Source organism: Grampus griseus (genome assembly GCF_964374135.1).
Source record: "Grampus griseus genome assembly, chromosome: 10".
Classification (NCBI taxonomy): domain Eukaryota; kingdom Metazoa; phylum Chordata; class Mammalia; order Artiodactyla; family Delphinidae; genus Grampus; species Grampus griseus.
The window spans coordinates 56,926,186-56,998,274 of record NC_139004.1 but is presented as its reverse complement, the minus strand read 5'-3'; the positions used below and the strand labels follow the sequence as shown (position 1 = coordinate 56,998,274).

The 72,089-nt window shown below is 43.5% G+C and overlaps 2 protein-coding genes across 2 annotated transcripts; one reads left to right on the top strand and one right to left on the bottom strand.

Moving 5' to 3' along the window:
- Nucleotides 1-49,549: 49,549 nt before the first annotated feature.
- Nucleotides 49,550-71,104, bottom strand: EXOG (exo/endonuclease G). Its single transcript, XM_082663646.1, has 6 exons — nucleotides 70,941-71,104; nucleotides 69,064-69,213; nucleotides 63,707-63,846; nucleotides 62,130-62,206; nucleotides 61,195-61,309; nucleotides 49,550-50,903 (listed from the first exon to the last, which is right to left on the bottom strand). The coding sequence occupies exons 1-6, from the start codon at nucleotides 71,101-71,103 to the stop codon at nucleotides 50,442-50,444; spliced, it is 1,107 nt and encodes a 368-aa protein (XP_082519772.1). The 5' UTR covers nucleotide 71,104; the 3' UTR covers nucleotides 49,550-50,441.
- On the top strand, nucleotides 66,694-68,660 carry LOC309829075 (large ribosomal subunit protein eL29-like; the record flags this gene model as incomplete). Its single annotated transcript, XM_082664780.1, has 3 exons — nucleotides 66,694-66,700; nucleotides 67,876-68,111; nucleotides 68,406-68,660. The coding sequence occupies 3 exons, from the start codon at nucleotides 66,694-66,696 to the stop codon at nucleotides 68,658-68,660; spliced, it is 498 nt and encodes a 165-aa protein (XP_082520906.1).
- Nucleotides 71,105-72,089: the final 985 nt, after the last annotated feature.

The following is a 72,089-nucleotide window of genomic DNA, read 5'->3' as shown; positions in this document are numbered from 1 at the left end:
TTTATTTCCATTACTCTAGGAGGTGGATCAAAAAAGATCTTGCTGTGATTTATGTGAAAGAGTGTTCTTCCTATGTTTTCCTCTAAGAGTTTTATAGTGTCCGGTCTTACACTTAGGGCTCTGATACATTTTGCGTTCATTTTTGTGTATGGTGTTAGGGAGTGCTCTAATTTCATTCCTTTACATGTAGCTGTCCAGTTTTCCCAGCACCACTTATTGAAGAGACTGTCTTTTCTCCATTGTATATCCTTGCATCCTTTGTCATAGATTAGTTGACCATAGATGTGTGGGTTTGTCTCTGGGCTTTCTATCTTGTTGCATTGATCTATATTTATGTTTTTGTGCCAGTACCATATTGTCTTGATTACTATAGCTTTGTAGTATAATCTGAAGTCAGGGAGTCTGATTCCTCCAGCTCCATTTCTTTGCCTCAAGACTGCTTTGGCTATTTGGGGTCTTTTGTGTCTCCATACAAATTTTAAGATTTTTTGTTCTAGTTCTGTAGAAAATGCCATTGGTAATTTTTTTTTTTTTTTTGAGGTACGTGGGCCTCTCACTGTTGTGACCTCTCCCGTTGCGGAGCACAGGCTCCGGATGCGCAGGCTCAGCGGCCATGGCCCATGGGCCCAGCCGCTCTGTGGCATGTGGGATCTTCCCTGACTGGGGCACGAACCTGCGTCCCCTGAATCGGCAGGCGGACTCTCAACCACTGCACCACCAGGGAAGCCCTGTTTTTTTTGTTATTGAGTTGCATGAGCTGCTTGTAAATTTTGGAGATTAATCCTTTGTCAGTTGCTTCATTTGCAAATATTTTCTCCCATTCTGAGGGTTGTCTTTTGGTCTTGTTTATGGTTTCCTTTGCTGTGCAAAAGCTTTGAAGTTTCATTAGGTCCCATTTGTTTATTTTTGGTTTTATTTCCATTTCTCTAGGAAGTGGGTCAAAAAGGATCTTGCTGTGATTTATGTCATAGAGTGTTCTGCCTATGTTTTCCTCTAAGAGTTTGATAGTTTCTAGCCTTACATTTAGGTCTTTCATCCATTTTGAGCTTATTTCTGTGTATGGTGTTAGGGAGTGTTCTAATCTCATACTTTTATATGTACCTGTCCAGTTTTCCCAGCACCACTTATTGAAGAGGCTGTCCTTTCTCCACTGTACATTCCTGCCTCCTTTATCAAAGATAAGGTGACCATATGTGTGTGGGTTTATCTCTGGGCTTTCTATCCTGTTCCATTGATCTATATTTCTGTTTTTGTGCCAGTACCATACTGTCTTGATTACTGTAGCTTTGTAGTATAGTCTGAAGTCAGGGAGCCTGATTCCTCCAGCTCCATTTTTCTTTCTCAAGATTGCTTTGGTTATTCGGGGTCTTTTGTGTTTCCATACAAATTGTGAAATTTTTTGTTCTAGTTCTATGAAAAATGCCAGTGGTAGTTTGATAGGGATTGCATTGAATCTGTAGATGGCTTTGGGTAGTAGAGTCATTTTCACAATGTTGATTCTTTCAATCCAAGAACATGGTATATCTCTCCATCTATTTGTATCACCTTTAATTTCTTTCATCAGTGTCTTACAATTTTCTGCATACAGGTCTTTTGTCTCCTTAGGTAGGTTTATTCCTAGATATTTTATTCTTTTTCTTGCAATGGTAAATGGGAGTGTTTTTTTGATTTCACTTTCAGATTTTTCATCATTAGTGTATAGGAATGCCAGAGATTTCTGTGCATTAATTTTGTATCCTGCTACTTTACCAAATTCATTGATTAGCTCTAGTAGTTTTCTGGTGGCATCTTTAGGATTCTCTATAGTATCATGTCGTCTGCAAACAGTGACAGTTTTACTTCTTCTTTTCCAATTTGGATTCCTTTTATTTCTTTTTCTTCTCTGATTGCTGTGGCTAGGACTTCCAAAACTGTGTTGAATAATAGTGGTGAGAGCGGACATCCTTGTCTTGTTCCTGAGCTTAGAGGAAATGCTTTCAGTTTTTCACCATTGAGAAAGATGTTTGCTGTGGGTTTCTCATATATGGCCTGTATTATGTTGAGGTAGGTTCCCTCTATGTCCACTTTCTGGAGAGTTTTCTATAATAAATGGGTGTTGAATTTTGTTGAAAGCTTTTTCTGCATCTATTGAGTTGATCATATGGTTTTTCTTCTTCAGTTTGTTAATATGGTGTATCACGTTGATTGATTTGCATATATTGAAGAATCCTTCCATCCCTGGGATAAATCCCACTTGATCATGGTGTATGATCCTTTTAATGTGTTGTTAGATTCTGTTTGCTAGTTTTTTGGGTTTTTTTTTTTTTTTTTTTTTTTTTGCCGTACGCAGGCCTCTCACTGCTGTGGCCTCTCCCGTTGTGGAGCACAGGCTCCGGACACGCAGGTTCAGTGGCCATGGCTCACGGGCCCAGCCGCTCTGCGGCATGTGGGATCTTCCTGGACTGGGGCATGAACCCATGTCCCCTGCATCGGTAGGCAGACTCTCAACCACTGCACCACCAGGGAAGCCCCTGTTTGCTAGTATTTTGTTGAGGATTTTTACATTTATATTCATGAGTGATATTGGTCTGTAATTTTTTTTGTAGTATCTTTGTCTGCTTTTGGTATCAAGGTGATGGTGGCCTCATAGAATGAGTTTGGGAGTGTTCCTTCCTCTGCAGTTTTTTGGAATAGTTTGAGAAGGATGGGTGTTAGGTCTTCTGTAAATGTTTGATAGAATTCACCTGTGAAGCCATCTGGACCTGGACTTTTTTTTGTTGGAAGATTTTTAATCACAGTTTCAATTTCATTACTTGTGATTGGTCTGTTCATATTTTCTGTTTCTTCCTGATTCAGTCTTGGAAGGTTATACCTTTCTAAGAATTTGTCCATTTCTTCCATGTTGTCCATTTTATTGGCATAGAGTTGCTTGTAGTAGTCTCTTAGGATACTCTGTATTTCTGCAGTGTCTGTTGTAACTTCTCCTTTTTCATTTCTAATTTTATGGATTTGAGTCCTCTCCCTCTTTTTCTTGATGAGTCTGGCTAATGGTTTATCAATATTGTTTATCTTCTCAAAGAACCAGCTTTTAGTTTTATTGATCTTTGCTGTTGTTTTCTTTGTTTCTATTTCATTTATTTCTGCTGTGATCTTTATGATTTCTTTCCATCTGCTAACTTTGGGTTTTGTTTGTTCTTCTTTCTCTAGTTCCTTAGGTGTAGGATTAGATTGTTTATTTGAGATTTTTCTTGTTTCTTGAGGGAGGCTTATATAGCTATAAACTTCCCTCTTAGAACTGCTTTTGCCACATCCCATAGGTTTTGGATTGTCATGTTCTCATTGTCATTTGTCTCTAGGTATTTTTTGATTTCCTCTTTGATTTCTTCAGTGATCTCTTGGTTATTTAGTAACATATTGTTTAGCCTCCCTGTGTTTGTGTATTTTTACACTTTTTTCCCTGTCATTGATTTCTAATCTCATACCGTTGTGGTCAGAAAAGATGCTTGATATGACTGCAATTTTCTTAAATTTACCGAGGCTTGATTTGTGACCCAAGATGTGATCTATCCTGGAGAATGTTCTGTGTGCACTTGAGAAGAAAGTGTAATGTGTTGTTTTGGGATGGAATGTCCTATAAATATCAATTAAATCTATCTGGTCTATTGTGTCATTTAACGTTTGTGTTTCCTGATTAATTTTCTGTTTGGATGATCTGTCCATTGGTGTAAGTGCGGTGTTAAAGTCCCCCACTATTATTGTGTTACTGTTGATTTCCTCTTTTTTAGCTGTTAGCAGTTGCCTTATGTATTCAGGTGCTCCTGTGTTGGGTGCATATATATTTATAATTGTTATATCTTCTTCTTGGATTGATCCCTTGATCATTATGTAGTGTCCTTCCTTGTCTCTTGTAACATTCTTTATTTTAAAGGCTATTTTATCTGATAAGAGTATTGCTACTCCAGCTTTCTTTCGATTTCCATTTGCATGGAATATCTTTTTCCATCCCCTCACTTCCAGTCTGTATGTGTCCCTACAAGTGGGTCTCTTGTAGACAGCATATATATGGGTCTTGTTTTTGTATCCATTCAGCAAGCATGTGTCTTTTGGTTGGAGCATTTAATCCATTCACATTTAAGGTAGTTATCGATATGTATGTTCCTATGACCATTTTCTTAATTGTTTTGGGTTTGTTTTCTTCTCTTGTGTTTCCCACTTAGAGAAGTTCCTTTAGCATTTGTTGTAGAGCTCGTTTGGTTGTGCTGAATTCTCTTAGCTTTTGCTTGTCTGTAAAGCTTTTGATTTCTCCATCAAATCTGAATGAGATCCTTGACGGTAGAGTAATCTTGGTTGTAGCTTCTTCCCTTTGATCACTTTAAGTATATCATGCCACTCCCTTCTGGCTTGTAGAGTTTCTGCTGAGAAATCGGCTGTTAACCTTATGGGAGTTCCCTTGTATGTTATTTGTCATTTTTCCCTTGCTGCTTTCAGTAATGTTTCTTTGTCTTTAATTTTTGCCAATTTGATTGCTATGTGTCTCCGCGTATTTCTCCTTGGGTTTATCCTGTATGGGACTCTGCGGTTCCTGGACTTGGGTGGCTATTTCCTTTCCCATGTTAGGGAAGTTTTTGACTATAATCTCTTCAAATATTTTCTTGGGTCCTTTCTCTCTCTCTTCTCCTTCTGGGACCCCTGTAATGCGAATGTTGTTGTGTTTAATGTTGTTCCAGAGGTCTCTTAGGCTGTCTTCATTTCTTTTCATTCTTTTTTCTTGAGTCTGTTCCACAGCAGTGAATTCCACCATTCTGTCTTCCAGGTCACTTATCCGTTCTTCTGCCTCAGTTATTCTGCTATTGGTTCCTTCTAGTGTAGTTTTCATTTCAGTTATTTTATTGTTCATCTCTGTTTGTTTGTTCTTTAGTTCTTCTAGATCTTTATTAAACATTTCTTGCATCTTCTCAATCTTTGCCTCCATTCTTTTTCCGAGGTCCTGGATCATCTTTGCTATCATTATTCTGAATTCTTTTTCTGGAAGGCTGCCTATCTCCATTTAGTTGTTTTTCTGGGGTTTTATCTTGTTCCTTCATCTGGTACATAGCCCTCTGCCTTTTCATCTTGTCTATCTTTCTGTGAATGTGTTTTTTGTTCTACAGGCTGCAGGATTGTAGTTCTTCTTGCTTCTGCGTCTGAGACCTAGGAATTCTTTTCTAACCTCTCACACGTGAGGATTCGATGATTGTTAAGTTCTTGAATTCATGAAAGATAGAGACTTGAAGGCCAGACTAAGCAGTCTGGATTTTATTCCCTGCCAGTGTTGGAGGGTCTCCTGCAGAGGCAGGGTGGCTGTGTCTCACCATGAGGACAAAGACACTGGCACCAGAAGTTCTGGGAAGTATTCCTTGGCGTGAGCCCTCCCAGAGTCCAAATGTTCCATTCTTTTATCCTTCTCTTTTTACATTTTTATGTCAAAATATACTTCATTTTATCCACATATTTGTTAAAATGCTATCGTAGCTATAGATTTTTCTGTTGCATTTTTTTAATTTATTTCAACTCCAGAACGTTTTTTGGTTCTTTTTTTTACAATTTTTGTCCATTGTATTTTTCTTTTCTTCATGTTTTTTCTGATTTCATTGAATTGTCTTTTTTTCTTTCCTTATAGCTCACTGAGGTTTCTTATAACAGTATTTTTAAATTATTTATTAGGTAGATTGCAGATTTCTAAGTCTTTGGGATTGGTAACTGGCAGACTTTTGCAATCCTTTAGTAGTGTTAGATTACTTTGATTTTTTTTAATGTTCCTGGGGTTTTGTGCTGCTTTCAATTCTGAAGTAGAAGCCACCTGCTCCAGCATTTACTACTTGTTTTCAGGAGAGAAACACTTCCATCAGCCCTGTAGAATTAGAGATTCTGAGGCTTTCTCAGACCTTCATGGATAAACCTGTTTCATGCTTCTTATCACACTTTTGGCAGAATTCGTGAGCTTATGTGCCATCTGTTGATCTTGCAACACAATAGGCTGGGTGCTGACAGCCCCTCTTTTCTTCTCCTAAGGGTGGTGCTAATGCAGAAATTTATGGTCTGTCTCTGTCCTGCAGATGTGAGCCAACTTTCTGTGTGTGTTCTCAAGCTGTCTGCCAAAGCTTGCCCTCAGTGCCTTGGTTGGGAGCACACATGGTGAACTGACCACAGCGTGAGGGTCTGTGTTGGTGAGGTGTGGAGAGCACCAAGGGTGCCCATTGGCCAGTTGGGAGGATCTATGGGTGAGGCATCCCTATTGGCTCATGGATGGGCTTCTTTTTTTTTTTTTTTTTTTTAACATTTATTTATCTATCTATCTATCTGCCCTGGGTCTTAGCTGCAGCGCACAGATCTTCACTGCAGCATGCGAGATCTTTTTAGTTGCAGCATGCGGGATCTTTTTAGTTGCGGCATGTGGCATCTTTAGTTGCGGCACGTGGGATCTAGTTCCCTGGCAAGGGATCGAACCCAGGCCCCCTGCATTGGGAACACTGAGTCTTAGTCACTGGACCACCAGGGAAGCCCAGTGGATAGGCTTCTTGATGGACTGTGGAATACAGCTAGTATAATCTGCACCACATGAATGCCTTACCAGAATCCTCTTTGCTACCTCTTCCCAACCCCCAGTCATACAACTAACTCATAATTCAGCACTCTGGATGGGGCAAGAAAACAACGGGCCTTTTGGGCAGCATCTTACACAGTTGGAGAAGCTACATGCTTTCACTTGCCCCTGCAGGAGAAATCATGGGCCAGGAAGATATCTCTTGGCCCTAAATTGTGCAATCTTGGGGGAGGCGTGATGTTGGTAAAGTGAAACTATTCCCTTTACTTTGTCCAATGCATCCAAACTCATACTTTTTTTTTTTCTCCAACATTGTGCTAGTACTTTTCTACTAGAAACGTGGATATCCACAAAGGCTCTTTTGTTCATGAGTGATGGCTTAAAATAGTATTTTCCAAGTGCCCCTAGACTATAGCCAAGAGGGGCCAGTTAACAGGTGACTGCAAAGTCCAGAGCTGGGACTGAGGTCCCTATGCCTATTACTCTGTGCACGGGTAGGTGAGACTCCTCCTGGGCCCCTTGGTGTGTGGTGCTGGAACCCACAGCTCCCACAAAGACACTTTTGTCTGTGAATGAAGCCAAGTTGTTGAAGGGGGTCATGAGGAGGCACACCTTATTCAACCGTAATGCTCATGGAACTCCTCACTGGAATATATTCAAGTCAAATTGAGTAACTCAACCTGAGCTTCCTTTACTTTGCTTTCATCTTTTCATTGGTCTTGAGGCCTCAACCAGGAGTCTTCCTCATTAAGGGAAGAAGTACTAGCAAGAGAGAGAAGCTTCCATGAGACAGATTCTCACGTGGAAAAATGATTAGGTTCTTTGCTCCTCCTAGTAGAATCCCATTCTCTATAAAACCACCCACACTTTCTTGACCCAGGTCAGAGTTTCTTCCCACGCTGGAAAAAGACCAGAACAAGTCAGGGAACTGTTAACTCTTCATCTATAGGAATTCTCAGACTTTGCCTCACATCATTATTACTTGGAAAACATTTAAAAATTCCCATCCCCAGCACTTAAAAGCATTCAGTAAATTAGTATTTCTGGGCATCAGTATTTTTAAAATATCACCATGTTATTCAAATTTCCTGTCAAATTGAGAATAAGTACACTTGCCCTACTTAGTAAAAAAAAAAAGTGCATGTGAGTCACCGAAAATATTGTTAAAAGGCAGTTTCTGTTTCAGAGGCCTGGGTTATGCCTAAAAGTCTGAAATCTGAACACAATTCAGGGACACAGACTACAGTACACTGAGACTACTAAGGGCCTCTTTTACACTGAAGTAAATAAAACTTGGTGACAAAATAAAACAATAAAACTTACAAGAGATGACTGGAAGTGAAAATATCTGTACAATATATCACATTGGGAGGATCTCATTATCATGAAGAAACTAACCAAATATAATTTCAGTGATTTTTAATAACCAAAATTTATAAGATGAAGAAAGTATCCTCCATTATGGTTTTCAGTAGCACTCCTTCAGAGAGAAAAATTCTAGTTTCAGGAAAGGCTCAGCTTAAAAAACATAGGTGTCTATTTTATCCAGAGTTTCCCAAATTCCAGTTACCTGCACACTGAATACAAATAGATGCTAATCAGTTGCTTCCTACTGGCATTATAGCTTAATATTTTCCAGTGTGTTGACTCAGTTTCTTATTAACTTACTAATATTTTCCTTTATTTTTCTTTCAGTTTTATTGAGATGCAGTTTCTACATACAGTACTGTAGAAATTGGAGGTGCACAGCATAATGACTTGACATATATTGTAAAAGGATTAGCAAACAATTTTTCTAATTTACTAAATACTTTATATGACAGTTTGGTAACTTCCATTTAAAACATAAGTTAAATTTACATCATTCATAACATTACATGAAATGGGCTGTGAAACTCTCAATGGTATTCGGTGTTCTGAAATTTGTACATAAACCACACCTGGGGAAGTGCTAATTCATGAGACAAATTCTGCTCTTTTCTTCTTTCTTTTACTGCGGTAGTCCCCTCTAAGACACGTTAGCCTGGAGGCTGTCTTCCGTGCCTTGGGGTGGGGCGGATCACTCTCCTCAGAGGAGGAGACCAGAAAGTCCTCATGGAGAACATGGACTGGGACATGGGGTAGGATGACCCAGATTCCTCTAAGATGTGAAACATCTGACTTGTAGGAGCAGGGTTCTCAGGAGGATGAAATGAAAGTTGTTCTGAACCTGGAGCCCTTCTCCCATCCCTTGTCCCATCATGAAGACAATTCTGGGGGGTTGGTCTGGAACGTGCATAGATGATGGGGGTTGGGGGACAGTGCAGGCCTGGATTGGGCGAGGTGAGTTGGGTAGAGGCTGGGAGTCAGTGCTTAGCACTGGGGCAGGTGGCCTTATGGTCATTTGATGTGCCTGTGTGTATCCAAGTCCAGTTGTACTGGGAAGAGGATGAAGACTATGGACAATTCCACAGATCAGGTCTCTGAGTATCGTCAGAGGAAAATAGGGACCTGAGTCTTACTTTATTGGGGGTAGAGTAGCGGGTAGGGTGGAGGGGGGAGGTTCTAGCAAAACTGGATGGAGACCTGGGACGATCTCTTGCCTGGGGCCTGAGTTTGGAGTCCTGGTCACATTTATGTTTGACAGGCTCTGGTCCACACACTGAGTCTACTTCAGGACACTTGAGTTGTGCCTTGTGGTTGATGACATGGTCCAGACCAGATGTCTTGGTGGCAGGCTGGGGACATCATAGGAGAAGATCCCAGGCCTGTTGCCTGTCACCTTGGCAATGATGTTTGAGCACTGACCAATGGGCCTGGGTGCAGGTTGTGAGGTAATGATGATGATACCCTCATTATTTATCTGGTCCACAAGTTGAGAGCAAAGAGCTCAGTACAGAGTTCTTGATGTAAGGCTGTTCAAGGCAGATCGCCCTCATATCAGGTGTCTTGAGTGGTGGATGACGTGTGAAAACAAGTTCCTTGACAAATTTTTTAGTGACTGGGTGGACAGTAATTGGCTTGGAAGGATGCTGTGGGAGAAGACACCACAAATATAAAGTATATTTGAACGGCCTCTCAAGACAAAAAATAGAAGTGACCAAATAAAAATATTTGGAACCTGTGAAATTAAATTTCACTGAAAGAGAAATAAAAATGATCATGTTACATATGAAGAGGCACCCAACCTCAAAGATAGTCGGGGAAAATACAATACAATGCCAATGTAACGGTTTTTTCCCTATTATATTGGAAACTTAAACTGCCTTTGTAGCGTCTCTTGTCAATATCGGTGGAAACAAGCTCTCTGATACACTCCTGCAGGAAGTATACATGACTTAATGTCCTTTTTAAGGCAGTTTGTCCCCTCTTCTGCTTCTTTAGGTTCTGGGCTTTAGGGTGCTGTGGGGCTGATGTTTGTGTGATGACCTTGATATTTGCTGTGTCCTTGGGCCTCTAGTCAGTCTTCTTCAGGCACTGATCATTTGATTTCCTGTAGTAGAAGAAAAAGGGCAAAAAAATCATACAGGGATTGAATCAAGATGGTGGAATAGAAGGACGTGGAGTTCACCTTGTCCTGCAAATATTGAATACATCAAAAATACATCTACATGTGGAACAATCCTCACACAATACCTACTGAACACTAGCAGAAGATCTCAGACATCCAGAAGTGCAAGAAAGATCTCCACATAATGAGATAGGATAAAAGAAAAAAGAAAGGAAGAAAACAGGACCTGCAACCCTGGGAGGGAGCTGTGAAAGGGGAAATGTTCCCTCACCCTGGGAAGCCCCTTCACTGGTGCGGAGATCAGCTGGGACAGAAAGGGAACTGCAGAGACTAGGAGGAGGGCGCAGCAGCCAGTTTGCAGCAGACAAAACAGAGACCTGCACAGAGGATCTGTGCTACTTTGTGCAGTTCTCAGCCCAAGAATCATGCCTGCTGGTATGTGCGGGGGCTGGGTGCTGAAACTTGGGCTTCAGAGGACAGACCAAGGGAGAGGACTGGGGTTGGCTGCACGGAGACAGCCTGAAGGGGCTGGAGTATAGTATGTGCCCAAGCGGGGGTGTGCGCGGAAGAAGCCCAGGCCAGCCACAGAAGCGAAGCACCATTGTTGAGGGGCAGGTGAAGGGAGGTGCAGGACCACCATAGCAGCCTCCTTCTTGGTGCCACCTCTATGAGCTCTGGGAGTGCACAGGCGCCAGCAAGTTGCCCACCCTTGGAGGCGGGCTGAAATCAGATCTGATCCCTGGGGACTGCATGACAAGGGAAGCAGGCCTGAAACCTGAGCCCTCTCCCCATGGCTATGCGATCTGCAGCTTTATGTCACTGCCACTGGAGTACAGTTGATTTACAATATTACATTAGTCTCAGGGGTACAACATATTGATTTAATATTTTTATAGATTATGCTCCACTTAAAGTTATTGCAAAATAATGGCTATATTTTCCTGTGCTGTACAATATATCCTTGTTTATTTTCTACATAGGGGTATTGGATTAAGAGAAACAAACTACTCTCCCTCCCTCCCCACTTCCCTCTCCCCACCAGTAACCACTAATTTGTTCTCTGTGAGTCTATAGCTATTTTGTTACATACATTCCTTTCTTGCATTTTTTAGATTCCATGTGTAAGTGAGAACATAGAGTATTTTTCTTTCTCTAACTTATTTCACTAAGGTACTACATAATACATTCTAGGTCCATCCATGTTGCTGCAAGTGGCAGAATTAGATTCTTTTTTAATGGCTGAGTAATAGTCTATTGTGTATACATACCACATCGCCTTTATACCTCTTCTAATCCAAGAGCATGGGATTATCTTTCCATTTCTTTGAATCCTCTTTAATATTCTTTATTAACGTTTTATACTTCTCAGCATATAAGTCTTTCACCTCCTTGGTCAGGTTTATTCCTAGGTTTTGTGGGGGGTTTTTTGGTGTGATTTTAGAAGGTATTATTTTTTTACATTCCCTTTCTGATATTTCATTGTTAGTGTAAAGGAATGCAAATGATTTCCAAATGTTAATGTTGTATCCTTCTACTTTGCTGAATTAATTTATTATAGTAGCTTTTATGTGGAGTCCTTAGGGTTTTCTATATATAGTATCATGTCATCTGTATATAGTGATGGTTTTACCTCTTTCCTTCCAATTTGGATACATTTTATTTATTTCTCTTGTCTGATTGCTGTGGCTAGAACTTCCAATACTATGTTGAAGAGAAGTGGTGAGAGTGGGCATCCTTGTCTTGTTCCAGATTTCAGGGGGAAGGCTTTCAGCTTTTCACTGTTCAGTATGATATTGGCTGTGGGTTTGTCACAAATGGCTTTTATTATGTTGAGATATGTTCACTCTATTCCCTCTTTGGTAAGGGTTTTTATCATGAATGGATGTTGAATTTTGTCAAGTGCTTTTTCTGTACCTATTGAGATGATAATGTGGTTTTGACTTTTCTTTTGTTAATGTGGTGTATTACATTGATTGATTTGTGTATGTTGAACCATCCTAGTGAACCTGGGATGAATCCCACTTGGTCGTGGTGTATGATCTTTTTTATGTGTTGTTGGATTCAGTTTGCTAATATTTTGTTGAGAAATTTTCCATCTATATTCATCAAAGATATTGGCCTGTAGTGTTCTTTTCTTTTTAAATTTAATTAATTTATTTTTGGCTACGTTGGGTCTTCGTTGCTGCACACAGGCTTTCTCTAGTTGCAACGAGTAGGGGCTACTCTTCATTGGGGTGCATGGGCTTCTCATTGTGGTGGCTTCTCTTGTTGTGGAGCATGGGCTCTAGGCACACTGCCTTCAGTAGTTGTGGCACTCGGGCTCAGCAGTCGTGGCTCGTGGGCTCTAGAGTGCAGGCTCAGTAGTTGTGGTGCACAGGCTTAGTTGCTCTGCAGCATGTGGGATCTTCCTGGACTAGGGATCGAACCCGTGTCCCCTGCATTGGCAGGTGGATTCTTAACCACTGCACCACCAGGGAAGCACAGTGGTTTGTTTTTTTTGTTTTTGTGGGGTTATTTTTTTGCTTTATACTTATTTTAATTTCTGCACTGGAAAAGAAAAGGAAGGTGTAAATGAGGACAGGTTAGTTTACAGTGACTCCATCTTTGCCTTTAAATTAATCTTTGCTCTTGGGAACAGAGTGGGATAGAAAGACAGGAAAACATCAAAGCACAAGAGTGAACTGGTGACCAAAATGCCTCCCCGTCCAGCTAACTAGGGATCTAAAAGCCTGGAGGCAGCGCTGTAAACACTGACAGACATCAGTTAAGATACATTTTTTAAAAATCCCCATAATTCCATTCTCAAAATCAAGCACAAAAACTGACAGTGAAACATGGGTTCCATGTGCGCCCATCGGCCTGGAATGAGCACCACCTGCTCTACAGCATCGGCCCTGCCGGCCAGGAAGGACCTACAGGTAGGGAGTGGGAGGGGATGCAACCTCCCAGAGCCACAGGCAGGTCTGTGTGCCTTGGAGGCTCTGCCTCTGGAATGTTCTGCGCAGGCAGGCGGTGGGTTTGAGTCATACACCACACGTGGTTGAAGTGCTCACTTTATTTTCCATGTGCAAACTGTCACCTCTTTTTCATTTCTTATTTTGTTTATTTGGGTTCTCTCTCTTTTCTTCTTGGTGAGCCTAGCCAGAGGTTTGTCAATTTTGTTTACCCTTTCAAAGAACCAGCTCTTGGTTTTGTTGATTTTTTCTGTTGTTTTTTCAATATTTATTTTATTTAGCTCCACGCTGATCTTTATTATTTCCAACTTTCTTCTGACTTTAGGTATTGTTATTCTTTTTCTAATTCTTTTAGGTGGTAGGTTAGGTTGTTTACTTGAGATTTTTCTTGTTTTTTTGACGAAGGCCTGTATTGCTATGAACTTCCCTCTAAGAACTGCTTTTGCTGCGTCCCATAGATTTTGTATGGTTGTGTTTTCACTGTCGTTTGTCTCAAGGTATTTTTTGGCGGTACGCATGCCTCTCACTGCTGTGGCCTCTCCCACTGTGGAGCACAGGCTCCGGGCCCAGCTGCTCCGCGGCATGTGGGATCTTCTCGGACCGGGGCACGAACCCCTGTCTCCTGCATCGGCAGGCGGACTCTCAACCACTGCGCCACCAGGGAAGCCCTGTCTCAAGGTATTTTTAAAATTTCCTTTTTGATTTTGTCATTGACCAGTTGGTTTTTTAGTAGCATGTTACTTAGTCTCCATGTAATTGTTTTTTTCTCATTTCTTTTCCTGTGGTTGATTTCTAGTTTCATGCCACTGTGGTCAGAGAAGATGCTTGAAATAATTCCTATACTCTTAAATTTGTTGAAGTTAGTTTTGTGCCATAGTATGTGGTCAATTCTAGAGAATGTTCCATGTGCACTTGAAAAGAATGTGTAGTCTGATTTTTTTTTGATGTAATGTCCTGAAAATATCAATTAAGTCTAACTGTTCTATTGTATCATTTAGGATCTCTGTTTCCTTATTGATTTTCTCTCTAGAAGATCTGTCCATTGATGTGAGTGGGGTGTTTAAATCTCCTACTATTATTGTATTCCTGTCAATTTCTCCTTTTATGTCTGTTAGTATTTGTTTTATATATTTGGGTGCTCCTATATTAGGTGCATGTATGTTGATGAGTATAAAATTCTCTTCTTGTATTGATCCTTTTATCATTATATAGTGTCCTTCTTTATCTTTCTTTATAGCCTTTGCTTTAAAGTCTATTTTGTCTGATACGAGTCTTGCAGCTCCTGCTTTCTTGTTATTTCTGTTTGCATGAAATACCTTTTTCCATCCCCTCACTTTCAATCTGTGTGTCCTTTGCCCTAAGGTGGGTCTCTTGTAGGCAGCATACTGTAAGCTCTTTTTTTTTTATCCAGTCTGACACTCTGTGCCTTTTGATTGGAGCACTCAGTCTGTTGACTTTTTTTTTTAAGTTCATACTTTATTCAGATTTCCTTAGTGTTTTTTTTAATGTTTTCATTTATTTATTTTTGGCTGTGTTGGGTCTTTGTTGCTGTGCATGGGTTTTCTTCCAGTTGTAGCGAGTGGGGGCTGCTCTTCATTGCAGTGCATGGGCTTCTCATTGCGGTGGCTTCTCCTGTTACGGAACATGGGCTCTAGGCATGTGGGCTTCAGTAGTTGTGCCATACAGGCTTACCTGCTCCATGGCATGTGGGATCTTCCCGGACCAGGGCTCAAATATGTGTATGCTGCATTGGCAGGCGGATTCTTAACAACTGCACAGCAGGGAAGCCCTCCCTTGACATTTAAGGTAATTATTGATACATGTCTATTTATTGCCATTTCAAACCTTGTTTTCCAGTTGATTCTTTGTTTCTTCTTCATTCCTTTCTTTTTCTTTTTGTGGTTTGATGATTTCCTTTTATTTTATGCTTGTGTTCTTTTTGGTTTTTGTGAACCTATTGTATGTTCTTGATTTGTGGTTGCCCTGTTTTTCAACTATTGTTAACCCCTTGTTATATATGCTTGCTTTAGACTGACAGTTATATAGGCTTAAACATTCTTAAAAAAACCCAAAAGAATCAGCATTTTCTTATTCTCCTTCCCCACATTTTATGATTTTGATGTCCCTTTTTACATCTTCATGTTTATCCTTTTGCTGTTCCTTATGTTTATCATTGCTTTCACAAATAGGTTTTGTTTTTCTTTTTGATCCATATACTGGCTAATTTAAGTGATTTACTTTCCAATTGTGGTTTTCTCCTTCCTATTTCTTCTTGCATCTATCTTTTCTATTTAGAAATGACCTTTCAGTATTTCTTTTAGGATAGGTTTAGTATTGCTGTATTCTTTTAGTTTTTGCTTGTTTGAGAAATTCTTTATTTCTCCTCCTATTCCAAATGAAAATCTTGCTGGGTATTCTAGATTGCATATTTTTCTCTTTCAAGACTTAGAATATATTTTGTCACTCCCTTCTTGCCTGCAGTGTTTCTGTAGAGAAATCAGCTGATAGACTCATGGGGGTTCCCTTGTAAAGAACTCTTTGTTTTTCTCTTGCTGACTTTAGAATCCTCTCTTTAACTTTTGCCATTTTTATTATATCTTGGTGTAGGTCTGTTTGGGTTCATCTTGTCTGGGGCCCTCTGTGCTTCCTGTATCCGGATATCTGTTTCCTTCTTTAGGTTTGGGAACTTTTCAGCCATAATTTCTTCAAATACATCTTCAATCCCCTTTTCTCTTTCTTCTCCATCTGGAATCCCTATAACATGTAGATTGGCCTGCTTTATATTATCCCATAGGTCTCTTATATTGCTATTTTTTTTTTCCTTTGGCTTTTTGTCTGCTCTTCTGATTGGGTAATTTCCATTATTCTATGTTCCAGATCACTTATTCTCTCTTCCACATTATTCATTCTGCTATTCACTGCCTCGAGCTCAGCTTTCATCTCGGGAAATGAATTTTCTAATTTTTCTTGGCTCCTCTTTATAGTTTCTAGTTCCTTTTTACAGTAATCTGAAATTCTGTCCATAGCCTTTCTTAATTCCTTCAGTATTTTCATTACCTCTCTTTTGAAATCAGTGTCTGTTAGACTGAAGAGGTCTGTTTCATTGTTTTTTCCTTCAGGGGAATTTTCTTGGTTTTTTTAGCTGAGAGTGGATCCTCTGCTTCTTTATTTCAGTTCTGTGGTTCTATTTCTCTTAGTCTGTGAGTTTAGGAAAACAAGTATCTATTGTAGTCTTGGAGGGCTGTTTATATGCGGGGGCGTCCCTGTGTAGCTTGTGTAGGTTTAACATTTTTTTTGGCAGGAGGGCTGCTTTTGGTTTGGATGCTTGCCGTCTCTTACCTCAGTGTGTGCTGGCTGCTACCCCCTTGATAGGGGGTGTGCAGGTGTGCAGGTGCATGGCTTGCACAGACTCCCAGGAAGGCAGGGGCAGTGGCTGGCTCCTAGTCATGGGTCCCTCTGCAGCAGCAGCGGTGGGTTGCAGGCCCCTGGGGAAGATCACCCTGGATCTTGGGGCCCTAGGTGGTGGAGGTGGGTCATGCGGCCTCTTGGATGTGGGGGCAGTGGTCGGCACCAGGTTGCAGGGCCATCAGCAGTGGTGGTGGACCATGCACACTCCTGGAAAAGTTGGCCCCAGATCGTGGGATCCTTGGCAGTGGGCTGAACAGGCTCCTGGGAGGGTGAGGGCAGTGACCTGCACCCGCTCACAGGACCCTCCGTGGTGGTGGTGGCAGCAGTCCAGGCCCGTTCTGGAGTCCAAGATGGCAGCCACGGCTCATGCCCCCCGCTGGAGCTTGAGAGGCAGTAGGCAGTGCCCTGCTGCCTGTGAGTGGGCAGAGAAGGAGCTCCTATGGCGGGCCCACCCCTCTCCTCGTGTGCCCCCCCCCGACAATGGTGCCTTGCCTCTCTGATGGGCCCAGGCTTCTTCCCCAACTCCCTCAGTTGTGGCACACTGCACCCTAGCCCCCTCAGGCTGTCTCCACGCAGCCAACCCGTCCTCTCCTCCGGGTCTGACGTCTGAAGCTCGAGCCTCAGCACCTAGCCCCCACCCGTCCCAGTAGGCAAGCAGACAAGTGTCTCAGGCTGTGGAGAGCCAGGCAGTACTGAACATGTGTGCAGGTCTCTCTCCGCTTTGCGCTCCAAACACCTGTTGCTGCACTCTGCTCTGAGGCAAAAACTCTCCCTCTGTCCTTGCCAGTGAGGGGACTTCCCAGTGTGTGGAAACCTTTCCACTTTCACAGCTCCCTCCCAGAGGCACAGGTCCTGTCCTGATTTTCCTTCTCTCTCTCTCTCTCTCTGTCTCTGTCTCTGTCTCTGTCTCTCTTCTACCCTACCCTGTTACCTGGAGATTTTCTTGCCCTTTTGGAAGTCTGAGATCTTCTGATACTGTTCAAGTAGATGTTCTCTGAGAGTTGTTTCACACATGGATGTATGTTTGATGTATCTTTGGGGAGAAGGTGAGCTCTGCTGAGCATCACGTCCTACTCCCCTGCCATCTTGATCCCATCCTACCCCTGGATATTTCTAGAGGACAGATGTTATTTACAGCCCCACAGGCCTTGTGACTATTAAGTGCCCAAGACCAGTGGTTTTAATGTTGCTGTTACGGGAAATGGCCACAAGGCAGCAGGATTTCTTCATGCCCCACTCTGGGAACTCGGGCAACCAGAGCCTTAGTGAAAGTCGTGTTTCTGGGTTGTAAATTGGAGTGAATGTGCCAAAAGAAACACGCAAGTGATGCTGTCTCATTACTTCTTCCCCCTTACCCTTCACCCCTGGGACAACCCCTGCAAATCGCTCTACTGAGGGTGCTGTCCTCCGGAGGTGGGGTGACTGTAAAGGAGGAGGATGGAGGTGGGAACCTTCCCAGCAGGAGACGTGGAGACCAGGTAACTTTTCAAAGCTCTTGCAGCCCAGAGAGTCTACCCTCCTTTGGGTGCACTGGGCTTGGTTTAGCTGAAGGAGTGCAGGCCTGGATCTGGAGATGGTGGTTCCATGCACAGGAGACCAGGTACTCCTGGTCCAAGGAAGGCTCATTTCCTGGCACATCCTTCCCAGCCCCAAGTCCCTGGACAGTCCAGGCCTTGGGATCAAAGCCTGCCGAGATTCCAGAGATGTGACATCAGCTTGGGTCAGCGAGGCCTGAGGTGATCATATGAGGCATTTCTTTGTTTTAGTTTTTTTTTTTTATTTTTTATTTTCTAGTGGAGTATAGTTGATTTACAATGTTGCGTTTTTTCAGGTGTTCAGCAACTTGATTCAGTTATACATAGACATATATTTGTTCTTTTTTGGATTCTGTTCCCATATAGGTTATTACAGAGTGTTGAGTAGAATTTCCTATGCTATACAGTAGGTCCTTGTTGATTATGTGTTTTATACATATTAGTGTATATATGTTAATCCCAACCTCTAATTTATCCCTTTCCCCTACCTTTCCCCTGTGGTAAACATAAGTGTGTTTTCTAAGTCTGTGAGTCTGTTTCTTTTGTAAATTACTTCCTTGGTATCAATGTTTAGATTCCACCTGTAAGTGATATCATATATTTATCTTTCTCTCTCGGATTTGATGCCAAAATCTTGGCTCTCTGTGCACCAATGCCGAACAGAAATATGGAGACAGAGTTTTGGAGAAAAAGAAAAATAGCTTTATCTTTGACAGGGAAAGGGGAAAATGCAGCACACTAACACCTCAAGAACTGTGACCCCCTTCCCTGGGGCATAAGGGGAAGTCCTATAGGTGAGGCTCGAAGTCCGGGGTAGGTGATAAGGATGAAAGTGGTGAAGGTCTCGCATTTTTCTTCTTTCTGCATTATTTCAAAACAGTCACAGCTAGCGTCAGGCAACCCGGTAATTGGGTCCGTTTGTCTCTAACTTATCGGCCTGCAACCTCCTTCCTGAAATGCAGAATGCTACAAGGGGTGATGTGCTACAGGGGAGTGCAGGGAGTGTAAACACAGAGTATGTTAGGGGCAGGATATAATTCAAACAGAGTTAAGGAGTGATAGGTGCAGGATGTAATTCACATAGCGTCAGAGAGTGTTAGAGGTTAGCTTTGTGAAAACCAAATCTAGTTACAGACACTACAGATGAGTGATAGTTAAAGTGAAACTAGGATTGATTACCTCTTTCAGGCCAGTTTATGTTTCTCCTCTAGCCTGTTCACTGTTCCCTTTCTTTTCCTTGTTAACAGGAGAGGAAAAACCTCATTTCTATTTTTGTTGCAACAGACTTACTTCACTTAGTGTGATCACCTCTGGGTCCATCCATGTGGCTGCAAGTGGCATTATTTCATCCTTTTCATGACTAATATCCCATTGTTTCTATCTACCACTTCTTCTTTATCCATTCATCTGACTATGGACAATTTGGTTGCTTCCATGTCTTGGCTATTGTAAATAGTGCTGCAGTGAAACTTGGGGTGCATGTATGGTTCTTCTTGTTTTTTTTTTCTTTTTTGTGGTACGCAGGCCTCTCACTGTTGTGGCCTTTCCCATTGAGGAGCACAGGCTCCAGACGCGCAGGCTCAGCAGCCATGGCTCACGGGCCCAGCTGCTCCGCGGCAGGTGGGATCTTCCCAGACCGGGGTACGAACCCATGTCCCCTGCATCAGCAGGCGGACTCTCAACCACTGCGCCACCAGGGAAGCCCGCATGTGTGTTTTTGAATTATGGTTTTCTCTGGATATATGCCAAGGAGTGGGATTCCTTGATCGTATAGTAGCTCTGTTTTCAGTATTTAAGGAACCTCCATACTGGTCTCTGTAGTGTCTGTTGCCACTTTAAAATCTCACCAACAGTGTAGGAGGGAACTCTATTCTTCACGCCCTCTGCAGCATTGTTTGTAGACATTTTTATGATAATCATGCGGCCTGTTGCGACGTGATACCTCGTTGTAGTTTTGATTTGCACGTCTCTAACAATTACCGATGTTGAGTATCTTTTCATGACCTTTCTTTAAACAGTGTGAGTAAAATTTGGCTGCTGCAATTGCCTTCTTGAAAATTTGCAATCTTTGTATTGTTTTTTGATTACCTACAGAAGGACATTTCTTGAGGGCAGGAGTCATTTACATCCCTGTAGTCCTGGTGAATACTGAGTGCCTGAAAGCACTAGTTTTAAATCTTGGCACAGTCTTGTTGGAAAGGAAACTGGTAACAGCCAGTATAAATAACAGTATGGAGGTTCCTTAAAAAACTACAAATAAAGGTACCAGATGATCCGGCAATCCCACTCCTAGGGGTATATCCAGAGAAAACCCATATTAGAAAAGACCCACACACTGCAACGTCCACTACAGTAGGATCTACAATAGCCAAGACATGGAAGCAGTGAAAATGTTCACCAACAGATGAATGGATAAAGAAGATGTGGTACATATAGACAATGCAGTATTACTCAGGCATTAAGAAGAATGAAATAATGCCACGTACAGCAACATAGATGGACCTAGAGATGATCAGACTCAGTGAAGTAAGCCAGAAAGGGAAAGGCAAAGATCACATGATATCACTTACAGGAGGAAACCAAAAATTGATACAAATGAAGGCATTTACAAAACAGAAACAAACTCACAGACTTAGAAAACAAACATACGGTTACCAAAGGGGAAAGGTGGCAGAAGGGATAAATGAGGAGGTTGGGATTAGCACATAAACCCCAATATATATAAAATAGATAACAAGGACATTCTGTATAGCACAGGGAACTCTACTCAACACTCTTTAATAACCTATATGGGAAAGGAATCGGAAAGAGAACAGATATATGTCTATCTATAACTGAATCACATTGCCAAACACCTAAGAAAACACAACACTGTAAATCAACTATACTCCACTAGAAAATAAAAACTAAATTAAAAAAACCCCTAAAACTAAGAAATGCCTCATATGATCACCTCAGGCCTCGCTGACCCAAGCTGGTGTCACATCCCTGGAGCCTTGGTAGGCTTCAGTCCCAAGGCCTGGACTGTCCAAGGGACTTGGTGCTGGGAAGGATGTGCCAGGAAATGAGCCCTCCTTGGACCAGGAGTACCTGGTCCCCTATGCATGGGACCATCATCTCCAGATCCAGGCCTGCACTCCTTCAGCTAAACCAAGCCCAGTGCACCCAAAGGAGGGTAGACTCTCTGGGCTGCAAGAGCTTTGAAAAGTTACCTGGTCTCCATGTCTCCTGCTGGGAAGGTTCCCACCTCCATCCTCCTTCTTCACAGTCGCCCCACCTCCGGAGGACAGCACCCTCAGCAGAGTGGTTCTCCAAGGGTTGGGTTCTGACCTGGGCAAGAAGGGTAAGGGGGAAGAGGTTATAAGACACAACCCCCTGGAATTTCTTTTTTTTTTTTTTTTTTTTTGACCCTGGGGCTTGTGGGATCCTAGTTCCCTGACCAGGGATCCAACCCACACCCCCTGCATTGGAAGCGAAGAGTCTTAACCACTGGACACCAGGGACACTCCCTTGGGTGTTGGTTCTAGCACATACCACTCAAAGTTACAACTGGGGAACACAACTTTCTCTAAGGTGGTTGTTGCAGGAGTAACCAGAGCTGGGTATGAGAAAATGCTGCCGCCTTGTGGCTGGTTCCTGAAACAACAACTTTAAATCTGGTGCTCATGGGCACATGTTCATATTCACAAGGCCTGGGGGGCTGTAAATGACACCTGCCCTCAAGCAATGTCCTGTGGTAAGCAATCCAAAAAACATTCAAATCAGGGCAGAATGTCACAAAGCCAATTTCAAGAGGTAACTTTCACTCATACTGTTTTGAAAAAAAAAAAAGCACATGCCAAGATGCTCAACATGACTAATTATTAGAGGAACACAAATCAAAACTGCAATGAGGTCTCACCTTGCACCAGTCACAATGGCCATTATCCAAAAGTCTACAAACTATAATAGCTGGAGATGGCGTGGAGAAAAGGGAACCCTCCTAAGCTACTGGTGGGAATGGCAACTGGTAACAGCCACTATAGAGAACAGTATGGAGGTTCCTTAAAAATCTACAAAAAACTACCAGATGATCTGGCAATCCCACTCCTTGTGCTATATCCAGAGAAAACCCGTATTCAAAAAGACCCATGCACCCCAACATCCATTGCAGCAGTATTTACAATAGCAAAGACACAGAAGGAACCCTATGTTCATAGATGAATGGATAAATAAGTTTTGGTATGTATAGACCATGGAGTATTATTCAGCCATAAAAAGAATGAAATAATGCCACTTGCAGCAACACAGATGGACCTTGAGATGAGGCTGAAACTTCGCCTCTCGTCACCCGTACCGAATAGGAAGGCGGAGACAGAGTGTTGTGTGAAGTAGAAAAGTGTGGCTTTTATTGCTTTGTCAGGCAAAGGAGGCCACAGCAGTCTAATGCCCTCAAGAGTCTGTGGCCCACCCTGGAGGGGGTAGTGAGTAGTTTTATAGTGTTTAAGAAGCAGAGCATGATCACCTCATGGCAAATTCTCAGACTGGCTGGCATCGAGGTGAAATTTCAAACTTCATTAACCTTTGGTTTTCATCCAGTCTGGGGTCTATGTTCTTGCTGTCAGTAGTTTTCATCTGGAGGGGACTGCTTCCTGTACAAAGAACTCAGGAATGCGTGTCAGGCCTTTATATCTTTCAGAAAACTCTAACTTGGGTGATTCTGCTACGTGACAGAATTATAAATTCTTACCAGTTCCCCAGCCCATCTGCTATTGTTTGTTTCTACATCTTCACATTTCCCAATCACTGACTCTTGAGTCAGCGTTCTTCTTCAAAGAGAAGGACACAGGTGCTTGTACATGGTTTCAATCCCCCTTTTTCTTTGATATTCCTCAGTTGAGAAGGAATAGCTGCAGAACATGAAAGGGGATGTTTTAGATTGAGAGGTTAATCATAAACTTGGCAGAAGAACTCAGTGTCAGTCCATCTCTGTTTCAATTTTCCCCTTCTCTGTGGGAATGGGGTGACAACCGCTCTGGTTACTTCCTGCTGATGTGGGGCATAGTCCTGACTAATTTGGGGAATGGACACAGAGTTGGAAATAATCTCGAATTTGAAGCTTAGCATCAATATTTTATATTAAGAAAATATTACCTCTCTGTCTGATTGCTTTGTCATAGCACCTAGACAAACATTTGAAAATTATTAGACATATTACAATGCAGATAATGGTTAAAATACACCTTTGTAGTATTCTTCAAAATAATCCTATTTCAGATGGCAACCAGGAAAATAAGTTTTGGAGTGCTTCCTTTTTACAGATATTTAGTAACCAAGTAGGCTTTTGCTGGGAGGCTATAGCTTGAGCTGTCTCATTTGCTATTACTATTTTTAAAGTAGGAAAAAGGTTTCATAGTTACAAGACCTTGAGAGGATAAGGTTGCAGTTGGCAGCTGCCATTAGATATTGTTTTGAAAATGGCTGATGATATTCTTAAGTCTGATAAAGTTTAGAGAATTCAAGTTTGCAGTAGTGTAGGAACATGTCTGAACCCACATCCATACTGGCCACCTAGTTCCATTTTGGACGTCTGAACCACAGTTATTTCATTTTGATTTTTTTAATGGCTAAAGCAGATGTACAATGCATGTTTAATAGACCCAAAATAGACCCATTGATTGATAATCAATATGTTTTTCCAGCGTTGCCAGAGTGGTCGCCCAGTTGCCTGCTCTGGGTCCATTTATGTCCCTTGGTCCTATGCCTTTTTTTTTTTTTTTTTTTTTGCTCAGTTCTCCATGTTGGGGGAAAACTCATCAGATATCATGAACAGGCTCACAGGTATGTGAATAGGAAAATGCTTTGCAGGGTATACAGTTTATCACTTGTACTTAATTGTCACACAAGCATTGTACACGTTTAGCAATACACTTAAAACAAGCAGGGATACATGTCATGAATATTTATACTCTGTTACAACTTCACTAGAGAATTTTTTTTTTCATGCTGAACACTGGGGTGAAAAATATGGTTAGAAGTAAAACAATAACTTTCCATTTTGATAGGAAGTAGGAAGACAAACATTTGATAAACAGTGCAGTCTGAATTAGTTGGATGGTTCTTACGGGCCTGGTCCAGATTTTTATGTCAGCTGTCTTCCACTGCTGTTGTCTTCTTTTCATCCTGATGTGGGTGTCGTTTGGAGTTAGCAGTCTTTTCTACAGACATTCAAATGCAGAGGCCCTTCTTAAATGGGAAATATGAAATCGAGTAAATTCCCTTCAGTTTTGTGGTACATATCATAGTTAAGAGTATCTTTTAAGGGTCTTTTTATTTAGTTTGCTGACAATCCTTTAAATAATATCTTTTCCAGTGTGCATAATCTCTTAGTTGTAGGTCACAGGGCATCTGATCTTCATCCAAAGATATAGATTACCATGATTGGCTTTAGAAACAAGCTTAGGATATTCTTTTACTAGTTCAATTAAACTTTATAATAAGGTAACAGCAATAAGGAGCCATCTTGGACATAGACACTAAATACAAAACTTCAATATCCACAAAGCTATACTATTGAAACATAATTTTTCTCTCTAGATTATCCTCATTTTTTTCTAAGTCCAGCCAAATTAAGGCTGATTAGTTCAAAATAAGTCTGGTTTCAATATACATCACCAGATTATTCATATAAATGTAATTGCTCATATAGGCTCATTTATATTGGCTGCACTGGAATTCTTCATTAGGAATCTCAGATCAAACTTTTTTTTTTTTGCTTTTAATTTCCTTTTTTTTTTAACATCTTTATTGAAGTATAATTGCTTTACAATTGTGTGTTAGTTTCTGCTTTATAACAAAGTGAATCAGTTATACATATACATATGTTCCCATATCTCTTCCTTCTTGTGTCTCCCTCCCTCCCACCCTCTCTATCCCACCCCTCCAGGCGGTCACAAAGCACCGAGCTGATCTCCCTATGCTTTGCGGCTGCTTCCCACTAGATATCTACCTTACGTTTGGTAGTGTATATATGTCCATGCCACTCTCTCACTTTGTCACAGCTTACCCTTCCCCCTCCCCATATCCTCAAGTCCATTCTCTAGTAGGTCTGTGTCTTTTTTCCTGTCTTACCCCTAGGTTCTTCATGACATTTTTTTTCTTAAATTCAATATATATGTGTTAGCATACGGTATTTGTCTTTCTCTTTCTGACTGACTTCACTCTGTATGACAGACTCTAGGTCTATCCACCTCATTACAAATAGCTCAATTTCATTTCTTTTTATGGCTGAGTAATATTCCATTGTATATATGTGCCACATCTTCTTTATCCATTCATCCGATGATGGACACTTAGGTTGTTTCCATCTCCAGGCTACTGTAAATAGAGCTGCAATGAACATTTTGGTACATGACTCTTTTTGAATTATGGTTTTCTCAGGGTATATGTCCAGTAGTGGGATTGCTGGGTCATATGGTAGTTCTATTTGTAGTTTTTTAAGGAACCTCCATACTGTTCTCCATAGTGGCTGTACCAATTCACATTCCCACCAGCAGTGCAAGAGTGTTCCCTTTTCTCCACACCCTCTCCAGCATTTACTGTTTATAGATTTTTTTTAACATCTTTATTGGGATATAATTGCTTTACAATGGTGTGTTAGTTTCTGCTTTATAACAAAGTGAATCAGTCATACATAAACATATGTTCCCATATGTCTTCCCTCTTGTGTCTCCCTCCCTCCCACCCTCCCTATCCCACCCCTCCAGGCTGTCACAAAGCACCAAGCCAATATCCCTGTGCCATGTGGCTGCTTCCCACTAGCTACCTTACTACGTTTGTTAGTGTGTATATGTCCATGACTCTCTCTCGCCCTGTCACAGCTCACCTTTCCCCCTCCCCATAACCTCAAGTCCATTCTCTAGGAGGTCTGCGTCTTTATTCCTGCCTTACCCCTAGGTTCTTCATGACATTTTTTTTCTTAAATTCCATATATATGTGTTAGCATACGGTATTTGTCTTTTTCTTTCTGACTTACTTCACTCTGTATGACAGACTCTAGGTCTATCCACCTCATTACAAATAGCTCAATTTCGTTTCTTTTTATCGCTGAGTAATATTCCATTGTATATATGTGCCACATCTTCTTTATCCATTCATCCGATGATGGGCACGTAGATTGTTTCCATCTCCGGGCTACTGTAAGTAGAGCTGCAATGAACATTTTGGTACATGACTCTTTTTGAATTTTGGTTTTCTCAGGGTATATGCCCAGTAGTGGGATTGCTGGGTCATATGGTAGTTCTATTTGTAGTTTTTTAAGGAACCTCCATACTGTTCTCCATAGTGGCTGAACCAGTTCACTTTCCCACCAGCAGTGCAAGAGTGTTCCCTTTTCTCCACACCCTCTCCAACATTTATTGTTTATAGATTTTTTGATGATGGCCATTCTGACTGGTGTGAGATGATATCTCATTGTAGTTTTGATTTGCATTTCTCTAATGATTAATGATGTTGAGCATGCTTTCATGTGTTTGTTGACAGTCTGTATATCTTCTTTGGAGAAATGTCTATTTAGGTCTTCTGCCCATTTTTGGATTGGGTTGTTTGTTTTTTTGTTATTGAGCTGCACGAGCTGCTTGTAAATTTTGGAGATTAATCCTTTGTCAGTTGCTTCATTTGCAAATATTTTCTCCCATTCTGAGGGTTGTCTTTTGGTCTTGTTTATGGTTTCCTTTGCTGTGCAAAGGCTTTGAAGTTTCATTAGGTCCCATTTGTTTATTTTTGGTTTTATTTCCATTTCTCTAGGAAGTGGGTCAAAAAGGATCTTGCTGTGATTTATGTCATATAGTGTTCTGCCTATGTTTTCCTCTAAGGGTTTGATAGTTTCAAGCCTTACATTTAGGTCTTTAATCCATTTTGAGCTTATTTTTGTGTATGGTGTTAGGGAGTGTTCTAATTTCATCCTTTTACATGTAGCTGTCCAGTTTTCCCAGCACCACTTATTAAAGAGGCTGTCTTTTCTCCACTGTACATTCCTGCCTCCTTTATCAAAGATAAGGTGACCATATGTGTGTGGGTTTATCTCTGGGCTTTCTATCCTGTTCCATTGATCTATCTTTCTGTTTTTGTGCCAGTACCATACTGTCTTGATTACTGTAGCTTTGTAGTACAGTCTGAAGTCAGGGAACCTGATTCCTCCAGCTCCGTTTTTTGTTCTCAAGATTGCTTTGGCTATTCGGGGTCTTTTGTATTTCCATATAAATTGTGAAATTTTTTGTTCTAGTTCTGTGAAAAATGCCAGTGGTAGTTTGATAGGGATTGCATTGAATCTGTAGATTGTTTTGGGTAGTACAGTCATTTTCACAATGTTGATTCTTCCAATCCAAGAACATGATATATCTCTCCATCTATTTGTATCATCTTTAATTTCTTTCATTAGTGTCTTATAATTTTCTGCATACAGGTCTTTTGTCTCCTTAGGTAGGTTTATTCCTAGATATATTATTCTTTTTGTTGCAATGGTAAATGGGAGTGTTTTCTTGATTTCACTTTCAGATTTTTCATCATTAGTGTATAGGAATGCCAGAGATTTCTGTGCATTAATTTTGTATCCTGCTACTTTACCAGATTCACTGATTAGCTCTAGTAGTTTTCTGGTAGCATCTTTAGGATTCTCTATGTATAGTATCATGTCATCTGCAGACAGTGACAGCTTTACTTCTTCTTTTCCAATTTGGATTCCTTTTATTTCCTTTTCTTCTCTGACTGCTGTGGCTAAAACTTCCAAAACTATGTTGAATAAGAGTGGTGAGAGTGGGCAACCTTGTCTTGTTCCTGATCTTAGTGGAAATGCTTTCAGTTTTTCACCATTGAGGATGATGTTGGCTGTGGGTTTGTCATATATGGCCTTTATTATGTTGAGGAAAGTTCCCTCTATGCCTATTTACTGCAGGGTTTTTATCATAAATGGGTGTTGAATTTTGTCAAAAGCTTTCTCTGCATCAATTGAGATGATCATATGGTTTTTCTCCTTCAATTTGTTAATATGGTGTATCACGTTGATTGAGTTGTGTATATTGAAGAATCCTTGCATTCCTGGAATAAACCCCACTTGATCATGGTGATCATGATCTGTTTAATGTGCTGTTGAATTCTGTTTGCTAGTATTTTGTTGTGGATTTTTGCATCTGTGTTCATCAGTGATATTGGCCTGTAGTTTTCTTTCTTTGTGACATCCTTGTCTGGTTTTGGTATCAAGGTGATGGTGGCCTCGTAGAATGAGTTTGGGAGTCTTCCTCCTTCTGCTATATTTTGGAAAAGTTTGAGAAGGATAGGTGTTAGCTCTTCTCTAAATGTTTGATAGAATTTGCCTGTGAAGGCACCTGGTCCTGGGCTTTTGTTTGTTGGAAGATTTTTAATCACAGTTTCAATTTCAGTGCTTGTGATTGGTCTGTTCATATTTTCTATTTCTTCCTGATTCAGTCTCGGCAGGTTGTGCATTTCTAAGAATTTGTCCATTTCTTCCAGGTTGTCCATTTTATTGGCATAGAGTTGCTTGTAGTAATCTCTCATGATCTTTTGTATTTCTGCAGTGTGAGTTGCTACTTCTCCTGTTTCATTTCTAATTCTACTGATTTGAGTCCTCTCCCTTTTTTTCTTGATAAGTCTGGCTAATGGTTTATCAATTTTGTTTATCTTCTCAAAGAACCAGCTTTTAGTTTTATTGATCTTTGCTATTGTTTCCTTCATTTCTTTTTCATTTATTTCTGATCTGAGTTTTATGATTTCTTTCCTTCTGCTAACTTTGGGGGTTTTTTGTTCTTCTTTCTCTAATTGCTTTAGGTGCAAGGTTAGGTTGTTTATTCGAGATGTTTCCTGTTTCTTAAGGTAGGATTGTATTGCTATAAACTTCCCTCTTAGAACTGCTTTTCCTGCATCCCCTAGCTTTTGGGTCGTCGTGTCTCCATTGTCATTTGTTTCTAGGTATTTTTTGATTTCTTCTTTGATTTCTTCAGTGATCGCTTCGTTATTAAGTAGTGTATTGTTTAGCCTCCATGTGTTTGTATTTTTTACAGATCTTTTCCTGTAATTGATATCTAGTCTCATAGCGTTGTGGTCGGAAAAGACACTTGATACGATTTCAATTTTCTCAAATTTACCAAGGCTTGATTTGTGACCCAAGACATGATCTTTCCTGGAGAATGTTCCATGAGCACTTGAGAAAAATGTGTATTCTGTTGTTTTTGGATGGAATGTCCTATAAATATCAACTAAGTCCATCTTGTTCAATGTATCATTTAAAGCTTGTGTTTCCTTATTTTCATTTTGGATGATCTGTCCATTGGTGAAAGTGGGGTGTTAAAGTCCCCTACTATGAATGTGTTACTGTCGATTTCCCCTTTATGGCTGTTAGTATTTGCCTTATGTATTGAGGTGCTCCTATGTTGGGTGCATAAATATTTACAATTGTTATATCTTCTTCTTGGATCAATCCCTTGATCATTATGTAGTGTCCTTCTTTGTCTCTTTTAATAATCTTTATTTTAAAGTCTATTTTGTCTGATATGAGAATTGCTATTCCAGCTTTCTTCTGGTTTCCATTTGCATGGAATATCTTTTTCCATCCCCTTTTCAGTCTGTGTCTCTAGGTCTGAAGTGGGTCTCTCGTAGACAGAATATATGTGGGTCTTGTTTTTGTATCCATTCAGCCAATCTGTGTCTTTTGGTGGGAGCATTTAGTCCATTTACATTTAAGGTAATTATCGATATGTATGTTCCTATTCCCATTTTCTTAATTGTTTTGGGTTCGTTAATGTAGGTCTTTTCCTTTTCTTGTGTTTCTTTCCTAGAGAAGTTCCTTTAGCATTTGTTGTAAAGCTGGTTTGGTGGTGCTGAACTCTCTCAGCTTTGGCTTGTCTGTAAAGGTTTTAATTTCTCCATCAAATCTGAATGAGATCCTTGCTGGGTAGAGTAATCTCTCCTTCATCACTTTAAATATGTCCTGCCAGTCCCTTCTGGCTTGCAGAGTTTCTGCTGAAAGATCAGTTGTTAACCTTATGGGGATTCCCTTGTGTGTTATTTGTTGTTTTTCCCTTGCTGCATTTAATATGTTTTCTTTGTATTTAATTTTTGACAGTTTGATTAATATGTGTCTTGGCGTATTTCTCCTTGGATTTATCCTGTATGGGACTCTCTGTGCTTCCTGGACTTGATTAACTATTTCCTTTCCCATATTAGGGAAGTTTGCAACTATAATCTCTTCAAATATTTTCTCAGTCCCTTTCTTTTTCTCTTCTTCTTCTGGAAACCCTATAATTCAAATGTTGGTGTGTTTAATGTTGTCCCAGAAGTCTCTGAGACTGTCCTCAGTTCTTTTCATTCTTTTTTCTTTATTCTGCTCTGCAGTAGTTATTTCCACTATTTTATCTTCCAGGTCACTTATCCGTTCTTCTGCCTCAGTTATTCTGCTATTGATCCCATCTAGAGTATTTTTAATTTCATTTATTGTGTTGTTCATTGTTGCTCGTTTCATCTTTAGTTCTTCTAGGTCCTTGTTAAATGTTTTTTGCATTTTGTCTATTCTATTTCCAAGATTTTGGATCATCCTTACTATCATTATTCTGAATTCTTTTTCAGGTAGACTGCCTATTTCCTCTTCATTTGTTAGGTCTGGTGGGTTTTTATCTTGTTCCTTCAACTGCTGTGTGTTTTTCTGTCTTCTCATTTTGCTTATCTTACTGTGTTTGGGGTCTCCTTTTCACAGGCTGCAGGTTCATAGTTCCCATTGTTTTTGGTGTCTGTCCCCAGTAGCTAAGGTTGGTTCAGTGGGTTGTGTAGGCTTCCTGGTGGAGGGGAGTAGTGCCTGTGTTCTGGTGGATGAGGCTGGATCTTGTCTTTCTGGTGGACAGGTCCACGTCTGGTGGTGTGTTTTGGGGTGTCTGTGGCCTTTTTATGATTTTAGGCAGCCTCTCTGCTAATGGGTGTTCCTGTCTTGGTAGTTGTTTGGCATAGGGTGTCCAGCACTGTAGCTTGCTGGTCATTGAGTAAAGCTGGCTGCTGGTGTTGAGATGGAGATCTCTGGGAGATTTTCGCCATTTGATATTATGTGGAGCTGGGAGGTCTCCTGTGGACCAGTGTCCTGAAGTTGGCTCTCCCACCTCAGAGGCACAGTACTGACTCCTGCAGCAGCAAGAGCCTTTCATCCACATGGCTCAGAATAAAAGGGAGAAAAAGTAGAAAGAAAGGAAGGAAGGAGGGAGGAAGAAGGGAAGGAAGGAAAAAAAGAAAGAAGATAAAGTAAAATAAAATAAAATAGTTATTAAAATAAAAAAAAATTAAGAAAAAAAATTTAAAAAAAAACAAAAAAACAAACCAAAAAAACCGGATAGAACCCTAAGACAAATGGTGGAAGCAAAGCTATACAGACAAAATCTCACACAGAAGCATACACATACACACTCACAAAAAGAGGAAAAGGGGAAAAAATCATAAATCTTGCCGTCAAAGTTCACTTCCTCAATTTGGGATGATTCGTTGTCTATTCATGTATTCCACAGATGCAGGGTACATCAAGTTGATTGTGGAAGTTTAATCCGCTGCTTCTGAGGCTGCTGGGAGAGATTTCCCTTTCTCTTCTTTGTTCTCACTGCTCCTGGGGCTCAGCTTTGGATTTGGCCCCGCCTCTGCGTGTAGGTCGCCGGAGGGCGTCTGTGCTTCGCTCAGACAGGACGGGGTTAAAGGAGCCGCTGATTTGGGGGCTCTGGCTCACTCAGGCCGGGGGAAGGGAGGGGTACGGACGCAGGGCGAGCCTGCGCGGCAGCAGAGCCCAGTGTGACATTGCACCAGCCTGAGGCGTGCCGTGCGTTCTCCCGGGGAAGTTGTCCCTGGATCCCGGGACCCTGGCAGTGGCGGGCTGCACAGGCTCCCCGTAAGGGAGGTGTGGATAGTGACCTGTGCTCGCACACAGGCTTCTTGGTGGCGGCAGCAGCAGCCTTAGCATCTCATGCCCGTCTCTGGGGTCCGCGCTTTTAGCTGCAGCTCGCGCCCGTCTCTGGAGCTCCTTTAAGCAGTGCTCTTAATCCTCTCTCCTCGAGCACCAGGAAACAAAGAGGGAAGAATAAGTCTCTTGCCTCTAAGGCAGGTCCAGAAAACATGTCCAGACTTTTCCCCGGGCTCCCTCCCGGCTAGCCGTGGTGCACTAACCACCTGCAGGCTGTGTTCACGCTGCTAACCCCAGTCCTCTCCCTGTGCTCCTACAGAAGCCCGAGCCTCAACTCCCAGCCCCGCCCGCCCCCGTGGGTGAGCAGACAAGCCTCTCGGGCTGGTGAGTGCCGGTCGGCACCAATCCTCTGTGCAGGAATCTCTCCACTTTGCCCTCCGCACCCCTGTTGCTGTGCTCTCCTCCGCCACCCGCAGTCTCCGCCTGCGAAGGGGCTTCCTAGTGTGTGGAAACCTTTCCTCCTTCACAGCTCCCTCCCACCGGTGCAGGTCCTGTCCCTATTCTTTTGTCTCTGTTTATTCTTTTTTCTTTTGCCCTACCCAGGTACATGGGGAGTTTCTTGCCTTTTGGGAGGTCAGAGGTCTTCTGCCAGCATTCAGTAGGTGTTCTGTAGGAGTTGTTCCACGTGTAGATTTATTTTTGGTGTATCTGTGGGGAGGAAGGTGATCTCCGCGTCTTACTCTTCCGCCATCTTCCCGGAAGCCCTTTCAGAGCAAACTTTTAAAAGGTCTCTCAAGGCCAGGCTTGCCTACAGATTCTGCCTGTGATATCTACAGATTGGGTAAATTTGTCTCTTTTCCAGGTCTCAAGAGTATCTAGATTCCTGCACATGCCAAGAGACAGTGTTTTCCATTCACCTGATAAAGGCTGCTCAGAACCCAAGAGTCTCCAATTTCTGGAGGAACCAGGCAGAGAGAAAAAAATAATTTTACCTACAGGTGTAAATTATCAAATTGTTGTAAATCATAAGTAGCTTGAAGAAAAGGGCCAAAGATTAGAAGCCAGCAGTATGTCAGACAATTCAGAAAAACTATAATCATATTTAGCAGTTCATTTAATCCCCTATAATTTATTTCGTTCTGTTTGAGTCCAGTTTTTCCATTAGTTTTGTTGACCTTGCTTGATGATTGAGGATGACAGAGTGATAATTTCAAGAAATTTGTGACATTAAGTCTTGTATGATTTATCCAGTAAAGTGAGTGTCTTGATCACTGGAGATGGTAGACACTATACTCCAAGTGGGAAACACATTTTCTAACCTTTTCCTTTTCATTGTGAGCCATTCCCTGCAGCCAGAGAAATCTTTAACCCATCTAATAGAAAATGAGGTTTGTCAGGGAGCCGGGAAAAGCCAAGAGGGCATCTTGGATTTCCCATAGCCCTGATTTTTAAAAATTTACAGCTATTGTTTATTCATTTTTAAATTTCTTGACTTAGAAGTAGACCATTTCTATGCTATAAGGGCAGGACAGCAGAAATCTGACAATGAGGGGATCAATGTTAACAACATAGAAAATTATTTTCTCAAAGTACCTTTTTCACAACCCTTTAATCACTTTCTGGATTCATATTAATTTGTCCTTTTTTTCCATCCAGAAACAACCAACTGTAGGACAAAATTATTATCATCATTTTTTTCCTCAACAAAAATATCTGCAATCTCTATACCTTCTCTCACTGGCAATACATCTCCTACTTGCTTTACACACTGAAATGTTTCCCTTATCATTTTATTAGCCTTAATTACATATTATAATTTTTAACCCTTAAAAAAACCCTTGCACTTTCCTGGTGGCACAGTGGTTAAGAATCCACCTGCCAATGCAGGGGACACAGGTTCGAGCCCTGGTCCGGGAAGATCCCACATGCTGCAGAACAACTAAACCTGTGCACCACAACTACTGAGCCTGTGCTCTAGAGGCTGCGAGCCACAACTACTGAAGCCTGGGCACCCAGAGCCTGTGCTCTGCAACAAGAGAAGCCACTGCAATGAGAAGCCCGCGCACCACAACGAGGAGTAGCCCCCGCTCGCCGCAACCAGAGAAAGCCTGCATGCAGCAACGAAGACCCAAAGCAGCCAAAAAAAATAATAATAATTAATTAAAAAAAAAACAACCCTTAATCTCTAGTGAGAACCAAGAAGAAAGCAACTGAATTGTCTGTCATATTGGCATTCTCTGATTAGCAGACTTAGGAACATATTCTATAATCTCAAAAAACATGCATTTTCCCAAAGCACAATTTCTTTTCTCAAAGTGGCACAAGACGTGTCTAATAAATGCAAACATCTTTAGTTTCCCTCTTGCAAGAAGACAAAACTAGGTAAATTTAGATCTCATTTGTAAGCACTTACTTTTCTTTAAGCCAATTAAATAGAGCTCATTTACAAATTAACCTCAGCAATATTATCCAAAGTCAGAGACACATACTGAGACATACATACAGACGGAGATCTCATTGTTTCATCTTTTTATATTTCATGAATCAGGCACTGTAATTAAACTTATCAGTTTATGAATAAAAGAACAAATTTACACATATGATTTTAAAAGACTTCTTTTTCTTCCCTCCTTTCCTTCTCCCCCTTGGCTTGAGGCTCTACTAATTAACCTAAGACTGAAGTCCCAGGCACAGTGGGCTGTGTTTGTACTTCAAGGACATTATGAGTTAACTTCAAGTTTTCTCCTAAAAGAATAGTTTTGTTCTCTCAAGGTCAGTGTTCTGAAAAAAAGTATTTTATCAAGCCAGCTTTCTCTAACTGCACATGCAAAATGGACGAGTTTTGGAATTTCAAAAGAGTTTCATCTCAACCAGTTTTCTCTGGAGTCTAAAGAATATTGTGACCACATGGTGTTAAATTATTTTTTCCCTATTTATAGGGTTACAATTATAGGTTGACCAGGCTGCCAAAATTTTCCCTAGTGGGCTGTCAGATGGAATCAAAGAAGAAGCACTTCCCACGTTGAGTCAAACTAAACACTTGCCAGCAAAACCAAAGGCAAACCAAATCCTTGTCTGGCAAACAGAAGCCACAAACAAACAAAAAACCAGCCCAAGGCTCAAATTGGTTGCCAAGTCCCACTAAGCCCATGGCCTTAGTCTAAGCTGCTCCTTACAAACTGGATCTAAAAAATCCACCCCCCAAAAAGATAAATAAAATAAAAAATTCCCAAACGGCAACAGAAGGTTCCCCAAACGGACAAGGTTGAGGGTCCTCAGAGTGCACGCCGGGGGGCTTACCGAAGTCCTGGCAGAGGTGCTGCGACGTCCCAAACTCTACCTTGCTCCTTCCCCAAAATATCTTCTCAGAGCAGGAAGTCCAGACCCGTGTGGGCAGAAGGAGAGGGGGGTGTCCTCAAGGCAAAGGTGGCCTTGGCAGCTCCTAGGACAGCTTCTCTCCTGTCTTCCATCCCCGCCTCGGAGCTCCAACTACCGAGATGGCAGGCCGGGTATGATCAGGGCACAGCCCTACGGCAGGGGAGCCCTGGCGATCCGGCCTCCAGAGGAGTCCTCCAACCCTCTGCTCTCTCGAAGGAGGCTGGTGTGGAGAGAAACCTCAGAGCATCTGACCAAACACAGGGGCGCCTCAAGGCCACCTGCACACAGGTCGATCCTGGATGAGCCCCCAGAATTCTATTGCCAAAACTCGGCCTCTGTTCACCGGTGCCAAATAGAAATGCAGAGACAGAGTTTTGGGTGAAGCAGAAAAGAATAGCTTTTACTGCTTTGCCAGGCAAACGGGGCCACAGCGGGCTAATGCCCTCAAGACTGTGCGACCCGCCGTGGAGGGGGTGATTAGCTCGCAGACAATTCTCGGATGGGTTGGCATCAAGGCGAAGTTTCAAGCTTTATCAACCTTCTGGTTTCAACCAGTCTAGGGTCTATGTTTTTGTGGTCAGCAGTTTTCATCTGGAGAGGGTCTGCTTTCTGTAAAAACAACTCAGGAACGTGTGTCAGGCCTTTATATCTTTCAGGGAACTGTGGGTATCATGATTCTGCTAGGTGGCAGAATTATAGTCTAAATTGTTACCGGTTCCTCAGCCCAACAGCTATTCTTTGTTTCTCTACCTTCACATTTCCCAATCATTAACTCTTGAGTCAGCATTTTATCACAAAAGACAAGGACACAGGGGCTTGTACACGGTTTCAATACTAACTGAAGTAAGTCAGACAAAGACAAATGTAATATATCACTGGATGTGGAATCTACAAATTGATACAAGCGATCTAATTTACAAAACAGAAACAGACTCAAAGCAAATTTATGGTTACCAAAGGGGAAAGGTGGCAGAAGGGATAAATGAGGAGGTTGGGACTAGCATATATACCCCAATATATATAAAATAGATGATAATCAACAAGGACCTTCTGTATAGCACAGGGAACTCTACTCAACACTCTTTAATAACCTATATGGGAAAGGAATCTGAAAAAGAACAGATATATGTCTATGTATAACTGAATCAAGTTGCCAAACACCTAAAAAAACACAACATTGTAAATCAACTGTACTCCAATAGAAAACAAAAGTTAAATTAAAAAAAAAAAAAGAAATGCCTACAATGTTCCCCTCAGGCCTCAGTGACCTGGGCTAGTGTCACATTCCTGGAGCCTGAGCAGGCTTGGGTCCCAAGGCTGGACTGTCATGGGGCTGAGGGAGCTGGGGAGGATCTGCCAGCAAATGAAGCCCCCCTTGGACCTGTAGTGCCTGGTGCCCTCTGCACAGGACCACAATCTCTAGATCCAGGCGGGCCCTCCTACAGCTAAAACAAGCCCAGTGCACCCAAAGGGTGGTGGACTCTCAGGGCCGGAAGAGCTTTGAAAAGTCACCTGGTCTCCACATCTGCTGGGAAGGTTCCCACCTCCATCCTTCTTCCTTAGGGTTGCCCCACCTCTGGACAATAGCACCTTCAGCAAAGTGGTTTTCCAGGGTTGGGATTTGCCCTAGGGGTGAAAGGGTAAGGGGATGAAGTAATGAGACACAACCCTTCGGGTGTTTGTTCTGGCACATTCCACTCTAATTTACAACCCAGGAACATACTGTTTAAAAAAAAAAAAAGATTCTCAACATCACTAATTATTAGAGCAATGGAAATCAAAGCTACAAAGAGGTATCACCTTTCACCAGTCAGAATGGCCATCATCAAAAAGTCTACAAACAACAGCAGTTGGAGAGGGTGTGGAGAAAAGGGAACCCTCCTAAGCTGCTGGTGGGAGTGGAAACTGGTAACAGCCACTATGGAGTACAGTATGGAAGTTTCTTTAAAAACTAAAAATAGAGCTACCGGATGATCCAGCAATCCCAGTGTTGGGCAAATATCCAGAGAAAACCATAATTCAAAAAGACCCACGCACCACAATGTTCACTGCAGCACTCTTTACAATAGCCAAAACACTAGCAACCAAACTGTCCATGGACAGATGAATGAATAAGATGTGGTACATACAGACAATGGAACATTACTCAGCCATTAAAAAGAATGAAATAATGCCATTTGCAGCAACACGGATGGACCTAGAGATGATCATACTAACTGAAGTAAGTCACACAGGGAAAGACAAACATCACATGATGTCACCTAGAGGTGGAATCCAAAAGTCGATACAAATGAACTTAGTTACAAAACAGAAACAGGCTCACAGACTTAGAAAACAAACTTACGGTTACAAGGGAAAGGTGGGGAAAGGGATAAATGAGGAGGTTGGGATTAGCATATACACCCCAATATATATAAAATAACAAGGACCTACAGTATAGCACAGGGAACTCTACTCAACTCTGTAATAACCTATATGGGAAAATAATCCAAAAAAGAATAGATATACGTCTATGTATAACTGAATCAAGTTGTTGAATACCTAAAACAAACACAACATTGTAAATCAACTGTAGTCCAATATAAAGTAAAAATTAAATTAAAAAAAAGAAAAAAGAAATGCCTACTATATTCCTCTCTGGCCTCGGTGACCTGGGCTGGTGTCACATCAGTGGAGCCTGAGCCAGCTTTGCTCTCATGGCTGGACTGTCCTGGGGCTGAGGGAGCTGGGGAGGATGTACCAGCAAATTAGCCCCCCTTGGACCTGTAGTGTCTGGTCCCCTCTGCATGGGATCACAATTTCTAGATCGAGGCGGGTCCTCCTACAGCTAAACAAAGCCTAGTGCAACCAAAGAATGGTGGACCCTCAGGGCTGTAAGAGCTTTGAAAAGTCACCTGGTCTCCACGTGTTCTGGTGGTGGGCTTCCCACCTCCAGCCTCCTTGCTTAGAGTCGCCCTGCCTCCGGACGACAGCACACTCAGCAAAGCAGTTTTGCAGGGGTTGGGATTTTACCCGGAGGTTGAAAGGTAAGGGGGAGGAAGTAATGAGACACAACCCCCTTGGGTATTTCTTCTGGCACATTCCACTGTAATTTACAATCCCCAAACACAACTTTTGACTTTCCAAGGCTTTGGTTGCCTGAGCATCCAAGCTGGGCATGAAGAAATCCTGCCGCCTTGGGGCCGTTTCCCGTAACAACAACTTTAAAACTGTTTCTCATGGGCACTTCATAGTAACAAGGCCTGTGGGACTGTAAATGACACCTGCCCTCCAGAAATGTCCTGGGGGAGGTAATCCAAAACGAAGACTGTCACGAAGCCAATTTCAAGAGGTAACTGTCACTCACACTCTTTAAAAAAAAAGCACATGACAAGATGATCGACATCCCTAATTATTATACAAATGCGAGTCAAAGCTACAACGAGGTGTCACCTTGCATCAGAGTGGCCATCATCAAAAAGTCTACAAACAATAAATGCTAGAGAGGATGTGGAGAAAAGGGAACCCTCCTACGCTGTTGGCAGGAATGTAAATTTGTTCAGCCAATGGAGAACAGTATGGAGATTCCTCAAAAGCTGAAAATAGAGTTGCTGTATGGTCCAGCAATTCCACTCCTAGGCATATATCCAGAGAAAACCATAATTTGAAAAATACAGGGACTTCCCTGGCAGTCCAGTGGGTGAGACTCTGCGCTTCCACAGCAGGCAGCGTGGGTTTGATCCCTGGTCAGGGAACTAGGATCCCGCATGCCACCTGGCATGCCCCCACCCAAAAAAAACCAGAAAAAAAAGATACATGCACCCCAATGCTCATTGTAGCTATTTACAATAGCTAAGACATGGAAGCAACCTAAATGACCATCTACCAATGAATGGATAAAGAAGATGTGGTACACAGAGACAATAGAATATTACTGAGCCATAAAAAAGAATGAAATAATGCCATTTGCAGCAACATGGATGGACCTAGAGATAATCATACTAAGTGAAGTAAGTCAGACAAAGACAAATATCACATGGTATCACTTATATGTGGAATCTTTAAAAAATGATATAAATGAACTAATTTACAAAACAAACAGACTTCGAAAATAAACTTATGGTTACCAAAGGGGAAAGGTGGAGAAAGGGATAAACGAGGAGGCTGGGATTACCATATACACCCTAATGTATATAAAACAGATAATCAACCAGGACCTACTGTATAACACAGGAATTCTGCTCAATACTCTGTAATAACCTTAAAGGAAAAAGAATTTGAAAAAGAATAGGTACAGGTGTATGTATAACCAAATCACTTTGCTGTATACCTGAAACTAACAGAACATTGTTAATCAACTATACACTGCTCCCATGTAAAGTAAGAATTAAAAGCAAAACAAAACCATGAGGACAGGGTTTAAGTGCGCTTTACTCAGCACCGTGGCCGGTCCCTCGCTCAGCGGCTGGCACGCGGCAGTGGCTCAGTAACCCTTTGTGGAGCCCGTGGAGGGTGGGGGAGGCTGGGTCACTCACCATAAGCAGTAAAGGGCCAGGCCTCCCCTCTGACATGCTCCAGGTCACTACCGCTTGGAATGGGCCAGTGCAGGAGCTCCTCACTGTTCTTGAAGCCAAAACTTGGATTCTGGGCGTGGGGCCCCTTGTGTGGGTCTCTGTAGCTGCCTGAAGTGGCCTGGGAGGTGTCAGGCGCATCTAGAGGGAGGCAAGAGTGGGCCTTGCGGTCACCACACCGCCACAGCTGTCACCCGGCCACTGGGGTGAGGCTGGGGTCCAGGTTCCGTGATGGACGGATGCCGGCTCCTGTGTCAGAAGGCAGGCATGCAACCCAGGATCTCAGCCCTTGGCAGGGAGAGAGATGCTCCCGGACAGACATCAGCTCTCACCCTGGGGCCAGGCTGCTCCCTGCCCCGTGCCAGCCGCTCTTCCGCCTCAGCCTTGACGGCCACGAGACTCAGTGCTGGGAGGCTGGGAGGGGCAGGGAGACAGCACAGGCACTCACTCCTACAGACGGAGACAGAGCGGGCAGCGGCCGAGAGCTAGGAGGTGCCAAAGGCCACCGCGGATGGGCTGGGGAAGCCACAGGACTGTGTCTTCTGCACACCCCTCCAGCTCACCGTCCTGTGCGCTGCCTGAGGGCTGGGGAAGGCCAGGCCGGCCCGCTCGCACCACACTCTCTGGCCCCCGCCCCGTGCCTGGCACAGAGAGCAGCCCCGGAATGCTGGCACAAGAGACACCCCCTCAACCCAGCCGTTCACCGTCCACTGGGTTCACCTGGATCCTCTCCTCCATTTGAGTCCTTCCTGCCCTTCTGTTCTCTTAGGTCCCTGGCTCCTATTCTCATCCACAGCCCCACCTTCCATTCTGTTCTTCTGGAAGGACGCCACCTACATGAGATCCTCGCCTACATGGAGAGGCAGGTGCGGATTCACACACATGCACACTCAAGGCACAGCAACCAGGATCCGTGTTGGAGAGCGAGCAGGGCGTGACCATAGGGAGATGCCTGAAATCCTAAGAAGGAACCTCAGGCTTCCTGTCCCAACCACCCTGGACCAGGGGCCTCAGGACATTCCCAGGGACAGAGGCAGGCAGACAGGCCTGAGGTGGGGGCCGAGGGATTTGGTTCACAAATGACACTCAAAGGCCGGCAGCTGCCAAGCTCTGTCTCAGGGGATCCTGGGGGGATCCCAGAGGGACCCGGGGGGCCCCCACGCAAGGTGCCACTCTCCTGTGGGCGTCCCAAGTCAGCCTGAAGGGCAGGGGACGGGGACGGGCCAGGGCCAAGCCCAAGCCCAAGCCCAGCACGTACAATCACCACTCCGACAGGCACTTCCACCCAGGCCAGTTCACGGGGCTGGCATCCACGGGCAGCTGCCAGGCACCTGCTGCCGGAGAGAAAAGCCCCATCGCCCCGGCGTTCGTGGAGGGAGGCGCCAGCTTGGATTCCAGAAAGGCGTGCAAGTCGAAGCAGAGCCCCCTCCCCGGATGTGGGCTGACCGGCGGCGGTACGTCCTGCCCTCCCACCCCGCTGTCCTCCGGCCCGGCCTCTGTGGGGCTGAGCTTGCCTCCTGTCTTTGCTCTTGGAGCCGTGTCTCCTGGGGACCGTCTGTCTGCCACTCACCCTCTTGGGCTGCACTCCCTCTTCCTGGACAGCCAGGGACCAGGCTGCTTCTGCCTTCAAGGCAATGGGAGATGCTGCAAAGACGGAGAACGGGGAGGGCTTGACCAAGAGGAGAGGCCGGCTCGACAGAGATAATTGGGCCTCCTGTATCCTGTATCAATCCATCACATTTATAGTCTTCTCTCCAGACAGGAGACAACGAGGAAATGACAAAAGCCAATAAGGCCAATAAATAAAGGGTAATGGAATAACCAGTACAGGCAGCCCATCCCCTGAGCCCCAGGGCCAGGAGCAGGGCCGAGCCCTCCCCTGTGTCTGTCTTGACTTCAGCCACACGCCCCAGGGGACAGGTAACACCGGTCAGCAGCCCCCATGGGGTTTTCAGCTGGAGCTCCAGCTGCTCAGGCCAAAAACCCTGGCATCATCCCTACCTCCTCTCTCTCACACACCCCACATCCAAACCAGCAGGAAATCCTGCCGGCTCTGCCTTCAGAATATATCCCAAGTCAGACCACTCCTCAACACCACCGTCGCCATGCTGGTCTGAGCCACCAACGCCTCTTACCTGGATTCTTACAAAGGCCTCCTGGTTGGTCCTTGGCCCAGACCGTTCTCAACACAGCAGCCAGTGGCGTCTATTAAAAGGCAAGTTGCACAGAACCCCCGAGTGGCCCCCATCACATTCAGAGAACAGCCTGAGCCCTCTGCAGCCCCCCAATGCACCCCGCTCCCCAGGGCCTGTCTGAGCCTGTCTACAACCCCGGCTCTTACTCCACTTCAGCCACACCAGCTCCTTGCTGGCTCCTGCCGAGGCCGTGCATGCCTCACCTGAGGGCTTCAGCAGTGGCTGTTCCCACATCTGTCACAGTCTTCTCCCAGAGAGTGCATGGCTCCCCTCTTTCCTCGGATGTCACTTTCGCAATGAGGCAACAATGACCATCGTACTTTCTATCTTCTCCAGCCCACTGTTTCTATACTTAGATCACATTCCGTGGGGTATAATTTACACGTAACAAATTCATCCTTTTTATTTTTAAGATCTTAACCCTTCTTTCTTTTTTTAATGTTTATTTATTTTTGCTGCGCTGGGTCTTAGCTGCAGCATGTGGGATCTAGTTCCCTGACCAGGGATCAAATCTGGCCCCCTTACATTGGGAGCTTGGGGTCTTAGCCACTGGACCACGAGGGAAGTCCCAAAATTCACTCTTTTTAACTGCGCAGTGTGGTGAGTTTTGACAAATGTATAAGCAGTAATAACCACCACCAAAATCAAGATATCAAATATTTCCATCACGTCCTCATGCTCCTTCGCATTCAACCCCTTTCCCAGCCCCAGTCCCTGGAAACCACTGAGGTGTTTTCTGTTCCTGTAGTTCTGCTTTTTTCTGGAGCATTCATTTGAATGGAATCATACTGCACATAGCCTTTGTGTCTGGCTGCTGTCACTTAGCATAATGCATTTGAACCTCATCCGTGTTGCTGCCTGTGTCGGTTTGTTCCTTTTCATTGCTGAGAGGTACTCCATTAAATGGAGGTACCATGGCTGGTTTTGCATTCAACAGTTGATGGACTGGACATTTGGGTTGTTTACAGTTTTTTGCCATCAGGAATAAAGCTGCCGCTATCAACATTGTGTACTTGTGTTTGTGTGATCATATGTTTTTATCTCTTGGGTAAATGCCTAGAAATTTAGTTTCAGGGGACAACTAATCAGTTTCATCTGATTAGTGTATGTTTAACTCTATAAGAAGTTGTCAAATGTTTTACAAAGTGGTTGTTCATCATCCATTCCTACCAGCAATGAGAGTTCCAGTTACTCCATATGCATGCCAACATTTGGAATTGTCAGTCTTTTTCTTTCCTTTAATTTTAGCCAATTGGGTGGGTGTATCCTATAATTTTAATCTGCATTTCCCTGATGACTAATGATGACAAATGATGTTGAGCATCTTTTCATGTGCTTATTAGCCATTCCTATATCCTCCTTGGTGAAATGTCTGCTATTGTTTTTAAGGAGCTCTAAAGACAGACTTTATATATATATATATATAAGTGACATATATATATATGTCACCATTTGAAGGAGCAAAACTCCCTGTGCAGTGTGACAACATTCCACCACTCTGCATGGGCTTGCTGCACCATGTGGAGAAACTGACCTCACTGTTCTAGTCTCCCTTTTCTCATCTGTAAAATGGGCATGACAATACTTACCTCCTAAGGTAGTGTGAGGATTGTGTCAACTAAGACACATAAAGACTTTACAATAATCCCTAGTACACAGTAGCACTTAATAAATATCCAGCATGATAATGATGAGCATGATTACCAGCCCCCATGTGACTTGTTCATGCCAATCCAATTTCCCTCTTCCAGAGCCCTGTGTTTTCATCTGTAAATGGTTAGGGGCAATCTCTAAGCCCCTTCCACAGTAACATTCACTGATTTCCTGAACTGCTCTCTGTTTACTGACACACCCCTCACAGGTCCCTTCCTCCACCCAGGGGCACCCCCGATAGCCACCCACCCCCCGGGACACTAGTTACACACACAATGCAGCAGAAAGCTCCCTGCAGCCCGTCCTTCCTGACACGCAGAATGGCCTTGGCCCCAGCTCCTCAGTCACCAAATGAGAGGGACCGTGAGAAGCTGGAAGGACCGGGGGGGGACAGTGGAGACTGAGGAAGAGCTGGGAAGGGCAGATGGCACCAGGCAAGACCAAGGAAGCTGGGAAGGTAGTGTGGCCTTTCTGGGACCCCATCCCCTGCCCCGCAGTGCCCCGCATGCCCTTCCCTCTCCCCACACCACCCTCTCCCTAGCTCAGCTCCACAGCTCAGGGTGGCGGGGGACCAGGCCCTCCGTCAGCCACACCCTCCCCCCACCTGACCTCTGGGGGAAGCTGGATCCCCAAGAGAGCCCCTCCCTGGGGGTGTGGGGCAGGGAGGACAGGAGTGTCGGGAAATCAGTCCACACAGACTTGGGGCTGTTACCAGGGCACCACAGGAAGTGGAAGGAGGTGAGAGAAGGGGGCTGGCCAGCAGGGCCCAGGCCGCTGGCAGGACAGGCCAGAGGTGGCGACTGGGGAGCTGAGGGACAGGGAGGCTGGGAGGGCAGAGGGCGTCACAGGGGCTGGGGGCCTGGGGGTTCTAGAAGCCCAGAGCAGGGAGACTAGGAGGCAGTGAGGGGCTGGAGTACAGAAGGCGTGAGGAAGACCAGAGGCCAGGGGCACGGCTGGGTCGGGGTGCTGAAGCTCTGGACTTCCCAGCCCCAGTCCTCCACTTCCACTAAGTGGGCTCTTTACGCGCACTGTCAGCTCCTTGATTATGGGCAGCCGGCCCAGCCCTCGCCACCCACCTGCTGCCAGGCCCCAGCTGCAGAGCCCCCCGTGCTGATTTCTCTGCTCCTGTGCCCCGGCTGAGGACCACCTGGCCCCATGTGTCTGCTTCCCGTCAGCCCCAGCTGCTGCGTGACCACCCTCCTCCTCCTGTAGAGACTCTGACGTCTGCAGGATAAATAAAAACGGAGCAGTGGGGCCACAGCCTGGCCAGCGGGCCTGACGGCAGCGGGACTCCCCAGGCGTGAGGAGGCCCCAGAGCCAAAGGAGTCCCTTTCCTCACTCACTCACTCCTGCTAAGTGATGTCAGCCTACACACGGGACCAGCTGGGGAAACCGAGGCATCTGTCCATTCTTCCTTTAGCAAACATGTGCTGAACATCTCCCAGATTCTGGAGTTAAAAAAATGAGCACAAACAGAGGAGGCCCATGCCATCCTGGGGAGACAGACATTAACCTCAAAATCCACAAACCAGGGCTCTTTAGAATTACAAAACAGTGAGGGTGTGGGGGACAAAGTATAACGAGTACGAATATCCAGGGGACGGCATCAGGGAAGACCTCTGATGAAGACATGGCATTTTTGTTGACTGAGGTGGGTGTTGCCAGGCAGAGAGAGGGAAGGGTCGCAGCCTGGTCCAGAAGGGAAAGATGGCCCACGTGGCTGGCATGGGAGTGAGGGGGAGCCAGGAGCAGAGTGTGGACGTGACCCAGGGGCACACAAAGAGGTACCTTGCTGTACATGCTTTCTATTATTTGCGGGGAGGGGCACGGTTGCCAGCTGGGTTTGTACTTTAGAAAGATCCCACCTCTTGCTCTGAGGGAAAGATCTGTGGGGCATAAGAATAGATGAGGGGAAACAGGTCAGGTGGTCTGTGTAGGGAGAGATGATGGGGCTTGGACTAGGATGGGGACAGTGGAGGGTGAGAAACTTGGGAGCAATTTTGGATGCAAAACTGGGGGACAGAGCACCCAAGAGTGGGTGGAGGCGTCTCTGGTCTCTGACTAGGACAAGGAAGGTGCCACGAGAGGCAAGAGGCCTCCTCAAGGCCACCTCCTGGGCTGGCCCTCAGGCCTCCTACATGTGGCCCAAAGAGTACTTGGCAAGCAGGACAGATGATTCATTGGGGACCTATTCTATTTAAGAATTAATTCTCCACTATGGAGAAGAGTATGAAGGCTCCTTTAAAAACTAAAATTACAGCTACCATATGATCCAGTAATCCCACTCCTGGGCATATATCCAGAGAAAACTCTAATTTGAAAAGATACATGCACCCCAATGTTCAATGCAACACTATTCACAATAGCCAAGATATGGAAGCAACCTAAATGCCCATCAACAGATGAATGGATAAAGAAGATGTGGTACATACAATGGAATATTACTCGGCCATAAAAAAGAACAAAATAATGCCATTTGCAGTAACATGGATGCAACTAGAGATTATCATACTAAGTTAAGTCAGAGAAAAATACCATATGATCTCACTTATATGTGGAAGCTAAAATATGACACAAATGAACCTATGAAACAGAAACAGAATCACGGACATAGAGAATAGACTTGTGGTTGCCAAGGGGGAGGGGGTTGGGGGAGGGATGTAGTGGGAGGTTGGGGTTAGCAGACGTAAGCTATTATATATAGAATGGATAAACAACAAGGTCTACTGTATAGCACAGAGAAGTATATTCAATATCCTATGATAAACCATAATGGAGGGCTTCCCTGGTGGCGCAGTGGTTAAGAATCCGCCTGCCAATGCAGGGGACACGGGTTCGAGCCCTAGTCCGGGAAGATCCCACATGCCGCGGAGCAACTAAGCCCATGTGCCACAACTACTGAGCCTGCGCTCTAGAGCCTGCGAGCCACAACTACTGAGCCCATGTGCTACAACTACTGAAGCCCACGCACCTAGAGCCCATGCTCTGCAACAAGAGAAGCCACCGCAATGAGAAGCCCGTGCACAACAAAGAGTAGCCCCCACTCGCCGCAACTAGAGAAAGCCCGTGTGCAGCAACGAAGACCCAAGGCAGTCAAAAATAAATAAATTAATTAATTTAAAAAAAACCATAACGGAAAATATTTTAAAAATGTATATATATGTGTAACTGAATCACTGTGCCGTACAGCAGAAATACAACATTGTAAATCAACTATACTTCAATTTAAAAAAAATAAAACAACAACAAAAAAAGTGAAGTGCTGTGTCTACAACTTACTTTTTTTAGACAATGATTTACTTTTAAATGGTTCAAGAAAAGAACACCAATGAGACACAATATTGAGGGAGGGCATTCATTGCACTTTCAACTTTTCTGAAAGCTTGCAATTATTCAAAATAAAATTGGAGGGGGGGGCGGATTAAACTCCCTAGGCTACTCTGACGTGAGCCAAACATGAGGCGCACTGGACAAGATGACCCTCCTGTCCTATCTAGCCTGAGAGCCTGCTGACTGAGGCTCTGTGTTCGGGTGGGGTCCCAACAGTGTGGCATTAGGCCACATTGACCCCTAGAGTGCCATGCACTCAGAGTGCTGTGCACTCAGAGGGGACCAGCCCTTGGCCGAATTGTCAAGTTCAAGAACATGGAAGAGAAGCCCATCCAAGCACCCCATCTCCCCTGCCCCAAATTATACAGAGTGCAGTGCATCCCACTCGGCCCTCTGATGACCTGAGGGTTGGTCCCTGAAGGTGAGGCTGGACTGGAAAAACAGCACTGGATCCCGTGATAGACCATCTCCATGATGACACCCAGAAAAGCAGGCCAGACGAAGAAGCTGGGCATGGGCGTGGGCAAGAGCAGGGGTTCCATGGTCGATGTGAGGCCACCCCTGACCAGCTCCACCAGAATGAATTAGAGGCTCAAGGAGGAGAGTGAGGGCCCAGAAAGGGGAAGGGCACACAGGGTGGACGTGGTAGGGAGTTAGCAGGGAACAGAGCAGCGGACCCTGGGGTCAGGGACAGGCCGCTGACGGGAAATTGGGGATACGTCACGTTAACGCCAATGACATTTATGGACTCACGATCAAGGCAGGGAACACAGACGACATGGTAATACTCACAGTCACTCCAAGAGCAGGGCTGCAGGCTGAGCCCAGCTCTGCAAGAAGCCATTCCCTCAAGATCAGACTCTGTATCTCCTGCTGGGCTCTATTCTAAGTCCTGAAGGAGGGACGGAGGTTTTCAGTCGTTTGAAGATGGAGTCACAAGTGCAGAAACACTAGCAGGTAGTTAAGGGGCTAGCACACCCATCCTACCTTTGCCACTTGTGTAAGGTCCCCCTTTGCTGCATACGATATAGGCGAAATAGTCTCAATCCACAGACCAAAGAGCCTGAAGTCTCGAAATAAAGATGTTACTGCAGGTGGAGAGAGATTAGGGAGTGAGTCCCTCGCCCCCAGAGGGGGGTCCCAGCAGCAGAGCCTGGGTCCTTCTCCCTCGGCAGCCTCCCTCAGACCAGGGGCTCCCTGAGCATAAACAGAGTGGAAGGCAGAGTCCCAGGTGCAGCCTGAGACCGCGGCAGGACCCGGAGAGGGCCCGGCTGGATGGTGATTGGCTCAGGTCAGTAACGAGGTCCTTCTTTGACCAGAGGGACACACCTGATGCTGGGGGGAGGCCTAGGGCTCTGCTGCGTCTGAGTCCAAGTACTCAACAGTCCCACGGGGGAGGCGGAAGTGATCTGATCCAGAGGAAAGTCCTGAGCTCTACCCAGTGTTTACATTTCAAAGTTTGTTTTGGAGGGACTCTTAGTGGAAGTGTTGAGACAACAATTCAAGCATCACTTGTTGTATATCAACAAAACTTTTACATATAATAATGAGGATTGGGAGACGCATTTTTTTTTTATTATAAGTAGTTACCTCTTTTTCACAATGACCAGGTAGCGTTTTTCATAGGAACTAAAAATGTGTTAAGACACTTTAATTTACTGATCTAAAAATCAAGACTTTCTACCATCGAGGTGGAGGCACAGGAGTGAGAACAGCATGGGAATAACCCCAAGGCTGCTGGATACTGAGGTCAGAGGAGAACGTAGTGACAGGCTCGGGGGACAGTGGACGGGGACTCACCTCTGGAGATGGGCGGTAGGACCTCTCCCACAGAGCCGCCCTCGGGCTCCTGGAAAAACACCCAGACCCCACTGTCACCTCTTCAAGGAGGAGAAAAAGTAACAGATTTTTTTGGTCACAGTGATATTTTGGCTCTTTCTCCTTGAGAAGAAGAAGACTGGCACAAGCTTATGGGGAACAGTGGGATAAAACAGGCCGGTATTAACCGGGCTGAAGTGTTCTAACCCCCCAACTTCTTTCTTGTTTACCCAAATAAAGCGGAACAAGATCAACCATTCTCATCTTACCTTTATCTTAACACCTTGGCATTTCTGTTAGAGACAAACACAAAAGCACCACAAAAACTGTTCTGGTAACACCACTTGGAAAGACAGTACTGACAGGACACAGTCAGACAAGTTCCTGTGCTCTATTTGAAGATATATTACTGCCTGCACTTATGACAGCCCATGAAAGGATTCCAAACCCAAATCTAGAGATCTGGTCAGAAAACAGCCACTGTTTCCCCCAGAGGTAACTGTCTTTGGGTCTTTGGGCCAACCAGGTAGACAGGCAGGCACAAAGGCGAGCAAGCCATGAGCTGGTGAATCTGTGGGCACAGACCCTTCTAAGGTTCCTCAATCTCTAGAACAAAAAGCCCATCTGGAAAGCAGGGAACACATCGATTTGGCACCAGCCAGGCACTAGAAGAACTGCATTTCTGAAGGCCAGCAGGGACTCAGATAAACCCCCGGAAGCACTGTTCAAGTTCAAATACCTGTGACTAACGTTCAAATACCTGTGACTGTTTCTTCCCAAAGAACAAGGAGAGTTCAAGTCAGAAGACATTCAAGTCCCTATGGCTCGACTGCAGACAAGAAACCAGACCCCTCTTACCAAGCAAGCCCCAGGATCACAGACACCCACGGACGTATGTCCTTGAGCCTCTGTGTCAGGGAAGATTTTAACGTACCCCATGTTATATGCCTCATTCCTTGTGGATTACTTCTTTGGGAAGATGAACCTTGGGCGAAATACTTCAGCTCTCTAAGCCTCAATTTCCTCATGGGTAAAATGAGGATAGTGGTGTTTCCCTCAGAGGGTAGCTGTAGGATAATACGTGGAAAGCACTTAGCTTAGCATACAGAACACACTAAGTGAGCAGAAAATGTAGTTGTTGAGTGCTTCTGCATAACAGAAGAGGAGGAACAGCAGGTCCATGAGAGGAGGAACAAGAAACAAATATATGATACACATGGTCAGGACAATGCATAGGGGATCTCCAAAAGCCATCTCTAAGACCAGCTCAAGTCTCAGGGAAAGAACACGTACAATCTTGGGTTCCAAGAAGGCTGAGCAGATACATCAAAGACACTGTACGATTTGGAGGCAGAAAATATAACGCCTTCACATACAATACATCCAGAGGGAGACGCACACAGCGTCATCCCGCAGACACAGCCCTCCTGTTAACTTGACACAAGACCAGCCCGTGATCTGCAGGCGTTAACAGTTTCCTTAGTTTCCCACGTCAAATAAAGTACCAACCAAAACATCTGACATCTTTTGGGGAGAAATTTAGTCTGAAATTTAGGATTCCATCATTTTAAAACAAAGCCACTAAAATACAGTATCTGAAGAGGCCGCACCTGCTTCATTACAGATGACATCACGCTTCCGAGACGTGAACTACGAGGACTTTCTCTCCAGGACTCCTGACTGCTCCTGAGCTTTCAGTTCTTCCAGCTTCTTCTTGTAGCGAGTCATGAACTCCTCATCAGGTTCAATGCCTGCGTTCTGCAAATTTTCCATGACCTTTTCCAGTCTGAGTACCGATCGGGCTCCCTCAATCTTTCTTGTGCTCAGGTACAGAGTGAACTCCCTGAAATCCAGGAGCTTACAGGTGTCCACCGAGCAGATGTTCTTGATGTCACTAGTCCTATCCAGATGAGGGAAAAACACCAGTCCTGACAACTTCTCCAGCTCCTGCAGGCTCACCTGGAACTCACTTAATTGGGGCTGGAAGCCAATGGCCTTGTTGGGCACCACGAAGGCCCCTAGTGCCAGGGGCTCAGCAGACCTCGGGTTTCTGCGCGCCAGGATCACCTTGTAGAGGTGGGAGGGCACCGCAACGTTGTCCTCGCCGATCACCTAAAAGCAAAGCAGCCATATTTGCGATGCTAATTTGCACTAGCAGGTCCCAAAGTTTTCCTGAAAAGCTTTAAGATGCATTTCTGAAAATGTACTTACAAACTACCCCACCCCACCCCCAATGGATTTAAATTCAGCTGCCAAAGGTAATAATAACCAAGACACAGACTCACAGAGAAGATGAGCATTTAACAGGTAGATTCTGATTGTCTTTAAAGCAATGCCATCCCAAAGAGCAGGGGTCCCATTCTCTGCCCCGTCTGTAGGACAAAGGGGTGTCAGGAGTGAGTCCTGGGTTTTTTAATGGACATGAAAAGGTGTCACCTTCTCTCTGTCTCATAATCAGAACTTCTGGTGCTCCTAACATTCAAAGGTCAAAATGGCCAGCTTGGGGAACTCCCAGCTCTAGAAATAAAAATATGGCCTTAGTTTACCAAATTCACTAGGGAGCTAAACAAACAGCCTTTCAAGAAACACCCAGACACTCCACATCAGTATTATCATCTCCAGTATCACCTAGACTGTGGCTCATTTTTTAAATTACATTAGGTAAATGTAAATGCTGTTTGCTCAGAGTTCTGCACACTCTTGGGTCTGCTATCAAACACAGAACCCCTGAATGTGTCATCAAATCAGACACTTTGGAAAGGTATCCACACAACGAAAAAGCCAGAGCCAGGGTCAGGCTTGAAAACAACTTGGCTGCCTGTGGAGGCTGGCTGTAATAATGAAATAACACTGTTATGAAACCTTTTCAAATTTCCTTCCAATTGGCTTAGAAGCCATTATCTGCTTTCTGAAAAAGAAAAAAATGAACGTCCATTTCCTTAATGGTGTCCAATAAAATGACACAATCCAGCTACAATATGCTTGTGGTACTACTGCTCCTCCCGGGCCAGTCCTTCTTTGGCAAGAGGCCTCCCTTCCAGGCCAAGCCCGCTCGCTGTAGGAGGCCCCGCTGGGAGCCCAAATAAGGCAGAGGGATGAGAGCTACAGAGGATTCTTTTCTGCTTTTCCCAAGCTCCTACCCACACGGCGCACAGCCTAACAACTCCGAGGCCATCTGCTGCCTAACACGCAGGGAAGTCCCACAGCCAAGGCCAACTGCAGGGCTGCAGGGAAGACCCATCATTCCACAGGAATGATCTCTGTAACTGTCTTGGAAGTTAGTGAAAGTGGTTGGTCAGGGTGCAGTTTAGAGTAAGGTTTATGAAACTACACAACCTACAGACACAAAATCCCCCGCTGCCGCCCAAGAAGTCATTTATGCATGCTCTTCAAGACCAAAAAACACACTGAAGGTGAGCTCGATGGAGTACACAACTAGCCCACAGATCACCAAGAGATGTTAACTCAACACGGCAACTCAGAGGTCCTGTGCCCGGCACTGCTGGAAATACGGAAAGGAATAATCTTGAAAGTAAATGTCGCTGGCACTGCTCTCAAGAAGCTTCCCATCCAGGAGAGGAGTCAACACCCACAGCCTTCACTGCAGGCAGAATGTGGTGAGACGCTGATACGGAGCATCAGCAGCAGTGCTGAGGGGGTGGGTGCAGGGGAAGTCAGGGACCGGAACTGACGGTGTGGCTGCACCTGAGCCATAGTTTACAAGGCGGGGTGGGGGGGGGGAGGGCGGTTAAATGGGCTTCAGGTGGTCCAGGCACTAACTAACTAGCTGGGGAGCCAACAGTTAAGCAAATCCTTGGTGCCCCCTGGTGGACATCCTCCATCACGGCAGCACAGATCTCAGACTCCAACTGTCAGGAGACCAGTCACTTGATTATTTTCTCTCCTCATGGACTCTGTCTACAAATGACAATTCTCAAAAATAATTAATTGGTTAGGCCATGTGCTGCCAACCAGAGCTTCTAACCAGGTTTATTAAATTCCAGCCAAAAGTAAAGAAGCTTGACATATGAAGATTCATGGCTTTACCTCATGGAAATGTACCATTTCTATTAGATTTTCAAAAACTCTCACATAGCTAGAGAACCTCTAATATTACTTTCGAGAAACCTCACGGACACAGAAATTCCTAGTACGAACCACAAAGTGTGACTCTTCCACCCATGACGGTCTCAGAATATTTCAACAAAGGGGGTGTAAAACACTATTATTCCCAGAAATAAAGAGAATAATGGAAACCTTAGCCACTATCTTCTTTGGTTCAGTCTGCTTTGTTCTCAGGAAGTAAACATCTTTAATCTGCCTAATATAGGAACCAGTCCTATTTGGAAACTCAGAACCCTCATCGTTTCTTCCTTGAATTTAAAACTTAAAAAAAAAATCCTGAAATATTTTAAAGCTATCTTCTTCTCTGTAAACAACTCAACCTACATAATAAATCCTTCCCACTTTCAGGAAAATTAGAAGACTTTCAGAAAATGTTTCTAGAAACTAGGGTACTGAAGCAGAATGGTTCAGCAGATTGAAACCCCACAGACCTGAGGCTTTGCACGAAGTTACAAGTCACAGCCACTGGTATCTTCTTTTTTCATTCATAAAATGGGTAATAACAATCCCCAAGCAGTCTATCTCATAGAATAGTTCTGAAGATATAAAGACACGTTAAAAAAAAAAAAAAAAGATTTTGAAACCTGCAAGGCCTATGTAAAAAAGCTGTTTTTGTAGTGGATATCATTCAAAAGACAGAAATGCAATTGCATTGGTACAAAAGATGGTTCTGCAGAGGGACAGTAGGGAAACATGGGATCAAGCAAAATTAGACCAGTTCAAGGTGGACAATAGGGTTTCAGGAGAAGAAAACAGGTTGGACCCAAATGATGCCCTAAACAAAGGACTCGAGGGCTTAACATGAACCAAGTCTTTAGTATCAGTAAATCAGCAATAATCCTTTTCATATAACATTTAGGTATAAAAATACAAAGGAAATCCTTGCTGCTGTTAAATTACCAAACAGCACTCAACAACTCTTGTCAAGGCTGTAACAAAAGCTGGGAATCACTAGAAAATACAACATATATAACAATCATAAAGCTGGCACTTGCTCGCGACCTGAAATTAGTTTCCGTACGTGCTGGCCTGCGCTCGTTCCCTCCTATCCAAGAGACAGAGATGACAATTTGCTCCCCCATCCCACCCCCAACTCCACACACACAGAGCTGGGCCTTCATGCTGACTCAGTGCCAGCAGAGACTGGCCGCAAACGGCACCCAGGCTAAGCCTGCCCTCTGTCATGTCATATCTGCAGCAACTGTGCCTTAAGTGAAATAGCAAGCAGCATCGTGAGGAAAGAATATGTACCTGCAAGACTCAGACAGATGTAATGTATCTGGTTACGTTCCTCTGGTAAGACAAAAAAAAAAAAGAAATCCCAAAAATAAAACTGTTGGACACATCAAGAGATGAAGCCCTTAAAATAAGGGTCATGCCAATCAAGTGAAAGAAAGAGACCATGACAGTGTGATCAACAGGGAATCTCTACCTGAGAGGCTGGAGGAACAAAAAGGGAGGGAGTCACAGGGGTGGGGAGTCAACAGGGGTGTGGCAGCCCCGTGTGCTACCGGTAAAGCCTCTGCGGGAGCTCAAACCCTGGGAGACGGTGCTTCTCACACTAGGCACCTGTCCTGCGTAGGGGTGGGAGATGCCAAGCCAGTGAAACAAGCACAACTTCCCAGACTCTCAATTCTACTGAGCAATTTAGGATGGGGGTGAGGAAATATTTAACACATAAAAGAATTTATTTCAATTAAAACTAATAGATATGGAAATGAAGATTGCATAACGATAAAAGAGGAGATTTCAAAAAAAAATTCCTGATCACTATAGCTGATACCTCAAGATCCCTGGAAGCATATTTTCGATTTCCTCCCCCTCCAGGAGTTGTAGAAGTTTGGAAAATAATGCTGTAGAAGGAAAACAGACTGATAAGTGCTTCTAACATCACCACCACCACCACCACTGAGCTGTCAAATCTGAAGCTCACTTTCATGCCAGGCCAATTATAATGTTCAGGCCAGGAGCTTCAGGTATGTTTCACTTGTCTTGATTCAGTCTTTTCTAGAAATAGGCACATGGATGACCTAAGCTATAATAAAGGGGGTGATTCTGATTAGAGCTGTCAGATGACTCACTGATAAAATCACTGCTACCAATCTTCCCTCAGGCTCACATTCACTCAAGTCCTATGATGCTGTGATTCCTTCCTACATATTCTAGCAGACGTTTCTGCCTGGCTATACGGAATCCTCCTCTTGGCCCATTTTCTGTTCTTATTTTTGCAGGCTAGCAAATATCACTTGTAACTGCTCTCCATCCACATCATTTTTTACCTCCTGGCCTTAAGCTTCTATATATGAAGAGCACAGCAATCCCTTCACTGTCGACTTTTGAGAGCTTAAAGAACAATGCTACGAATGACTGGCAATTCTCATACAAGTAGAGAAACCCACCTTTGGATTTCCCCCTTGACAATTACTAGCAATGTGACTTGGACATGACCCCTCAAAACCTCAATTTCCCTGCCTATAAAAGAAGATAACCACTGCTTGTTTGTAAGAGCCGTTTGTGAGGACTGACTGGGATGGCGTGAACAAAGCTACCTACATACTGGGTGGTATATATGGCCCTCGATAAATACCAGCTCATCTGCTTCACTTCCTCCAAAGTATACACATATATGCTTCATTACCTAGACAGAAAAGTAAATTAATATCTCGCTTTTATTAGCTACATCCTCCTAAAATAAGGTTTGGAGTATAGTTGTAAACAAGAAGTAAATACTAAATGGATGGATTTAAGAAAACAAAACATGAATTGCCACACATAATTGCAAGATATTCTCCGGGAAACAGGAATTCATGATTCAAATACATATTAATTCCTTGAGAGGAAGAGACCCACCTCGAGGGCTGGGCAATGCTGTGTCCCCTTTCTCAGCATCACTAAAGGACATGGTTTTATCCACAATGATTTTGTTATGAATTGCTAGAAAATAACCTGAATTTTTAGCTGGGCATTCAAGGTTTCTACCACCTGGTGCAAACCTTCCCTTTTATTATTATTTTTTTTCAAAACAACTTTTTATTGAAGTATAGTTGATTTATAATGTTATATTGTATTAGTTTCAGATTTATGGCAAAGTCATTTAGTTTTATACATACACACACATATATATTCTTTTTCAGATTCTTTTCCATTATAGTCATTACAAGATATTTAATATAGTTCCCTATGCCATACAGTAGGTCCTTGTTGTTTATTCTTTCCTTTTATTTTCGTCTTCTTCCTTATACAAGTGCTCTAATCCAACTGTCTGAGGGACTTACTATTTCTCGGCATACAACCTACCTTTTCCTACCCCTTCCCCTTGCCTAGCTTTGCCTCCCATGTCCATTTTCCTTAACCAACTTCACCCAAGTTTATACGTGTATATATTTGTACGCATACATATAATATTTTTGGCCCAACTAAATTCCTAAAATGGTGAGCTCTGAGACAGTGTTTCCAATTTAATTTACTGAAGTATCCTATTTTGCTTTCATGCTAATAAATATACTAAAGATTTTTAAATTTAAAATTCCACCTGAAATCAAGTTTGATGCCAAATCTAACAAAAGCTATAATAGAAATTGTTAGTGAAAAATATAAATATGTATATAAAAGTAGATGACACTCTGATATGATTCCAAGAAAGATGAAAAACTACATACCCATTGAGGGATATAGATTCCTATCAACATTCAACTTTATGTACACATACATAACACACAGAGTTATCTGCTTCCTTTATGACCAGCGTCTACAAATCTCCTCAAAAAGCACTGGAAGGACTTCCCTGGTGGCGCAGTGGTTGAGAATCCGCCTGCCAATGCAGGGGACACGGGTTTGAGCCCTGGTCTGGGAAGATCCCACATGCCGCGGAGCAACTAAGCCCATGTGCCACAACTACTGAGCCTGCGCTCTAGAGCCTGCGAGCCACAGCTACTGAGCCCGCGTACCACAACTCCTGAAGCCCACACGCCTAGAGCCCATGCTCCGCAAGAGAAGCCACCGCAATGAGAAGCACGTGTGCAACAAAGAGTAGCCCCCGTTCACCGCAGCTAGAGAAAAGCCTGTGCACAGCAACGAAGACCCAATGCAGCCAAAAATAAATAAATAAAATAAAATTTTTAAAAAGCATAGGAATATCGAAGATGGAGAAAAAAGGCCTTCCCAACAGTGTGCCACTAAAGGCAATAGAATTCACATACTGTGTTTTCTGGGGCTCTCTCCACCCACTAAAAACAGCTAAAAATAAATGTGGTGAACACACATGACGAGGCAAACAGCAGACCGAGTACTCAAGAATCAACTTGTCCAGATCTTGGTTTCTAAATACCAATCCCCATTAAAATGAACCAAGAGAAATGGATGATTCCAGAGTTTGCCCAAGATGAGTCTGGAACATCCTGTTATGCCAGAAAGTAGGAAGTGCAGAGAAACTTAGTGGAGTCCTCCTCAATATTACAGGTATTCAGAGCTTCTGCAAAATCTGAGTACAAGTTATTAAGTAAAAGAACTGATAAAAGTTGTTGGCTCAAAGAAATTAAGAGAGAGAGATGACTCCCAGGGTGTGAAATAGAGGATGAAGGGAGAAAGTAATCAAGAATGTAGTTTGAAGCATGTCATTTATAATTCCATATACAATCCTCCCACGAGAGGTACTTAAAGATTTGCCGAATTAAAGATTTGCCAGTGTGAGCATGAATAGGTCCTATCAATTAATACAGACATGGAAGACTAATGATATAGGTTCAGAGGCCCAGAATCTGAAAGAAAAGGCCTAAGGCCAATAATGCTTTAAAATAAAAACAAAAAAACAAGACCGTTACTCAAAGTATACTCTTCAGGAAGCTGATCTTGACGGCCCTCACACATTCATCATTACGACACTAATTAGGGTGAGAAGAGCTGACAGGTCTCTTTCGAAACTCTCTTCAAGGCTACTTGAACATGCCTGAATATCATTCACGGATCAACGATTTAGGAGAAGTAAGGTTAAGTCTTTTTAGTGGTTAGTTTTACATATTCCAGTGTAATAAGAATTCTGGTCTAGAAAAGATATACTAAAAGGTATATACATATATATTTGTTTCATTCTGAATTAACTGCAAATTTAAAATGTGTAAGGATGGCATACGGAACACGTGCACACCCTTCACCCAGATTCATCAACTCAACATTTTGCCCAATTCCCTTTATCACTCTCTTTTTCTATTTTTTCCCTAACCCTTTTGAAAGTAAGTCATAGACACATCTTTCAGGATGTGTCTCCTACGAGCAAAGACATTCACTTACATAATCACAGTACAGTGATCAAAATCAGGAAATTTAACACTGATAAAATATAATTATCTAATCTATAGACCTCAAACATTACCAATTGTCTGAATAAAGTCTTATTTAGCAACTTTTGTTTTTCTGATCTAGGATCTGATCTAAGATAACACAATGCATTTTGTTTTCAGCCGTTTTAGTCTTTAGTTTTTAGTCTCCATTAACCTGGAACAGTTAATTTCTCAGCCTTTGTCTTTGACAACACTAATATTTTTGAAGAATGTAAGTCAGCTCTTTCACGGAATGTCCCTCAGTTGGGGTTTGCCTGATACTTCTGCATGATGAGACTCAACATTATGCATTTGGGGCAGAAATATCACAGAAGTGATATTGTATCCTTAGTGCATCACACCAGCAAGTACAATTTATCAGTAAGTCCCATACATGCAATATTAACTCTGATCACTCGGTTAAGGGGGGGGTTTCTCTACTGTCAAGTTACCATTTCTTGCTTTGTTATCAATAAGTAATTTGCGGAGGGATTCTTTTAGATTATATAAATGTCCTATTCGTCATAAAGCTTCTACTCTCTAGTTTTAACATCCACTGATGATTGTTTGAAACACATTACCATGATGGCTACAAAATGATTTTTCTCTTTCATTCTTACAAACTTATTAGTTGACCGTCCATGGTACACAGAAGCTTCTCCTTACACCCATGTGTTTACTTATGTATTAAGATATGGATTCCTATTTATTAGTTCTATAATCCATTTTATTTTGATGTCAAATAGTTCCAGACACGTTAAGTTAGAACTCCATAAAGCTGATTCCTGTGTTCTTTTGACATGTCCTCACCATTTCTTTGAGTACTTACTTGCTTCCTGGCACAAGATGTTCCAGTTTGTACTTTCCCTGCACCATCCCTGGAATCAGCCATTTCTGCAAGTGCTGGGTTCTTTCAGCAGGAGGTGGTTTTTTAGAAACCAAGATCTGGTCTCAGGGTACACTCATTGCTAATAGCATATCACTGCTTCTAGGCGCTTTTAGCAGACAGATAATAAAAATTATATCCAACTTAAGAAAAACAATATATTTCCCACGACAGCATGTGGCCAAAACATATTTAACAGAAATATTCACTCACACACACACACAAAAGCTGTTTCGTGAAATGCTCTTAACTAGTGGTTAACTGTCCCTTTTAAACCTTGTATACATTTTTCTTCTACCACACAGTGAGCTAGTCATACAAATCTTTCAATTTTATGAAAACAAAGCCCACACAAAACTGTAATTTGATCATTTAAGGTGTGGAAGTGAAAGCTGGGAGAACCTATTTTCCAAAAGTAAGAGGAAAGAGGATTTACCAGAGCTCAAGAATAATTAGTATTCGAAAAACAAGAGAACACAGGGAGCTTCAAGGCACTTTTTCCTTCTAGTATTACAAAAAATAGGAAAATAGCAAGTTGATGAGAGAGATTACTCTGCTCGGAATACTAACTCCGTTGCCACTCCTTCACTCCCACAAGAACCCCTGGAATACTGAGGGCGTGAGCACCTGTGTGAACACTTGGAGACTTACACATCACTGCTCATCAGAGCCAGACGGGCTGATAATACGCCAGTCCAGTGGGACAGAATACACCCGAAAATTGTTCTCGTTTTCCTAACTGTTTCTTGGATCATTCAATTTTATCACAGACCCCCTTAAGTAACCATGTAACCTAAGCAGCATTTACTAAACATCTACTAGATGTTCCCCCGCAACACACCTCCTCTTTGACCTTCCAGGAAGTCCTTCAATCCCTCTCCTTTCACTGACTCTATCACCTTTCTTCCTCCTCACCTCACTTCATTCCCGACCCTCTGTAGATCTCACAGTACATCAGTTCAGCCACCCTCTTGGCAGAATCCTTTTTTTCTTTTTTTTTTTGTTAATTGGGGTATAGTCGTTTTATAATGTTGTATTAGTTTCTACTGTACAGTGGAGTTCCCTGTGCAATACAGCAGGTTCTCATTAGTTATCTATTTTATACATATTAGTGTATATATGTCAGTCCCAATATCCCAATTCATCCTACCCTCCTTTTACCCCCTTGGTGTCCATATCTTGGCAGAATCCTTAATCTCAGGCATAACAGAAGCTGTCTACAGCTCTCACATCACTAATTATACTCTCTTATATCTTCAATCTCCCTTTCCTTTAGTTCATAAAGTTCTCATATATCGTGCATGTAAAAAAAAACCTTCACCTTTTTAAAAAAATCCAAGCATCTAGAAGAAAAGCTTTTCCTCCCATTTATTCAACTAACTGCAATCTGGATGTCTTCCTGAATTTTTCCCTCTTCTTCACCCAAATAGTGAATTTGTGATTACTCTTTCCTGTATTCCTCCATTCCTCCTCACTCCATCTGCCTGAGTTCAGCCCGCGTCTGTAACGATACCTAAACCCCAGAATTCTGCTATTGATCTTAAGTGTCCTGCGCTCACACCGTCCATCCTCTGGAGTCCCCGTGCTTCCCTCCCGACTCAGTTCACTCTTACCCATCGAGATCTAGCTCAAAAATCTCCTTGGGGGACTTCCCTGGCGGTCCAGCGGTTAAGACTCTGCGCTTCCAATGCAGGGGATGAGGGTTCAATCCCTGGTCGAGAAACTAAGATCCCACATGCAGTGGGACCAGAAAAAAACATCTCCTCCTCTGTGAAGTCTTCCTGACCCCCACAAATAGGGTTGGTCAGTTCGTTCCGACACCACTTCATCTATGCGTTTATACATCAGATCACACTTTAACATAATTAACTGATAACATGTCTATTTCCCCTTCTAAACTGTGAGCGCCTTGAAGTCAATGCTTGCTTTTTAACCCATCATTTTATCCTCTATGCCTATCTTTCCAACAGGTGCTCAATAAATCCTGGTGAATAAATGAAATTTAAAAGTAGAATAAAGAATGAGATTATAATCTCACGCAAATAACATAAGCTTGAATATTAAAACACGTTCCTACCTGGTAACTAACCGTTTTCCTTCCATTGCTTCCAGTCTGAGGTAAGGTCAGCGGTCCAGATACTACCCAGACGTCCTCAAACCTCTCTGTCAGTTCTCGACAGTACATTTCCATTCTGAGAAACAAAGCAAAAAGATGTGTGATATTCTCACACGTAAATGTAGAAAAAGCAGCAAACCGTATCAAGTCCTTAGGAGAGATACCAAGAATATTAGAGAAATCAATGTAAGGAGAATATGGCACAAAACACTATAAGCACATAAGCAATGTTCTTCCCAGTGTGTTTACTGCATGGAAAAACTCTAAAAATACATGCATTTATACAACTACCTACATTTTCCTGTGTGTGCATTCAATGTTTATAACTGAAATTTTGTTTTGTTTCCTCATATTTTTCTATGCCCTAGTTCTCAAATAAACTTTTTTCAAGAATTACATATCATTTCAAAAAGTTGATATATCGTTTTTATGTAACTACTCCTATTGTAGGACAACTGGGTTTATCCTGACATTTCTTAAATAATGCAACATTGTATTAATTCCTTAGAATAAATTTCAAGGGCCAGAATTACTTTACTGAATAAATATTTTAATGATGCAAGTGGAGATACAAGTGGAGAAATACTTTCAATACAAGTGGAGAAAAATACAGTATCCTCTGCCTATAAACATAGTGTTCTACTGTCTCAGTAATAATATTTTTAGTAGTTTCTTCCAGAACTGGACTTCTGACCAGAGGAAACATGACCAAAATGGCTGGCTATGTTCTGAAGTCTATACTTCCAAATCTAGCAAAGAAAACTAGTCCAAAATATTTATCTTCAGTAGTTTTGACATTTGAAAAAACAAAGGCAGAAACAGATGCTAGGCACACACACTCCTGTCACATCACTCATCTCCCACAGAATCACATTTTTAAAACTCTCACCCCTCACCTGTTCCAGTAACCAGCATTATTATCAAAATTCTGAGGCACGATATTAGAAAGGTAAAAGGTTTCAGCCATGGCTTTCTGTGAAAAGAAATAAAAACAGTAACTTGCACTGAAATACTTTTCCCTTTGAGAGAGATTTTACAAAGCAGAGATAACCAGCTCCTCTTTCATACCTTAGCTCCAGGCAATTACAGCAACTATCTGTTTAGATAAACGAAAGCCACAGCTACTCCTGACAAAAAGCTCAATAATGATTATTCAGAATAAGGACTATAACAAAAGAAGTAGTTTGGTGTGCTGCTTTTCTTCACAATTTATAAAATTCAAACCAATAATGTAGACTATGAACGAAAAATTTCCAGTATAAAGCTAAAAGGTGAATTCTAGTGCTAAGCCTCTGGCAGAGGGTTTCTCAACAAAGGGCAGCTTTCAGGAGCACAGTAGTATTTAAGTAGTACAGTGCAAACACATTAGTTCAAGAGTGGCACAGAAAAAGTCCTATTCTTCTGAATTTCTAGCCACCATGTGTTCATTCCTCCCACACTTCTGACCTGTAAACCCAAGGCTCTGTCTTTGGATTTCCTTTCATTGATCTACACTGCCAAGGCCACCAAATACCCTCTTGTCAAACCGTGGTTCCCAGCCTTGAAGGCACATTGAAATAACCTAGGGAGCTTCAAAAATATCGATGCCTAGGTCCCAACCCCTAGAATTTCTGATTTAACTGCTCTGGGTTACAGGTCTGGGCATCAGGATTTTTTAAAACTTCCCAAGGTAGTTACAATGAGTATCCAAGGTTAAGAACCACTATCTTAATGATGATAATCACCAATTCATGCAATAAATGCCAATGTCAGAAAAGACATTTCTCACCTTTTTTTGGCAGAGAAATTATCCTAAATTAAAGGAGGCTAGAGAGACATGACAATTAAATGTAATATATGATTCATGATTAGATACTGAATCCAAAAAAAAGTTGTAAAGGACATAATTGGGAAAATTTGGCAAATCTGAGTGAGAACTGTATACTGGATATTATTGTACAAATATACAAAAATACACTTGTACACATTTCTTGGTTTAATGATACACTTGACATATATTCAAATATCCTCATCTGTAGACAATACAATCTCCTGAGCAATCTACTTAGGCATGAAGTGCTACAATGTCTGCAATTCACTGTCCATGGTTTAAAAAAATGCATATATAAAATATATGTATCAAAATGTTTTTGCTGTACTATCCTCAACTTTTCTACAAGTCAACATATTTTTTCTGTGTTCTTTTTTCAACTTTTCTACAGGTCTGAAATCTTTCAAGATAAAAATGAGTGAGTAGCTTTAGCTCCTATTGGCTTTCCAATTCCCTCTTGCATAGCATTTAGTTTTCCTCAACCTGTTTAAAAATGTCTGAGCATCTGGGCAAAGAAAGGAAGTGAATCAGGAAGAAAAATACAAAATAGGGTATGAAAATTCTCAAGTGTTATGGTGTGGCTCCTAGGTTTTTAATTTCCAAGTCCCATGGTACACATAATACCAGCCCTGTGTTCCCATCCCTCCCAAAAAATATGCCTACAGATGAGAATTTGTTATCTCCTGCTGGAGCCATGTGGCCTCGTGACCACCCACTGCCAACATAGTCCTCGTTGAAGGCACTGAAGGTTGGAGGGATGTTGGGATCTGGCTTGAATTTACAATGTTTTCTGTCTGCATCACCTGAAGAAAAACACAAAATGGTAAGTTACCAGTGGTCAAATCTCTCTCAAGATTCTCTAAGCAAGGCAAGCTGCTTGTTGCTGGCTGGTAGCTCTCTGAGCAGCTAGTACTTCGTGACAGCACGCATGTCTCAAGTTCCTGGGATAGTTCGGCTACTTCACCTGAATTTAGCAAGGACTAGTCCAGGAAAGAATGTTTTTCATACAGTGCAGCCATCTCACCTCATATACTTTTGTTTCTGGCCTTTCAAGTTAAAGGGAAAAATCCCTTGGATGGTATCTATGTAAAAGCAATAACCAATCAAATAGCTGAGCTGTACAAAAAGCTTAGTTACTAAATATACTCTTGCTTTTTAAAAAGACCCCCACGGGGACTTCCTTGGAGGTCCAATGGCTAAGACTCCGTGTGGGGTGCGTGGGTGCGGTCCCTGCTCAGCAAATTAAGATTCCACATGCCGCGTGGCTCAGCCACAAAAAAAAAAAAAAAGACCCCCATGTATTGTATGTTGTACAACGGTATTTGACAAGTTTATACGTACTGAAATAATGGATATATAGACACAAAACAATTTGTTCTGGGCAGGCACAGCCTAGAGGAGGGAGAGAGTGCCTCTGATATCTTGCTTACTGCCTCTTAAGCCGTGACAAAACAAACATTTAGGTTATGAGATCAATCCAGAAACTCCTGACACAAAATATCTGAGCACCACACAGGAGAGACAAAATCTCAAGTTTGCTTATATTCTGATACCTCCAGAGTAGTTTGCCACCGTGGACACCAGCGAATCCTAACACTATGTTTTCCACTGTCATTAGGACAGGCCTTGTTAAACTACAAAAATTGTGAGGACAAATGGAATATACTCAGGCTGCTACTCAAAAAAGTGTAAAACGAGGATTAATGAAGTTACTGATTCTAATGTCATTTCATTCAATCAAGAAAAAAATTAAATTATCAGACTCCAAGGTTCAGAGTAAAGTATCTAATGTCTAGCTTCTTAGAATCACCCCATAAAAAAATAATAATAATTGTAAACAGAGAATTACTAGTAAACTTCTCTAAGTGTCATTACCATTGGAATCGCTTCCTGGTATGTCTGGTTTTCTTTATCTGGTGCTCACTGCCCTTGAAAAATCATTTGGGGGCGGGGGAGGGGGGGGACTTCCCTGGTGGTGCAGTGGTTAAGAATCTGCCTGCCAATGCAGGGGACACGGGTTCGAGCCCTGGTCCAGGAAGATCCCACATGCTGCAGAGCAACTAAGTCCGTGCACCACAACTACTGAGCCTGCGCTCCAGAGCCCGAGAGCCACAACTACTGAGCCCTTGCGCCTAGAGCCCATGCTCCGCAACAACAGAAGCCACCGCAATGAGAAGCCTGTGCACCGCAACAAAGAGTAGCCCCCGCTCACAACTAGAGAAAGCTCACATGCAGCAACAAAAACGCAACGCAGCCAAAAATAAATTAAAAAAAAGAAAAAGAAAAATCACTTGTGGGAATTTCCAAAATCCTAGGATGAAGATGCCTTCCTGAAGAGAGGATGTAAACTTACTTCTGTCCAGTGTCTGGAGGCATTAGCAGTGGAGGACCACAGTAAAGCAAGCTCAGGGTTTAAGGTTCCTTGATCTGTACAGGCTACATGGCTTTGGGCTACAAGTCTACATGACAGCCAGTTTGTGGTCTCAACTTCTCTAGAACAAACTTTTTATTTTCCTTTTTGATCCTTATCTGCTCAGTGCCAAGGCAACCTTCTGTGTAGTTCCCTATGGTGGGCAGGCAAGTAAGTTCTGGTTCACCCATCCCCGAGGGTGCAGCCCTCTGGGGTTCCAGGTTAATGTGGGAAGGGTCTCCGGTAAGATAATCTACCTTGGCTGAGCCCTAGGTCTTGCCTTCAGTCCCCCTCACCCCATTTAAGACTGCAGAACCAAAGGCAATGTGGCTTTGGTTTACCCCGGCCACCCTTACCCCTCTGGATTCTGGCGTTCCCCCAAATATTGGCCTGGCAAAGAAAGCTCTACTATCATGTTGCCTCTTCATGCTTTGTTTGTTTGTTTGTTTTTAAAGCCAGGATCAGAAGCCAGGAATCTGGCTTCTGAGACTTTTTTTTTTTTTTTGGCTGCGCTGGGTCTTCGTTGGGCCACATGGGCTTCTCTCTAGCTGCGGTGTACGGGCTCCAGAGCGCGTGGGCTTAGCTGCCCTGCGGCATGTGGGATCTTAGTTCCCCAACCAGGGATCAAACCTGGGTCCCCTGCATTTGATGGCAGATTCTTAACCACTGGACCACCAGGGAAGTCCCTCTTCATGGTTTTTTTTTTAGTGATTTTTTTTTATATATACTTTTTATATACTGCCAATAACATTTCTTGTTGTTTTTAGCAGGAGAGTTAATCTAAATAACTTAGTCTGTCATAACTAAAACAGAAGATGCTTTACACTAAAATAAGTAAATCACAGGTACGTTGCTTCTTGTTTTCAAATATTAACTAGCTCTATTTTACCTCCTCAAGATTACATAGCTCGTGTGACGTACAATATGAAACAGTGCTTTTTTTATATGCCTCTGAAAATGATAACTTAACAGCAAGATAAAATTAGTAAAGCTGAAATTCCATCTTGGGAAAACTTTTGTATTTAAAGGAAATTTATCAGGCTTGAGACTAAATCAAGTGAGTTTCTCTTGATGTAAATTCATAATCAATTTCACCTGCTAGGATACAGTTTCTGCTTCCATCAGTTTCCTTCTAGCAGCAAGCATATTCCAAGCCTCCTGCCATTCTGCTGGTTAATGTGTACTCTATAAAGGCACACACTCATTTTAGTATCAGCATTTTAATATATTTAAGCATAGCATGCACTGTAAAGCAATGGAGAAATAATCTGTGGGCCATATAGCAAATTAACAGGCAAATAAGAGAATGGGAATAAAACAACTATGACAAAAAGTAATATCCTTAATATAAAAACGAACTCCTACAAAATTCAAAAAAGAATATCCCTGGGACTTCCCTGGTGGTCCAGTGGGTAAGACTCCGTGCTCCCAATGCAGGGGGCCCGGGTTCGATCCCTGGTCAGGGAACTAGATCCTGCATGCATGCTGCAACTAAGAGTCTGCATGCTGCAACAAAGTCTGCATGCTGCAACTAAGAGCCCACATGCCACAACTAAAGATCCTGCATGCCTCAACTAAGACCCGACGCAGCCAAAGTAAATAAATAAAATAAATATTAAAAAAAAAGAATATCCCTATTGAAAATCGTAAAGAAAAATTCACAAAGAAAGAATAATTCACAAAATATTAACCCTCCCTGGTAATCAATAAACGCAAATTAAATCAACTAATAAATTGGTAAAGCTCAATAATGCTCATTATGTGTGAGGGCTGGGAGAGACAGGACAAATAATGATGGTGGGAGTGTAAATTGGAGTAGGCTACCTAGAAGCTAATCTGACATTGAATAGCAAGATCTGGTCATCTTAATTACAGGAACGCACCAAGAAACTTGAGGACACGTGAACAGGCTCACACACCTGCCTGCCTCTCCAGTCTCATTTCACATCACGTTCTCCCTTGCTCCAGCCACACTGGCCTTCTTTGAGTTCCATAACCGAACCAAACTCTTCACATTGGGGCCTTGAAAGATGCAACTGTGCTTCTCTTTCCCTGCCTGAATGCTCTTCTCCATACCCCCGCTGCCCATCCAACTCCTCTGCCTGAGTGACTGCCATCCACTCTTCAGGCCACTTTCTCAAGGAAGCCTCGTTAATCAGTATCAGGTTCTCCTGTTATAATCTCCCATCATATTCTTTACTGTTCCTTAATTATACTATCCCAACTTGCAATCATTTTTCCTTCAGAACAGTTATTGCCAATTGTAATTATACATTTATGATCATTTGATAGGTCCACCCAACCCCCTCCCCAATTCAAAGTGCCTTGGGGGTAGAAACCATCTACTCTGGTCACTGATATAACCCCAAGGCTCAGCACAGAGCCATGCACAAGTAGGCACTTAAAAAGCATTTGTGGGCAGGCCCCGGTGCAGACCTGGCCAAGTCGAAGAACCACACCATGCACAACCAGTCCCGAAAGCAGCACAGAAACGGCATCACGGAACCCCGATCACAATATGAATCTCTTAAGGGGGTGGACCCCAAGTTCCTGAGGAACACGCGCTTTGCCAAGAAGCACAACAAGAAGGGCCTGAAGAAGATGCAGGCCAACAACGCCAAGGCCATAAGTGCACATGCTGAGGCTATAAAGGCTCTCGTAAAGGGACTTCCCTGGTGGCACAGAGGTTAAGAATCTGCCTGCCAATGCAGGGGACACGGGTTCGAGCCCGTGTCCGGGAAGATCCCACATGCTGCAGAGCAACTAAGCCCGTGCGCCACAACTACTGAACCTCTGCTCTGGAGCCCGCTAGCCTAGAGCCCACGCTCCACAACAAGAGAAGCCACCGCAATGAGTAGCCCCCGCTCGCCGCAACTAAAGAAAGCCTGCGTGCAGCAACAAAGACCCAACACAGCCAAAAACTAATAATAATTTAATTAATTTTAAAAAAAGGCTCTCGTAAAGCCCAAGGAGGTCGAGCCCAAGAGCCCAACAGGCGGCAGCCGCAAGCTCAGTCAACTTGCCTACATTGTTCACCCCAAGCTCGGGAAACGTGCTCATGCCTGCATCGCTAACGGTTTCAGGCTCTGCCGGCCAAAGTCCCAGGCCAAGGCTCAAACCAAGGCCAAGGCTGCAGGTGCAGCTGCTGCTCCAGCTCCAGCTCAGGCTCCCAAAGGTGCCCAGAACCCCACAAAGGCTCTGGAGTAGAGACCTTTGTCTGCCAATGTGAGGACGGAAGGACTGGTGTGACCCCTGGCTGCTGTCTGCATGGGGCTGGTGTCCTCCTGTGCTATTTGTACAAATAAACCTGAGGCAGGAAAAAAAAAAAGCATTTGTGGATGTAATGAATGAGTGGTGCTCATTCCAAGAATATTTATGACAAAGCCTCCAATTCATGTGTCAAGATACAGATCCTCTCAACCCCTGAGACAGCCTGGAAGGGTCTAGGGTGCCCTGGCTGCCAGGCAGGGTCCATTTATCTAGTGAGCCAGACAAACACCATCATTTTCTAAATGTGCTGTAAAGTAGAAATGGTTGAAATTATTAATAATCCTCCTTGTTTTAAATTTGGAAACATCTTTCAACAACGCCTTTGCTTCTAACCACCTACCCGTTATCTTGCTCTTGGATATATGTTCAAGAACCCATCTAGGCACCCGCTTTGACTGATCATAAGACAAGGCATGGTTAGTGTAGCACCTTGTCTCTGTTCCAGTTAAAGGGAATCCAAATTGTTCTAAGAGAGCCCTTTCTGAAGAACCTAAAAATGAAAAAAATAACAGTTAGTGACTATTATTAGGAATAAAAAATTATAAGGAAGGGGGTAAGACAAAGGACTGACTCAACAATTTAATCAACCAGGTGATCTCATTTTTGCAATTACTTACAAAGCAAAGAAAAGAGACAGTAGGCAAAATACTGGTTTTGCCTATAATCAGTTGTATAGTTCTATCCAGGTAAACTGTAGCTATTTCATTAACTGTTCTTTTTTTAATTTAAAAAAATTTTTTACTTTTCCAATTTATTTTCTAATTTATTTATTTTCTTATTGATTGATTGATTGATTGATGTGTTGGGTCTTCTTTGCTGCCCGCGGGCTTTCTCTAGTTGCGGTGAGGTGTGCAGGCTTCTCAATGAGGTGGCTTTTGTTGCTAGAGCGCAGGCTCAGTAGTTGTGGCGCACAGGCTTAGCTGCCCCGCGGCACATGTGGGATATTCTTCGACCAGGGCTCGAACCCGTGTCCCCTAGCATTGGCAGGCGGATTCTTAACCACTGTGCCACCAGGGAAGTACCTCATTAACTGTTAAATAAGGACCTGATCTTGCTGGTCTTTCACATCAAATTTTCAAATCTCTGCCCCACAAAGTACAGTGTATACAAAAGCAGCAAAGGGAAAACTCCTGTCATTACTAGTCATTGATATGATTAAATGCACGACAGCCTATGTACTCATTATGTTCTAAGAGTTAATGTGGGGACAAAAGCACAGCCTTTTAAATTTTTTTAAAAGACCATCGTTCAGGGGCTTCCCTGGTGGTGCAGTGGTTTAGAATCCGCCTGCCAATGCAGGGGACACGGGTTCAAGCCCTGGTCTGGGAAGATCCCAGATGCCGTGGAGCAACTAAGCCCGTGTGCCACGGCTGCTGAGCCTGTGACCCCGCGTGCTACAACTACTGAAGCCCATGCGCCTAGAGCCGGTGCTCTGCAACAACAGAAGCCACTGCAACGAGAAGTCCGCGCACCGCAACGAAGAGTAGCCCCCCGCTCGCCGCAACTAGAGAAAGCCCGTGTGGAGGAACGAAGGCCCAATGCAGCCAAAAAAAATGCAGCAAGACAGTGGTAAAACTGGTATTGCTTCTCCTAGTGGGAGAAACCAAGCACGCACGGAACAGGGAGTCGGTTTCCAAATAATTCTCTCTTGATGCGCTCTCCAGGCTTCAACCCACCAGAGTTGCTCTCTTCCTAAATGCCAAGTATCAGGAGGAGCAAGTTAAATTAGTGTATCCGAGCATAAGCTCATTTACTTTGTCAAATATAAGGTACACCTGGTAACCTGCGGATTTACATACTTTGAAGAAGGGCCAGCAGGTATTCTTCATTTGAACGATGATAAATTGAGGACAGTTAACTGATCTGCTAAAACTATGTGTTCATTCGTTCATTCATCCATACGTACTGGATGCCAATTATGCACCAGGTACCGGGCTGGTGGAGAACAAAACTGACACCGTCCGACCGCTTATGGAGCTAACAATCTAGGGGAGGACATAGACAATAAAAACACACATGTCGGGGTAGTATATCCCCAGGGGGAAGGAAGTACACGGAGCAGGCAGGTGAGATGCAACGCCGGGAGAGGAAGCCGAGCCGGGCGACTGCACGGCAGACGACCAAGGGCCTGGCGAGTGGAGACAGCGCGCGTCCATGGTTACGGCTCCTGACCGAGGTAGCAGCCCGGGCCCGAGACCTGGGGGCCCACACACTCACCGTCCGGCTCCCTCACCGCCAACGCTGGCTCAGCGTCCTGACTCCGGAGGAACTGCACGACAGTTAGCCCGGTTCCCACAGCGCCCGCGACGGCTCCAGCCACGAAGCCACTCAAAAAGCGTCGGGAGCCTCGGAAGCGGGAAGCAAAAGCTGTGGCAACCATCTTGCCCGAGACGCTAGCTGTTTGCCTTAGCGCCTGCGCACTCCAAGTCAGCCGCCTGAAAGCCAATCGCAACCGCGGGACCAAGACACGCATGCGCTACCTGGAGTCGCTGGCCCTGAGCCTCTCAGGAGACGCCGGAGGGCAGAGCGCAAGAGCGCGCCCCCTGGTGACAAACCTGGAGGCCCAGGAGCGTCCCGGCTCCATGCCTGGTCCCCTGGGCCGGGTGATGGGTGAGAGCATGACGCTTTGAAGGCTCGGTATGTGCACATACAGTCCTAAGAAGAAAATACTCTTAGTCCCGTTTAATAGGTGAGTAAACCACTTGCGCATGCTTACGCTAAGGTCCTCAGAACTGAGATTCCAACTTAGGTCTGATTCTAAAACCTCTGCCACATTGGATGGCCTCATGACACGTGGCTTTGAAATCGCATGGTACACAAATCGTAACTTCTAAAGATAGCTTGGCATCTCCTAAGGAGTTTCTTGACAAGACAGTACTCCATGGTGGTTTAGGACCCTGAATCAGAGCACAGGGGTTTGGATCCCCACTCAACCACTTTCTACCTTTCTGTTTCCTCTTTTTAAAACGGGAATAATAATAGTAATAATAATAATACTTATTAGACCATAGGGTTCTTGTGAGGATTAAAGGAGATTAACCATGTAAAGCATTTAGGGAAGAACCTGGGGCATGTCGTTAAGTGCTCTGTTAATATTAGCAATTTTTATTTAGGCAGCTCTACTTTATCTTTATAGAATATGGAATCCGGATTGCTGAATGCCTGCTGTCAAAGGAAGGTTATATGTTTTATGTACTCCCATTCACAAATAAATAGGTCTTCTTCATTTTGCAGCATAATCTCCAGCATTCCATGTGGATTTAGTTCACTAAGCAGGAGGCCAATTCTAACAACCAACTTAAGTGTAGACGTTGTTTTGGGCTTCCCTGGTGGCGCAGTGGTTGACAGTCCGCCTGCCGATGCAGG

Excerpts from the sequence above, each read along its gene's own strand:
- EXOG (XM_082663646.1), bottom strand. The coding sequence starts at position 71,103 with ATGGTTGCCACAGCTTTTGCTTCCCGCTTCCGAGGCTCCCGACGCTTT. Across the intron at positions 62,207-63,706 it reads GAGATAACAAATTCTCATCT|AAAGCCATGGCTGAAACCTT; the intron begins GTAGGCATATTT and ends TTCTTTTCACAG. Across the intron at positions 61,310-62,129 it reads AATGCTGGTTACTGGAACAG|AATGGAAATGTACTGTCGAG; the intron begins GTGAGGGGTGAG and ends TTTGTTTCTCAG.